Source organism: Mya arenaria, chromosome 8 (assembly GCF_026914265.1).
Source record: "Mya arenaria isolate MELC-2E11 chromosome 8, ASM2691426v1".
NCBI classification, from domain to species: domain Eukaryota; kingdom Metazoa; phylum Mollusca; class Bivalvia; order Myida; family Myidae; genus Mya; species Mya arenaria.
The window spans coordinates 2,820,966-2,893,054 of record NC_069129.1 but is presented as its reverse complement, the minus strand read 5'-3'; the positions used below and the strand labels follow the sequence as shown (position 1 = coordinate 2,893,054).

At 35.5% G+C, this 72,089-nt stretch overlaps 3 protein-coding genes across 3 annotated transcripts; 1 reads left to right on the top strand and 2 right to left on the bottom strand.

The window, feature by feature from the left end:
• Positions 1-25,244: 25,244 nt before the first annotated feature.
• LOC128244900 (uncharacterized) lies at positions 25,245-32,792 on the top strand. Its single transcript, XM_052963021.1, has 2 exons — positions 25,245-25,331; positions 32,041-32,792. Exons 1-2 carry the CDS (start codon positions 25,299-25,301, stop codon positions 32,671-32,673), a joined length of 666 nt encoding a protein of 221 aa, XP_052818981.1. The 5' UTR covers positions 25,245-25,298; the 3' UTR covers positions 32,674-32,792.
• Positions 32,793-35,986: 3,194 nt separating this feature from the next.
• Positions 35,987-61,545, bottom strand: LOC128242124 (TBC1 domain family member 31-like). The gene is made up of 24 exons (XM_052959163.1): positions 61,178-61,545; positions 58,289-58,441; positions 57,480-57,595; positions 56,432-56,610; positions 55,990-56,138; positions 54,665-54,824; positions 54,142-54,342; positions 53,290-53,457; positions 52,681-52,760; positions 51,746-51,892; positions 50,349-50,482; positions 49,916-50,049; positions 45,048-45,227; positions 44,475-44,654; positions 44,016-44,068; positions 42,310-42,462; positions 41,709-41,844; positions 41,066-41,158; positions 40,186-40,326; positions 38,971-39,087; positions 38,593-38,670; positions 38,070-38,226; positions 37,756-37,860; positions 35,987-37,016 (listed from the first exon to the last, which is right to left on the bottom strand). The coding sequence occupies exons 1-24, from the start codon at positions 61,252-61,254 to the stop codon at positions 36,880-36,882; spliced, it is 3,228 nt and encodes a 1,075-aa protein (XP_052815123.1). The 5' UTR covers positions 61,255-61,545; the 3' UTR covers positions 35,987-36,879.
• LOC128242126 (homeobox protein ceh-40-like) lies at positions 47,357-48,256 on the bottom strand. The gene has a single exon (XM_052959164.1). It carries the CDS (start codon positions 48,254-48,256, stop codon positions 47,357-47,359), a length of 900 nt encoding a protein of 299 aa, XP_052815124.1.
• Positions 61,546-72,089: the final 10,544 nt, after the last annotated feature.

Sequence of the window (72,089 nt, the reverse complement as noted above, 5' to 3'; positions counted from 1 at the left end):
TCCATCGTGTACGGTAAGTGTACGGGATGTTGAATATACGGGAGTGTTCGGACCCGTATATTCACAAAACTACATCTTGAGTATACGGGATTTGATGTACGGGCGTGTACTAACCCGTACATCAATGTTATAATAAAAACATGAATCCTGTAATCAAATTAGGCCTCTTCGTGTTAACTTTGACAACATGTATAATATGAACAACATTTATACCATTGACTTAAAAAAAATCACTGTATTTAGAAAAATTGGAAGGTGTTAGTAAAAATCACATTTGTAGAAAATTTAATGCTTTAATCGGTGTTGACTGCTTTTTGTGGAATTAGAAAGAGGTCTGAATACTAAAAAATAATTAAATACGACAATGCTGAGTGATTTGACTAACGACTGGTACTTTTACTATTTTGATGGATGTACGGTACCGTACATCTCCGTATACCTTGAGTGTACGGGCATGTACAGTCTCCGTACACTTTGAAAATACGGGATTATACCATTCCCGTACACGATGAATATACGGGCGTGTACAATTCCTGTATATTATGGATGTACGGAAATATACAAGTTCCCGTACACGGTGAGTGTACGGAAAAGTAACAATTCCCGTACACTATTGATATACGGAAATGTACTTTTTCCCGTACACCCATGTTGCAAAAAAAATTGTTAGCATTTGACAGCATATATTATACGAACAACATTTATACCATTGACGTGTATACATTTTTCCGTGTTACTTTGAGAAACAAGAATATCTTTATGATACAGAAGAATAAGATTTGACAATGCTGAGTGGTGTAACATTTGACAGCTATATGATACGATCAACATTTATTACATATACATGTACCATTGACTTATTCGTTTTTCCGTGTTTCAGAGTAACAAGAAATTACAATGACATCTATATAATACAAAATAATTGAATTCGACAATGCTGGGTGGATAAATTCCCGGCTAGGGCCCGGGAATGTTTAGTTTCCCGTACATGATGAATATACTGGCGTGTACAAATCCCGTATATTATGGATGTTCGGAAAAAACAAGCGGTCGTTTGAGAACCGGCGTTCCCTCGAGGTCGGAGCTTGGTCCCGAATGTTTTCCTTTCATTTTCATATAGAATATACCCACGCTGCATCGAAACCTAATTATGTCGAGCAGTCGGGCAATATCCTCGGTCCCAAGTATACAAATCGTGCACATAACCTTATGGCTCCCTCGAGGTCATAATTTCACACTTTTTCCCGATCGCGTGTTCCAAAATATACAACATTTGCTTGGTGTTAAAATTTTAGTTGTAAAAATTGCAATGACAGTTGAAACTCAATTTGATAAGGTGTGAAAAACCGTTTATTACTGTTAACGCATGACCGATATTAGTTAATATGGGCATTTGAGATGATAATTATGAGAAGTTAATTGTGAGAAATGTAAATGAGTAATAAGATTGTGAATACACACTACCATGTCGATCCAACATCGAAATCTATGAAAATAATTCCTTCTTGTCACTTTGCTTTGCAATATGGCAATTTTGTAAAATTAAAATTTATATTTATTAATTTATTGATATTTCTTTTAAAATTTATATTTAGTATACATATAGTATACGGCAGCCTTTGAACATATAAGCGATTTCCACAACGCAACACATAATCGGTGTCTTAGTAAACAGACGACTTCAAACTTAAAATACACTGAAATATGAAATCGGGTCGTTTGAAACATCGGTTCCCTCGTATATATAAACACATAAGGCTATATCACTTCTAGTAAATCGTAGGAATTAACTAATACACTTTTCAGATAAGTCCACAGACGACTTTTCAATTTATGGGTGACCGAATAAATTTGATGCATAACTAATATATGTTGTTTTTATATTGAAAGGTGGCACCTAATATAATTAAGAAGAGTCATCACTGTCTTTTTCTCGGGTACTTTATGGCCTTTTCAATTAGTGCATGTCGCGCGGAGATCATTTGTTTTCATAACCACATAGCCAGGTCATAAATCTAAGAAAAACGAATTATTAAAATTATTAATTAATTTCATTGACAAGCTGCGGAAAATATTATTATCATATTATGCATGAATTGAATAATGGTAAATAAATAAATTAATAAAATAAGTAAATAAATATCCAGCAGGTTTATCTCACTTAAAATTGTATTCAAACGATTTTATATTATCTGTGACATCTGCTTTGATGAATGCTTATAAAAGAAGATCATATCTAAGATAAGGCGTCAAAAGAGACCGATTACTTATTAAACACAACATAAATATTCATCAATTTCAAGTTTTCTAATTGCATTTTATTAAAATTGCATTAAGTTGTAATTTTGAAGAAACCAGATTTGTTTTGATCTTTATTTTATTGGAAATTGTTAGCTTACTTTCTTCATAGTTTGATTCCTATCATGAACTTCCTTTTCATTAAAAGCAGTTTAGCCTAATCCTCCCATTGGTATGAGGGAGTATTAGGGAGTTGAAATAAAGATGCTCTTTAAAGATTGACAATTTTAACATTTTTTTAAGTTTGGTCTCATCTGATGAATTTGGCATCAATGCCTTAATTTCAGTCATATAAGACACCTCACAGTACGACATATAACAGATCTCAACTGTTTTGAAAACTGCCGAAATATTTAGTTTTTTAAAACGTTAGTTTTATTGTACCGCTTTTAGCCATAAAACATCAATTTTAAAACCTAAATATGAACAATTGTGATCTGATAATTTGTCAGCAGTCTTATATCATTGAATTACGCAAAATTGGCTTATTCCAAGACAAAATAGTAGTCAAAACGGTCAATCTGTGAGAGTGCAGTTTTAATGCTCATTTATTATTATGTATCTAAAAGAAATGCAGAGGAAGTCAAAATCAATGTAATTGTGTTAATGTCAGTGTTTTTGGCTCTCGTTATTTGTTTAATCTTTCTCTCAATCATAAAGAACTCATTTGTAGTAAATATTTAGAAAAAAGGAGTATTATACTACTGAAGAGCAGATTGTCGGAGGTCATGGCGGATAACAAAGGGCGACTGATAAGACACGCCTTATTTGGACGCTGATTGGTCGGTCGGGTATTGGCCGGCTAGTTTGACTGACAGCGCGCGTTATGTCAATTAGTGACATGATCATTTGCTTTGAAAAACCACATGGCCAGTGGGTCATAAAACTTTACGAAAGAACATGTTCTAGTGTTTCTATAGAAGTAGATGCTAATGAGACAATTATGTACCTTCAGTTACTTATTCTCTTGTATGCTGATGACACTGTACTCTTTGCAGACAATGAACGTGAATTTCAAAAAAAGTCTTAACTGTTTCCAAGATTACTGTTTGCAATGGAAACTAAAAATTAACCTCTCAAAGACTAAAATAATTGTCTTTGGTGCCAGAAATCTGAAGAAATTTAACTTTAGCATTGCTAACCAAGCGCTAGAGATACAAATACCTAGGTGTATATTTCTCGTCCACCGGTAGCTTTTTATACTGCCGTAAATATTTAATAAGCCAGGCTAACAAAGCAATGTATGCTCTATTTCTTAGAATTAATAACCTAGATTTGCCTTTGGACATACAACTGAAGCTTTTTGATTCTACCATTGTTCCGATTCTAACGTACGGATGTGAAGTCTGGGGATTTGAAAACTTGATCTGTTGGAGCAACTTCACTGTATTTTTTGCGACGGATTACATATACTAGAAAAAGTACTCCACATTACATGCTCTACTCGGAACTGGGTAGATACCCCTTAACACCATAGTTAAAACCAGAATGGTTAGTTTCTGGAGTAAACTCGTTTCATCCCATGACTCGAAAATAAGTTTTTTTGATATATAAAGGCTTTTTACATAGTAATAATTCAGTCTGGGCCAGATACATCAAGTCAGTACTTGATTCAACGGGTTATTCATACGTTTGGCATAACCAAACAAGAGTACATGTCAGTAAACTTGTGAAATCTACTAACCTTGTAGACCAATTTCAGCAAACCTGTTTTGAACAATTTATTCTTTCGTCTAAGGGTAAAATGTATTCTCTGTTTAAGTCTGATATTAAATTTGAGGAGTACATTAATATTTTACCCAAATCTCTACGTTTTACATTCTTGCATTTCCGCACTAGTAATCATAAATTCCCTATCAAAGTCGGTAGATGGAGACAGAATGTTGTACCACATGTCAATAGAAAGTGTACATTTTGTAATCTAACTGATATCGGTGACGAACTGCACTATTTACTTACATGTCCATTTTTTAATCCTTACAGAAAAAAATACATAAGTAGTCATTTTAACTCAAGACCTAATGTCTTACACTTTAGTGAAGTTTTAAATTGTAAGAACCCGGATACCTTAAGGAAAACAGCAATTGTTGTTAAAATCTTAGTTAATCACTTTAAACGAATCTGATCATGTATTTTATAGTTTTTCATTTAATATCTCATAATTATATCGATTATATTTAATACTATTTAAACTAACCACATTCCCCTTACTAATTATATTTGTTTTGTATAATGATAAACTCTAAACCTGTTGTGAAGACGCCATTAACCCACATATTTATACCTGTGTTAACATATATATATATATTGCGTTTTCACTTGCTTTTACTTAAATGTAAACTGTGATATAATAAAAGAATATTGAGTTGAGTTGAGTCGAAATACAACTAAAACACACAAATTCTAAATCTTATTAATTAATTCGACAGATTGCGGGAAATTTAATAACCAAATAAAATATAAATAGAAATAATGAAAAAATAAATACATATATAAATAGCCAGCTTCCTTATCTCACTAATTATTGTATTTAAACAATTGTGACAACTGACTCTAAGAATGCTGATAAAATCCGCTCTAATGTCATATATAGAATAAGAGGCATCTGTTTTTGAAGAAATTAGACTGAATACTTATAAAAATCAAGAACAATAATTATTAATTTCAAGTTTGCATGATTTTCATTGATAGCGGTTGACTTTGACCCATCCATTGGTATGAGGGAGTTGCAATAAAGATGCCCTATCTTTAAAGTGGCACTCTCTTAAGTTTTACAATTTTTACTTATTTACGTTTTGTCTCAGAATCAGCTTAATTTGGCTTTTAGCCATACAACATCAATTTTTCTTTTTTGCTATGCATATTTACGCGACTATAATAATTTCAATTTACTATACAAATAATAATAATAATAATAATAATAATGATAATAATAATAATGATAATAATAATAATACTAGTAAATAAACCAATTTTAGTATTTTGTTTTAATTTTTCAAGAAGTGAGTAAGTTTCAGCCAATATTTAGCTGCTGGTCATTAAACCAATCAAGAGCGTATAATCAATAGCCAATCGTAACAGCGGGATGCAGAAAGCGCGAGAATCGATATCATCTGTGTCATTACATGAGCCAAATAGCAACAAGGAAGAATACCCAACAAGAATGAGGTAAGACTACGAGCTAGCATATTATAAGATATAATTATTATTTATTGTTTGATGGGACACCGATTATTAGTTAGTTATTATGTCTGTGAACCGTGCATAGGTATTTATAATACGAACGTGAACCATTGAACAACCGGATAAACTTTAATTCTGATGAAATGTGGGTTTGGTATTTTAATTAAGGAACAGCATTGTGAGCTTAAAATATCTTTTAATTAGAATAAATGCACATCAGAATAAAGACGGCAATCAAAAAGGTTTGACATTTTGACATTAGACAATTTTTGGCTCGCTGGTACAATTTTGAGGTGAAACAAAATAATAGACATATATGCCTTTATAAATTAATACAAGATATGTATTGAATTTACTTTGATTAAATATTAGTTGGCATACATTGACAATTTTTCATAGAAATGTCATTTACAACACAGATTTATGTTTATGTATTATCATCACATCTGGGAATGGACTGGGTAATTTTTTTAAAGCTGCACTCTATCAGATTGACCCTTTTGACATAAAATATTTTGTCTCAGATTAAGCTAACTTTTGTATAAATTCCTTCAATGCAAGCACAAAGATCATAGTAAATTGCTAAGAAAACTGCCACTGATTACAGTTTTTAATGCTTTGAGAGTGCATTTTTAACAAGTCTAGACTTAGACATATATAGGTTGTGTCACATTTTCTAATGGTTTTTCTATCGCGGGGTTTTCTAACTTCATGGTGATGTATTTGCCATATTGCTGTATTATATCAAATCTGCATTTCAAATGTCTGTACGCCACAAGCTTGTTGTGTCTGTATAATTTCATTTTTCAGTGACCTGATGTCCGTGCGCAATTTGACCTAATGCATGAAGCCAAGAAATCGCGGAATGGAACTCATATTAGTTGTGTTATGTTTTCTGGACGTTTGTTTTAACAGCCTGTATAAATTGTTGTTTGACAAGGCAGTGGAATTTTAATCATACAACATTTTGTTTGAGTAAATGCCACAATGAAATGATTATGATAAGGCAGATCTAGTATGACATTAAACATTGATTACTCAAACATGATATTTTTTAAATCTTATGAATTTATATAAATAGTAGTTTTTCCTATGTCTATAAATAATGTTTTATAAAAACAGCATGTATTTGCTATTTCTTAACATTCGTGTCTAACACGGTCAAACCCTTTCTTTGTCCATCCCGTATAAGGTCCGTACATTCATCCGTGTACGGGGTCCGTATTCCAATCCCGTACACGTTGCGTGTACGGAGTCCTATATCCATCCCGTACACGTTGCGTGTACGGGCTCCGTATATTCATCCCGTACAAGTTCCGTGTACGGATCCGTATATCCATCCCGTACACGTTGCGTGTACGGGCTCCGTATATTCATCCCGTACAAGTTCCGTGTACGGATCCGTATATCCATCCCGTACACGTTGCGTGTACGGGGTCCGTATATCCATCCAGTACACGTTGCATATACGGGGTCCGTATATCCATCCCGTATACGTTGCATGTACGGGTCCGTATATCCATCCCGTACACGTTGCATGTACGGGGTCCGTATATCTATCCCGTATACGTTGCATGTACGGGGTCCGTATATCCATCCCGTACACGTTGCATGTACGGGGTCCATATATCCATCCCGTATTCGTTGTATGACGTCCGTATATTCATCCCGTATACGTTGTATGACGTCCGTATATCCATCCCGTACACGTTGAATATACGGGGTCCGTACATCCATCCCGTACACGTTGCATGTACGGGGTCCGTATATCCATCCCGTACACGTTGCATGTACGGGGTCCGTATATCCATATATATTTTGTCAAAACATTCTATGGATAAAATGTGTATTTCTTCAAAAACACGCTAAATAACATAAAAATATTGCACATTTTTTTCTCGAAATTAAAATATCTCCGTATATCCAAAGATACGGGAATGGATATACGGAAGTCCGTACACGTGGTGTTCCGTATACGTATTAATATACGGGTCCGTACATGTGGATATACGGGTCCGAACACACCCGTATATTCAAGATGTACAGGACCGTTCTTTCCCGTATTTTCAACCATTTTCCGCAGTGAACGTTGAGGGTGCGCGCGAGTTTCCCCTTCAACCAAGCTACGCCGTATCCGTGTGAGAGATTGTCACTACAAAGATTGTCGGGGAGGGTGCCAGCGGCATGTTCACTTACCCTAGCAACACTGTTTCTGTGTGTCGATTGCATCTAATAAGATAGGCGGGAAAGGTACGACAGGGTTTCATCTCCCTTAGACCAACACCATGGCTTGATGAGAGATTGAAACTCAAAAGATGGACTGTGAGGTGTTTATACGCATGTCAATCACAACAATATTGACTTAGAAGGTTGTCCATTTCCAAGCAACATAATGGCTGGGTTTGAAATTGCGAGTTAAAGGATGCACGGGGATGGTGTGGGAGGAGTGTCCCCTTCTGACAACCAACACAGTGGGTGGTTGTGAGTTTGCGACTAAAACGATAGAGAGAGGGAGAGTTTCCCGCCCCTCTTACCAACACCATAGCTGACTGCGAGATTTTGACTGAGAAGACGTCATATTTTCTATTTTGAATTTTAATTTAATGGCTGAGTGGGGGATTGCATTCTGATTCGTGAGAGAGGTGTGATCAACGCAGTGCCTGAAATTAATAGTGCTTGTCAAGATGTGAACCCTATCATTTAGGTCGAGATTGAAATTATACACTTGCGCTAACCTGCATTTGAAAAGTAACGTTCGTGTTGATTTCTATGTTATACCAGGTTTAAGATCAGAATAAGTCCCAAGCGGGCTGGGTCTATATGTACATTTTACCATATGTAGCAATTTAATAGTTCAAACAACAAACACAGTGTTCTTCAATATTTCTATATTCAACAGCCGACATTTACCAACATAATATCGGAGCTTCCTGAAGAAATAAATATAAACAATCATAAGATAATGAATAATAACACGTTTATAATGTAACGTGCCGGCTGTATGTTCAATCGGTGTCGTAGAGCTTACATGGATCTCTCTTATATAAATTGTCCTACTTTGCCTTATGATTGAAACAAATGATTCGAAAAATGATTGGTAAGTTAAAACATAATCAACGAACTAATCAGGGTTCAAATATTATGCACTGGTTTTATATAAAGTTCAATCACTTTTATAATGAATGGCTTTCTTTTACGCGAGCATGTTTACTGGCGATGCAAAATACTTGAACCTTTGTCAGCGCACAGATCTCAATACCCTGTGGCCAACGCAGATGCTAGGTATGAGGCTTACTAGATTTTTCTAACCACCAGCTCCGTTCACCAGACTAGATCGCGATGCTCTATGTATCTGGCTAATTGAACTTGAACGATAGAATACTATATATATGTCAAGTTCCTGGTGCCTTTTTATCCCACAGATCGCAATGCTCTGTGTTCAATACTTACCAGCCAGAAGGTCAAAAATCTATTTATTGCCTTCAAAAGGCGATTTCCGATTTACTGCTTGATGTTACCTAGACGGCGGTCAACACAGAATGACTCTTTCAGCTGAGCGACGCACTTATATACTCTCCGGGCAGACGAGGTGTTTACTAACATGTGTAAAACGGGTATATTCCATTTTGCGAAAACTTGAAGGGAGGCAGCTTTATTTTTACTAATACTCTTTATTAAAACAACTCCCGGTTAATAAATAATGTGTAACATGATTCCTTTAATTATTATTGTCGCTAATAAAATATTTGTATGGAATAAATAAGTCTAAAATATAAACTAACCTTTGAAAAACACCGCCAAACATTTAACTTTGTTAAGGCAAATGGCCAATTTATAACAAAGGGCGGTAATCGTGCAAATATGCGGTTACGCAACAATAAGTTAAGCTGTCTAAACATTGAAAACAGTCTTAAGTATATCTTATATTCATTAATCGTATGCAGTAACAAATCAAATTGTTTGGCTAAAGCATATAAACACATATATAATACAAGCGATTACAACAAAACCAACACAGTACATTCTAAAACAAAACATTGACATGGAACTTACTAATTTATGGCATCAAACATTCCTACTCCCTTGTATTTCCATGGTGACTTCTGATATCCATGCATGTTACCAACTGTAACCAAACCCACATATATGAGTATATGGAAAGAAGCTTAAAATGTCATGGAATTTCCATTTCCATTTAAATACAAAATATGCTTATGTCATGAAAGTACATGACAAAACTAATTAAATGCAGCTGAATGAAATCATGATCATTCCAATACATTGCTAAACCAAGACAAATACAAAATACAACAAATGCAAATAACCATCAGAATGTCAGATTTCAAGTAAAGCAATCAAGTTTTTAAAAAACAAAAAAACAAAGTAAAACCAACATGTTTGTAGACTTCAACTGTGCAGGTCAATCAATCAAGCTTGAGATTTCTCGCTTCTTTGCCTAAGGCGAGGGAGAGTAATCTAATAAATCAACTGCATTATCTGATTACAGAATTATCTCTCTTTGACTGTAATCTCAATTGGCTACATTCGTTGAAATTGTTATACCCAACTAAAATTGTCTTATCTTGATCCAAAAACGGCATATTAGCAATTTGTCTCTTAACATAGAAATATGACTTAAGATAGGAAATTATATAAGATGTTTTATGAATACTGTTCTTTCTGTTTGTTAAGGGAGATCCCTTGTGGTGTTGCTGTCATATGTTTTGACTTAAGAGCTATACTCGTACGAGGGGGCAGGACAGGACACAATGGGGAATTTGGAATCGTACAAAAAAGTAAACAAAAGTTTTTTTCTACCAAACTGATTTGGTTTAGAATGATGACGCTGAGTATTAAAAGAAATTAACCGTAACCACGCATTGTCAACATGAATTGAAAATTTGTCTAAGCTGGGACAATCTACATCGTGAAGTAAATGATAAAACCGGACACCAATAACGTAATTTCTAATGCTTTGTACTGGTTTTAAAGATCTACTCAAAAATTGCAACGTGTCAATAGAGACTGGCAAAGGAGACGAGGCCAATGTATAAACAAAACAGCAAGAAAGCCCTAATCTGTGACCGAAAGTTCTCGAGTGTACCAAGGGCGCAGGCTGATCTCTATGTGAATCTTAACTGGAATCGTATCGTGATCAAATTCAGATCTGTCTGAAATTAAAAAAAAAAATGTAAACTCACTTAGCACACGAATTAAATTGTCCACAAATAACTTCACTAATTCCAACTTAAAATGCAATTCTCACATATATATGCACAAACAACAAACAAATAAAGGCACTCATTTGTAAAAAAAATACTTTTTAGGCAATTTATAGTTAAACCGAAATATTCGAAACCCAAACAGCATCAGCCACCCGGTAGGTCGTTTGTTCACGAACGGCCACGCACTACTAACAGACAACCATTCGATAGCCAGCCAGTGCGATTAGACATTTCTACTCCGAACAAATTCAATATGCTGACCACGAACAAACAGGCGCACGTAACAGACAAAGGCAGCGTTAACCACCAACCCCGTTTGACGAGACTATACTCATACGACCCCGAGACGACACTACCACCCCCGTCGGGCCTGATCCGTCAAGCATGGCAAACCCCGAGGAAAACGTGCAAACGACCGGAGGAGAGTGTTAATGACAATACATCTAGGTTAGAAAGTGAATAAATAGGCCTTACAACGGATAATTATGTTTTGTCTCTTAATGTTTATGGTCTTATTTCGAAACAAATTATTCCAGAATTTTGCACATATATAATTGGTTTTGACAAACTTGGGTTTCAAGAAACGAAAACTGCTTCTTAAGACACAGTAGATATCGAAAAAGTCATTGTATTTTAAACATATGAAAACAAATGCTAAAAGAAAATCAAATGGAATATGCTTAGGCATTAAGAATTATTTAGTTACTTTTATTTCTATTGATTCAGGTAGTGACCTCGTGTTATGGTTTGTTTTGTCTGACAAAATGTCAGGCAGAGGTGATATATTGTATGGTGTGGTGTATTTGACCCCGAAAACTCGGATTATGCTAGTGCCGACCCCTTTGTGATATTACAAAATGATATTGATCATTTTGCAGATAAGTTTGAAAAAATGTGCATATTTTGGGATTTTAATTCCAGAACTAAATACCTGCAAGACTTTATATACAGTGACCATGATATATTTCATGAAATGCATGATATGAACTTTATAAAGATATACAGATAAATGAAAAATATTTTTCAGCCAATGTACGCAAACAGAAACTTAATACGGATTTAATTTCTAATGATTATGGTCGAAAGCTAGTTGACTTTTCCCAATTAAACAATATGTTCATTTTGAATGGCCGTACGATTGGTGATTTCGAAGGAAATATTTATGCGAAAAGCTACAGAAAGAAGCTCAGTATAAAAGGTTTTACATAAACCCGGTTTAATGGCACTGGGTAAACGCCAAAGACATAGAACATAAAATCACAAACAAAAAACATGGAAGAACAGCACAAAACTCCACAAACAGCACAGTGTATACATACTATATATCAAAACAAGAGTGACACTCACAAAATACGCCCATCAATAATTTCTTGGATTCTAAGACAACTTACTGTCACATTGGCCCTTTGAGAAGCAAGCTTTTCAAGAAGCAAATGATTTGGCACAATATGGCATTAACAGTAGAAAAAATTATTTTAATTTGAGGGTTTCGAGTCAAAAGGTGCTAAAATGTCTATAATTTGTATAGGCACTTAGAACCTTTGGGGACCAAGCCCTTGATATTTACTGGGGGTTTCATGCAAAATTGTATTTACCAAGTTCTTCTGTATTTCAGGGAACTACTTGACCGATTTATTTTACCAACAAATATTTTCAGCAAGTTTGGTGAAGATCAGATGATAACTGTTCAAATTAGACAGTGGACAAAGCAAAAATGGCAAATTTTGACCAATTCAAGGGCAATAATCCTGAAGAGCCTGGCTGGTTATAGAACTTTGCCAAGAATATATACCAACAAACATTTATAGTAGCAAGTTTGGTGAAATTCGGATAAAAACTGTTCAAGTTTGAGAGTAGACAAAGCTAAAATGGCCAATTTTGATAAATTCAGGGGGCCATAACTCTGGAGTGCCTAAAGCGATTAGGCTGGTTATCGAACTTGACCTAGATATTTCACCAACAAACACTTTCATGAAGTTTGGTGGAAATTGGATGAGAAATGTTCAAGTTAGAGAGCGGACAAAGCTAAAATGGACAATTTTGACAAATTCAGGAGGCCATAACTCTGGAGTGCCAAAAGCGATTTGGCTGGTTATTGAACTTGACCGAGATATTTCACCAACAAACACTTTCATGACGTTTGGTGGAAATTGGATGAGAAATGATCAAGTTAGAGAGCGGACAAAGCTAAAATGGCCAATTTTGATAAATTCAGGGGGCCATAACTCTGGAGTGCCTTAAGCGATTTGGCTGGTTATCGAACTTGACCTAGATATTTCACCAACAAACACTTTCATGAAGTTTGGTGGAAATTGGATGAGAAATGTTCAAGTTAGAGAGCGGACAACATTGTGGAGCCGCCCGCCCACCGCCCGCCCGCCATGGGTGTTCCCATAATACGGCCATCGTAAGATGGGCGTATAAAAACTAGGTATGTTTATCAAGGATTGTTAGGTACCGCCTAGGAACGGTCAGTAAAATGTAGTACACTTTTATAAACTTTTAGCTCAGGGACAATCCAAATTAGTTTCCTATTTATATATTGTCGATTATTTTATTTGTACGCCTAATCTTTTTGCTAATGTTATTCAATGAAGCATAGATTAATTTTCAACCATTTTTCAAATGTTCATAATCATGTACACATGTTGTTTAAATTTCAGTGTAAATTTAGTTTTAAACATTCTTGTGATGATATAGCTGCTGCAAATCTGTGAAATGCTAGGTAAAAAGATGATTTTATTAATAATATCAATTCAAAAAAGATTGACGATATTCTTAGAGAGATTAATAGTCTTGAAAATGAAAACGATGTAAGTGTAGATGCATTGAACGATGTTGTATTGAGTATTGGTCAAGTTTTTTAAGAATCTGCAATAAAAACAAACGGATTTGAATCACGATTTAATAACGCTGATGAAAAGACAAACAATAAATCACGTTGTTGGTTTAATGCTGAATGTAAACCTGCAGGACGGAACCTTTATACAGCTAAGTTTATGTTTAAATTGAGGAAGAATGATGCAAATAAAGAAAAATTGAATATACAAGATAAACTTTATAAGAAATTTTTGAATAGCAATTTTAACATTTATAGACGAGAAAAGGCTATTACACTGAAGCAAATGAGTAAGGCTAAGCCAATAGAATTTTGAAAAGTTTTGAAATCTAAACAGTCTAGTTATGTCAATGCATCTGTAGAAGACATGTATAAATATTTTAAAATTATTAACTCCAACGCTAAATCTGAGAGTATTGATATGATGTAAATAAGTTAAACATACCAATAACATAAGATGAAATTGAAAAAGCGATTAAACAATTAAAGAACGAACGATAAGGCTTGTGGTGAAGAGAATATTTTAGATGAACATATTAAATATTCTTATTGTTGTTCCAAATAAATTTATATTAAACTTTTTAACATTATTTTTGATAAAGGTCACGTACCACAAAACTGGAGAGTTGGTATTACACAACCAATTAATAGAAATAAAGGTGATTCATCTGGGCCTGTTAATCATAGACCAATCACTTAACTAAGTTATTTTGGTAAATTGTTTACCATATTGAATAACATATTTCGAAAATTTGTCAAGAATCATGATTTATAAAGTAAATATATCAATCAGGTTTTAGACAAGGATATTCAACAGTGGACAATGTGTTTGTTATAAATATATTAATAGATCTTCTTCATAATTCAAGGAAAAAGTTATTTTGTGTATTTATAGATCTTAAAGGAGCATTTTGTATCATAAATAGAAGCTATTTATGGCTTTAATTAGATTAAATGTGCATAGTAGGAAAATTTCTATAAATTGATAAAAATATGTATGAAAATACTAAAAGTTGTGTACGTGTTAACGGTGTAAAATTGAATTACTTCCCTTGTACTAAAGGTGAAAAGCAGGGCGAGAGCCTTTCTCCGTTGTTATTTTCTATGTTTATGAACGATTTGCATAGCTTATTTGCAAATATTAATATTGTTAATGGAACAATTGTGTATAAACATGATGATGGTGTTCGTTTTTTTCAAGTTATTTCTATTGCTCTATGCAGATGACACAGTCATATTGGCAGAATCATATACAGATCTGCAAAATGCTCTTAATATATATGAACATTATTGTTATAGATGGCAATTTACTGTTAACACCTCTTAAACAAAAGACAGTGCTTAATTTTCGAAGAGAAGACGTGTTGAACACGAATTCCTGCTATGCGATGATAAAAAAGAAAAAGTAAACGAATATAACTATTTAGGTGTATTGTTTGGCAGGGGTGGTTCGTTTTTCAAAGCAAAAGAATAAATCGCAAACAAGCCACTAAAGCTATGCTGTTTTGTTGAAGAAAGCTAGATATCATTGTATTTCTATTGAATTGCAAATTGATTTATTTCACAAAGTTGTCAAACCTATTTTGTTATATGGGTGTGAAGGTTGGGGCTATGGTTATTAATATGCTCGAGAAAGTGCAACTAAAGTATTTGAAATATATTTTAGGTGTCAAGTACACCAAACTCTATTGTATATGGCGAAACTGGTGTGAAACCTCTAATTATTGACATTAATACCCGTTTGATTGAATTTTGATGAGATTAATAACCCCGCCGTTACCTACTTTATCTTTGTATAATATTGTTCTAAGTAGATTTAAGTTTTCTGAAAATACACGACAGTCCCATTTCCAGTGGATTCGTAATATTAAGAAAATATTGATTAAATGCGGGCTTATAAACATTTGGCAGAGTCATGACTATTTAATCAGAACATAAAGATGTATAAATTATAGATTGTATAAAGAAAAGTTTGAATTTGAAATTTTTCTTGTACATACGCCTTACAATGATATGATGTATGATAAAATTTAGAACAAGAAATAACAAACTGCCTGTGGAAATTGGAAGCTGGAAGAATGTAGAATACAACGATAGAAAGTGTATATTTTGTAACGATATTAACATAGGAGATGAATGCCATTATTTGCTCGAATGTCAAAATATTGTTGGTAAAAGAAAAACGTTTTATTGATAATAAATGTATTAGACATCCAAATACTATTAAATTTAAACAAGAAATGCAAACAAGATCACATTTTGAAAAACTCTGTAAACTTTTTAAAGAGATAATGTTTAGATTTTGATAATGATACATACAATGATGTATTTTGTTTCCCTTTAAATGCTTCCTCCATTATGCATGTATAATGAGAGTATTGTATGACACTGATGATTGAATATATTGATTTTTATAGATAAGATATTAAATGGTTGAGACTATTCTCGTTCTTTACATAGTTATATTGTTTATTTTATATATTTTCAATACGCTTTTTGTCATGTTTTGTGACATGAGTTATACAGAATAAACTTGGAAAACTTGGAACCTTAGTTTATCGGTAAATACAATTTACCAAACATCATTATGCGCTAAAAACACCCTTTTCAATTCAATGAATTATGGGAAAGGAGTGACATCAGAGATTTTCTTGATAGTTACCGTATTTATGTCTATATACTATATACTTAACATATAACTACGAATGGCGCTTAATGTACTAAATATACATATATTAAATAATTCAACACGATCACAAACCAGACCTAAATAAAAACATTCAATCTTAAATTCATAGGAATAAGTGTAAAATACACTATGTTATGTACTGATACCCGAAATGCACTCCCAAAATCTGTGAGGTAGCTTCCGTTGTCTAACAGGTCGGCCATCAGGCACAACGGGTACTACCGGCGACGGAGGTGGGAAAGAAGGATCTTGATGTTTAGACGGTGACGCTTTCAGAACTGATGATACAACTGTCGACCTTAACCCTGTGAACAAAAGTGGGGAACTCGCGTTTGCCCAAGACACTTTGTCTGTAGTGATCGAAGGCACAAGCGGCGAGGTAGTAGTTTGCAAAGGCTCGTGATGTGTTGACGTATGAGAACCCCGCCCTCGAGTACCGATAGCAATTTGTGTGGCGTTAGTGTTACTCTGTTGCGGAATCACTTAGTGATGGCCACTATCGCTAGATGCGTTCGAACTGGAGTCGAAGCCACCATCGTCTTGCCCTCGTCACTGGTCTGCGCATCTTAGGGGGTGGGGGTCGGATTCTAGACTTCCGGTATTTAGTCTTCCTCAGGAATGGATACAAACGGATGCAGGAAGTTCCGATGCAGCGTGTGCAGCTGCCGTGTGTTCGATTCCCGACATATGAACATAGCAATTTGTGCAGTCTGTTACATTTGGCGCCCAACAAAGGACCCGTGTTGAACGATAAGTCTCAAGGTCATTGCAAAGTGACCTTTGTCTCCGAAACTCGAAGACGAATTTCAAAAATGACGGGGAATGTGTAACCGGGTGTTTGATTTATATAAAGCGGCACGTTTGCTGTCTTGCTATAAAGCAAGCTTTCATAACAACGGGTAAGAGTGTCCGCCTGCAGAATGAGAGGTCGTGGGTTCAAGCCCCAACACATGTAGATAGCAATTTGTGCCTTGTGTCTGTTCAAGTTTGTTTCAATATGATCTGAGATACATTGTTGAAACACGTTGGGACAGAAAGTCTGATATTCCAAAAACTGGTTTTAGCCCCGTTGAACTACTGGTTCGGTGACCGTTCCACAGCAAACTTTACGTGTTTTAATATTTATTATTATACATGTCGGTGTGAAACATGTGAAACGTGTGAGACGTGTGTAAATTCAGCGGACTAAAACTCTGGATTAAGAGTGTTTATTGTGAAGTTTATTGGATATATTTTTTATGGATTTTCTCAGTTTGGGATGTACTTTATGGATATGTAGTTGAAATGCCGAAAAAAGGGTAAAAACAAAAGGAAAAAGAGCAGTGAAGGTGAAACTCCAAGACCAAAAAAGACAAACAAGCGGGAAACTCAAGAGGCGTATATAGGAAAAATACCATAGACTGTGACTCGATAATTGCAGCAATTTCGAACAAGGGTGGTGAGCACATATCAATCGCCAACGGCCAAAGTAACGGTCAATATAACAACTCTATGTTTGACAATATTATTTGTTCTGGAGTATTTAACGGTATTACATCACCGGTAGGCATGCTTCCAAATCAAACAATTAGCCAGTACGGCAGCCAATTTTCCCAGTTATCACCGTTGTACCAAAATTACCCACAAACTCCCACAATGCACATGCAACCAGGAATGCAGCCGGGGATCCCGTACCCTACAGCCATGTCAACCCCAATGACAAACCCTGCAATGCACGGCTTATATCCCAGCGGTGTTAAGCATTCGCAGATGGGCGCGACATCGGAAACCGGAACCGGAAGTAACAGCCGGGAAATCACCAATGCTGATATAGTGATGCTTATATCATCCCGATTTGATGAAGTTAATAAATGATTAGAAAAACTTGAAACTTTAGAACAAAGAATAGGCGAAGTAGACAGCAAAATGTCATCACTTTGGTCCGACCTAGACAAAAGGTTGACTAGAAATGATGAGCGTTTGACGTCTATGGAAAACAGGACTGATTTGAATAGCATTGAAACGGACGAAACCAGAAACGAACTAAGGACATTGAAAAAGGTCAACTAGTCGGAGTTGGAAAAGCTTTCCAACGAAAACAAAAATCTCAAATCTTCATTTGAGAATTTGGAATCAAAGTCGATGATCAAGAATTTGATTATAGGCGGAATAAAAGAACTTGAAAGTGAGTCTGATCAGCAGACGGAAACATTGATTAGGGAATTCGCTACCGACATAAGAATGGACGAAGATCAAATTAAAAACATGAAATTTGAAAAGGTCTACAGAGTCGGTCGTAAAACGAGTCACAAACCCAGAAATATATTGGTGTCATTTAAAGAAATGCAAGACAAGGCATCGTTCAAGACTTTAAGAGCTAATATCCCAGATATATCTGGAAAATACATGCATGACCAATTTCCGCCATCAGTAGCTGACCAAAGACGCAAACTTGTCCCTATAATGAAAAGACGGAAAGGATGCTTTTATGAAATATAACAAACTCTTTGTGGACGGCCAGATCTACACAGACGGAAAGTACGGAAAGTACGGAAAGGTTCAATAGGTAGAGCAGGAAGGTGACGTTAAAATATGTACTTGGAATTGCCAAGGTTTAACTTCAGATAAAGAAGAAGAAGAAGAAGAAGAAGAAGAAGAAGAAGAAGAAGAAGAAGAAGAAGAAGAAGAAGATTTTATTAACTACAAGCTTACAGCCCATCAGTTACATATAATATAAACATGTACAGTATATAAACATTTCCGATAGAACAACTTTCGAAATCAATCATAATGTATAAACAAAGTAAAGTTATATCACATTTGCTTAAAATACTGAAAAATAGTTAGTGGAGAAAAGTGTATAATGTCTAAACTGACGTATTTTAAAGGCCTTATAGACAAAACAACATCATTTTCTAATAGTAGTTACATTTTCGCTCGAAATCAGTTCGATAAATTTAGGAATATTTGGATTGCGCCAATAATATCGCTTAATGTATAAGATTCTTAATTCATGATATAAAGGACATTCTAAGAGAAAATGGAATTCATCTTCAAGTGTATTACAAAGTTGGCATTTTCGTTCATTCCTTGGAATTAGTTGGGGCTTGTGCCATCTGCCCATTTCTATTTCTAATCTGTGTGATGCTACTCTTAGTCGTGTTAAAGCTGTTCTGAATTTATTGTTTTGTATGGTGTCTAAATATGACTGATAATTAAAATTTGCAAATAGTATGTATGTTGACGCTCTTGATGACTCTCGTAATTCTTCATTCCATTTTTGCATGAAACAATCTCTAGCCCTCATCTTAAAGGTGTGTATAAAATATTTTGTATTTACAACCCCTTGGTTAAGCCAAACTTCAGCGAATCCCATAGATTCTAATAGATTTCTAACTTTAATTGCCCAATTTATTGACGTAGCGTTGTTTTGTATATCAGTTAACATCGAGTTATATGTAAGTCGGATGAATTTTCTTTCATCCGTCATTGTTATTTTCAACCAAAAGCGGATGATTGATGTCAATCTATGGACATACAATGGGACTCTACCTAATTCTTCATAAATAAAGTTGTTTTGCGTTGAAAGTTTAACGCCTAATAGTGTTTTTAAAAAATGGAGGTGGATTTTTTCAAGTCCATCTGCTTTCGAAAAACCCAATACTTCTGAACCATAATTAAATATTGGAGTTATTAATTTATCGAATAATGATAAGACATGGCTTACTTTCAAATTTGTAAATGTTGATAAGTATTTTTTAAGTTTAAATATGGCTTTGAGCGGTTGACCTCCAAGGGCTTCAAACGTTTTATTAAATGAGTCCCCAGTGGAAAAAGTTATTCCAAGGTATGTAAACTGATTTACTATTTCTATTTCTTTATTATCATAAAATAATTTTAAATTATTTCTTAATCTGCCCCCTTTCCGAAACACCATAATCTTTGTTTTTTTCAATATTAACAACTAATTTCCATTTCTGACAATAATTTTGTAAAATATTCAAGCCATTTTGTAGGTCTTCCTCTGAATTTGAAAATATAACGATATCATCGGCATACAATAATAGCAGTAGTTTGAGTGTGTTAATATTAAGACCTTGGAACCCTTTTAGTAAGAATTCTTCTTCTAAGTCATTAATATACATAGAAAATATAAATGGAGACAAGCAGTCCCCCTGACGTGTCCCTATTGAACATTTAAATGTCTCACTTAGCTCATTTTGAAATTTTATGCTTGATTTTACATTGAAATATAACGACTGTATAGTATTCATCATGTTGCCACGTATGCCGTATTTAATTAGTTTATAAAATATATTACCCCTTAATAATAAATCAAATGCTTTGGTAAAGTCAACAAAACATACATACAGTTTGTTGTTTTGTTTAAGAATACTTTCAATGATATTACTAAAGACATATATATTGTCAATCGTACCCATATTTTTTCTGAAACCGGCTTGTGACTCGGTGTAAACATAGTAATTTTCTGCCCATGTATTCAATCTATTATTAATTATACGGGTAAATAATTTGCCTAATGTGCTTAAAAGAGTTATACCCCTATAGTTTTCAGGCAGATTTGGGTCCCCCTTTTTAAATAATGGTACAATATAGCCCTCTGTCCATTGCGAAGGGAAATAACCAAGTTTTAGGACACTATTAAATAAAGCATTAAAATAATAATGATAAACTTCAAGACGATGACTTCCTATCGTTACTTCACACTTATGATGCCATAGTGTTACTTGAATCATGGACAAAACAAAATAGCAATATCAATATCGATGGATTTAAGGTGTTTAACTTTTATAGGAAATTCCAACATAAGAAAGCAAGACGAAACAGCGGTGGTATAGTTATATACATTACAGAAAATCTTGCTAATGGAATTTCTGTAACTGATAATCACCACGATACCATCATATGGTTAAAATTTGACAGTAGTTTCTTTAATTTTGAAGAAGACATATACTTTGGTGCTGTTTATATGTGGGGTGAGAATTCAGCGACATTCAACACAATAAACTGTAATCTGTTTGAAATATTAGAAACAGATATTTTTGAATTTCAAAATTTGGGTAAAGTATTTACGGCCGGGGATTTCAATGGCAAAGTTGGTGAAAAACCGGATTTTATTCCATATGACTATGTTAATTCAAACTTGGATCCTGGTGGTTATATTGCTGAAGTTTGATTAGGATATACGAAGATAAAACATTTAACGGCCAGAGATTAAAGGTAATTGATCTATGTAGGGCTACTAGCTTAAGGATATGTAACGGTCGTCTTGATCATAGCGGTAAATTTACGTACCTGAGTGAAATTGGCTGTAGTACAATAGACTATTTATTATCAAAGGAAGAGGATTTTAATTGTATTACGGTTTTTAAAGTGATGGACTTCAACGGTTACTCTGATCACGCACCGTTACATGTTGTACTCCATAGTAATCGAATAGTAGGTCAGCGTGTCAATGATGAAGATGAGCATACATATATCAGATGGAATGATGAACTTAAAACGGAATTTAGACGTGGTTTAATTTCCCAACTACCGAAACTAAATGAAATATCATTGAACATTAACACAATGGATAAAACCAAGGTAAATAATTGTGTTGAAAGGTTTATTGAAATCATAAATGTTGTCGCAATGCCATTATTCACGAAGATACGACATAAAACTGGTAAACCTAATCATGCTTCGTTTGGACCTATCAAACGTGCAGCCTGGTTTGATAAAGAGTGCTATGAAAAGAAAAGGGTCTATATGGAAGCCGTTAAACGGTTAAATGCCTTAAAAAGTGATGAAAACCGTCAACTTTTATTTGAAGCCAAACGTGCATATAAACTATTGACTATGAATAAAAAGAGGTCTCACACGATAACTAAAATGAAAGACATTGAAGGGCTAAAGAAGAAAAAACCGAAGGACTTCTGGAAATATTTTTTCAAAGCGTAAGGCAAAGCGCGGGAATAATATACAAGTTAAAGATTTTCAAGAGTATTTCCAAACGCTGTCGGACGGTTTAAATGGATTCTCAAATCCTGAGGCTGAACAGTTTTCGGAACGGCCATCAGACTCTAACGATCCTATATATGAGGAGCTTGACAATGGCATTACTCAAGCAGAAGTGACAAAAGCGATAAAATCATTAAAACGAGCGAAAGCGGGATATCAAGACGGACTTATTAATGAATATTATATTGAAGCGGAGATATAGTACTTGGCCATCTAACCGAATTATTTAACCTTATATTAAATAGTGGATTTTTTCCAGACAGTTGGATGGAATCTATCATAGTACCCGTGTACAAGAAAGGCGACGAGACCAAGTCACAAACTTTAGAGGGATAACCCTTATGAGTTCAATGGCAAAACTCTTTACTAGCATTATTAACACTCGACTTATGACCTGGGGCGATACACATGAAAAACTACCTGATAGCCAATTCGGTTTTAGAAAGGGTTACAGTGGACGCAATGTTCAGTTTAAATTGCTTGATTGAGCATATGCTAAACAACGGCAATCGCTTGTATGTAGCCATGGTCGACATGAAACGAGTTTTTGACTCTATTAACCACTCTGCGTTATGGTATAAACTATATAAACTCGGTGTTTCTGGGAAAATGTTTCGTATAGTAGGTCTATGTATGACAAAGTGCAGTGCAAAGTCAAACATTAAGAAAACATGTCCGATGTTATTGAAATAGCAGTCGGTTTGAAGCAGGGGAATGTGTGTTCTCCGATTTTATACTCATTATTTGTAGAAGATATGGAACTTTATATTGAAACACTTCCTACAAGTGGAATTTTAACAAGGAATTGACTTTACTTCTGCTTATGTATGCAGATAATATGGCTTTGATAGCTGAATCTCCGGAAGATCTACAGGAAAGCTTGAATGCGCTTAAAACTATTGCGATAAATGGGGATTACAAGTCAATACCGACAAAACTAAGGTCATCGTTTTTAAATAGAGAGGTCGTTTGAGACAAGGTGAAAAATGGACATATGACAATGTAAACTTAGATACAGTAAATGAATTCAATTATCTAGGAATGGTGTTCAGCTTGAGTGGATCGTTCGCTTTAAATCAGAATATGCTAACGGGAAAAGGCCTTAAGGCTATGAACACGCTTATGTCAAATTTAAAATCATTTAACTTTACACTCAAAACATGTTGTCAACTTTTTGATGCATTTGTTTGCTCAATATGGAATTATTCATGTGATGTTTGGGGTTATGTAAAGTCTCAGGAAGTAGAGAGGCTGCATTTAAGATTTTGTAAACGACTACTAAACGTTAAACTTTCCACAAGTAACTATAGCGTTTACGGAGAACTTGGTCGATACCCATTGCATATAAATCGATATATACGGCTAATTAAATACTGGCTTAAGGTCGTCAATACAGACAATTGTATTATTAAATCTTTGTACGATCTATCATATATCGACTTTGTTAATGGAAAACATAATTGGTGTAGCAATATCAAGAATATTCTCGACAAATTTGGTTTCACTTATGTATGGAATAATCCAGACATTGTTATTACTAAGCAGACAGTTATAGACAATTTCATGCAAGAATGGCGAGAGAGTCTACAAAATAATGGTGTGTTGACAGTGTACAAACATTTAAAACATAACCTTGAATACGAACAATATCTGGACATTGTCACAAACAAATCACTGGGTAGCTGTTTAACGAGGATGCGTGTATCTGGTCACAAATTACGTGTGGAAACTGGACGATATGGACCGCAACGTGTCAATAGAGAAGATAGACAATGCGTATTATGTGTTAATGCTTTAAGAGACATTGAAGAGTTTCATTTTATTTTAAAATGTGATTGTTACAAATACATTAGGAAACGTTATATAAGCAAGTATTACACTAGAAACACGAGCATGTGGAAATTGATTGAGTTGTTTTCATCAAATAAAAGATCGGTGTTAAATCGATTGTGTACATATATAAGCAAAGCTAATGAAATAAGAAATTCGCTTATAAATACTATCCTTTAATTACACTTGTTTGTATTAATATGTTTTGTTTCTGTATTATTTGTATTTATTTACCATCATTTTGTGTTATAATTATTTGTATGGATGAGAAACAATATGTTTAAATCCAAATAAATCATCTTTCTGTTCTGTTCTGTTCTGTATATATGCTAGTACGTTTTGATATATCTTAATATGTATGTCTTGCTGCATGTGTAGCATTTGTTTGCTGTTTTTTAACGTTTTGTGTCTCTGATTTAGTGCCTGTTAGGCTTTAAACGTGTTCCTCTTACCAGAGTCGCCCTCATTGTTATTATACTCGGCCAGACCCTGTAGTTGTGATTCTATTATTAATATACAGACCTCCCCCCACCACAACCCCCACTTTAAAAGTCCGTTTAATACAAATACCTTAAATACAGCTAGGGTTAATATGTTTTAATCTTTAAAACAGTTCTTTTACCTATATAGCAGACGTATATATAAATCGTAATTCAGTTACACTTCGAATCGAAAGTAAAATAATCTTTGCCCGTATTACCTTAAATGACTGATATAAAATATATTTGCGTATGATCATATATTATTAATCTTCGAAGAAATAGAATTCTGGAAAAAAACGATCTCTTTTGTGTTTTTTTGGTTCAGTTGTGCTACACTTTATGCTTTTATTTTCGAGTAAAGTATTCTATAATATTGCACTCGCAGAAAATGTTAAGTTAACATTATACTATATTTTATAATAATAATAATAATAATAATAATAATAATAATAATATTAATAATAATAATAGTAATAATAATTCTTAGTAAAAAGAATGAACGAATTTGTATATGTACGTTCAAACTTCTTCGAAATAAACGCCAAACATCCGTGTTAATGAATTATTTTGCTGACCTCCTTGTAGCTGTTACGTCAACGTTATAGGTTTTAACGCACGCATGCCTAGTTGATTGACGGTTTTCATGATTGATTTTAATAAGGTCACAACTTGCTTAATCGTTTGTGTTATATAAAGCGAGTTGTTGCTTCAACAGAGCAGTATAGAAACATATTTTGAAGCGTCTTTGTATGAAGCAGTGGATTACGAGACCATTACGCAAAGTAAGCCTTTTTATATAACAAACTATATTTAAACAAGTGCGTGTTTTAAAAGAGATTGGAAGATGTCTGCATGTTTAACACGCTCTTAATTCATGTTTGTCGCGTCTATAATATATAATATGGATATTTCTTATGGATACATATGGTGGCATATAGCTGCCGTAAGATAACCTGATAGCGTTCGCTAATTGTTTCGTTTGAACCACTTATTGTTCGCGATAATTATCTAGCTATCTAGTTAATATTCGCGCAACTTTTTTGATAAGATAAATATCGTAAGACTATAAACAGGCTTTAAAGTGTCCAGAACTGCCACCTATTACCCGTTTAGCTATAAATCCTTAACAGATTAACTAGTTATGGTTTGCAAATTTCATTTAATAAGTAGCTAGATAAGATTCGTGTAACCATCTATCTATAAATGCACTTTTGGCTTCTAGCAGTAACTGTAACTTATTTAGTTATGGTTTGCGAACTCCACTTAATAAGGAACATAATAACTGGTTAACTATATACGATTCGTGTTTCCAGCTACCTATAAAATTATTTATACAGCTAATTTTTTTCTTATAATTTGCGAATTTTACTTACTAAGTGGTAATTATATCGAAAATTAAGCGGTTAACACGAAACAATTCGCGTACGTCAATAGGTTATCTTACGGCAGTTATATGCCACCATACATTCTAATTGTTAGGTCCATTTTGGTACAATTTATAGTTCTTTTTTTTAACCAAATGTGTATTCAGGGACGTTATATATTCGACATATATTATACATTTTTGTTTTTAAACATCAGTAGGTATAAGGTATCGAAATGCCTTTCAACAAAATTTTTGATGCGAATGTGGTCTGACTGTGGTGCTTGTATTTGTGTATGTGATGTGTATACGTGTGTGTCTCTAGATCATTGTCGTCTCTGCCCTTGCCAAACAGGCTAAATCATCTAACTTTTCGACTATGGGCTTGTCCCTGTAGCTTTCAATGTATTATTGTGTGTGTTTGTTATTGAACAGGAATGGAATTGCCATGACATTTAATTCTGTAGTTCTTGTAATTAAGTAATTAAGATGATTATGAGTGCATATATGTTAATAGACACTTGTGTACAGTATAGATTGAGTATGACTAATGTTATTGTGTGTTTCTTAAGACAGACAAGTAGCCTCAACTCATGTTTTCAAATTGCACGTAACAGCTGTTAGTAATTAACACTGTAAATTTTGTTATATCCGTTTAAACTTATTTTTATTAAAAAAGTTATAATTTGAAAAAAATCAAGGTTCTAAAATACCGCACTTAGCGAAACATATCGGAATAATAATGGTAATAATAATATTTGAATAATAATGATAACTATGATAACTTTATTTTAAGAAGGTAACCAAAATATATATTAAAGACAAAAGCATTACATTACATACATACATAACACACCTCGTATATCAAATGGTGCCTTTAAAAACATTAACACAATACACCAAAGCAATAATAACCCATCTTTAATAAAACAATAAATAACAGAAATCTGCGCGCAGATACACAAAAACAGAGCATCTCCCGTACTTTACGGCTTGTACATTGAACCGCTTTTGATTTATTACGTAAAGCGCGCAATCTTTATTTTTTTGTATGAAACATGACCCTACATAACAGAACATCTATTGTTCACACATGACAACTTTTAACGTATTCTTGTACCGTCGCGGATTTATTTGGTGAAACAAACGTTTAAACAATAAAAAATGTTTCAACATCGTTTGATGTATGATTTGGAGTGTTAATTTCTTCCTCGCATAACAAAGATTATCAAGTCAAGTCAATGTTTTATTGGCAAATACATTAAATACATTGCCATAACACTGAATAAACAAGCATGGTGGTGAAATTTACAATAAATCAGCATAATTTTAGTATAATATTATGGAGAAAAGTATTCAAACTATATGAGTTGCTAAGATTATCTTCATAATTAGGTATATCATAATTTAAGTCAATTATTAACATGAAAACGTATTATTCTCGCCGTTTAAAAGCTTGATATAAATAAGTTGCAGTTTTGTTGATGATATTCACATTTGTTGTTGACAATAATGTTACAAATTTGGACAAACATGGTCAACAGAGGCTTTGGAAGTAAAGCAACATAAGATACAATTCAGAATTGACACAGGTGCTAAAAGTAATATACTAGTGAAAACAATGTATGAACAAATGCATCCTAAACCAACGCTATTGAGTTCATTAAAAACGCTAAAAAGCTATTCAAACCACGAAATAAAGCCAATCGGATGCTTCACATTTACTATCGAGAATAGAGGGGGATCAACAGACGCAACATTCGAAGTTGTGGACTTAAGCCAAGAAAACATATTTCCGGGGATATTGCGGAGAAATTGGGTCTGCTGCAAAGAGTGCACAAGCTAAGTGAACTACCCCTAAAACATGAGCTATCCCGTGACTACCCTGAATTAGTGAAAACAACTCTTGTTATGCCAAGTGAACACTCGATAACATTGTGTGAAGAAGCTAAAGATGTAATTTACCCACCAAGAAGGCTGCCAGCCTCATTGAAAAACTTCATGAAATGGAGGAAAACGAGCACATCACACCAGTAAGAAAACCGACAGAGTGGGTCAGCTCAATGGCGGTGTTCTTAAGAAATGATGAAGTTAGAATTTGCATAGATCCAGAAGACCTGAACAAAGCAATAAAGAGGGAACACCACCTAATGAAGTGTATAGAGGACATAGCTTGTGAAATAAATGACATGAAAGTGTTTTCTGTATTAGATGCTAAGAGTGGCTTCCTGCAAATCAAGCTGGATGAGAAATCATCGAAATCATCATACCCGACAACTTTTAACACCCCCATAGGCAGATATAGGTGGCTTCGTTTGCCATTCGGGATTAAGTCGGCTCCAGAAATTTTCCAAAGGATAATGAACGAAATGATAGAAGGTATTCCAGGTGCGTTCGCTATCATTGATGACATCCTGATTGCTGGGAAAACTGTCGAAGATCATGACAGAGTCTTCCGACAAGTAGTAGAACGAGCGACGCAGTACAACTTAAAGCTGAACTACGACAAGTGTCTCATAAAACAGTCAAGAGTACTCATGGACTGTAGGCTGTATAGTACCAATATATAAAAATAAAGGGGATATTCAATTACCTGAAAATTATCACCCTATTACATTGTTAAGTTGCATGGGTAAATTGTTCACTTGTATTTTAAATAATAGACTGACTCAGTTTGTAGAAAATTATGATTTACTGAATGTTAACCAAGCGGGTTTCCGGAAACACTATTCTACCATTGATAATATATTTGTTCTTCATATTTTGGCGGAGTACCTTAAATTCAAAAAGAAGAAATTATTCTGCGCTTTTGTTGATTTCCAAAAAGCTTTTGACTCGGTGTGGAGAATAGGTTTATGGTCAAAATTGGTAAAAGACAATATATCCGGAAACTTCTTAAATGTAATAAAAAATATGTATAGTTCCATTAAGTCATGTGTATCGTTAGACGGTAAATATTCGAACTTTTTTGCATGTAACAGAGGACTTCGCCAAGGAAATTTTTTATCTCCGTTACTGTTCTCGCTTTATCTTAATGATTTAGAACACTATATGGTAACAAGAAATGACAAAAGTTTAGTTTAGTAAACGATGTGAACTTAGATATGTTTATTAGACTGCTTGTTTTATAAATGCCGATGACACAGTGGTTTTGCCACCTCTGAGGATGACCTCAAATCTGTAGTCAATACATTTTATTCTTATTACTGTCAGTGGAACCTAAATATTAATTTTGATAAGACAAAATTTATGGTATTTTGCGATAAAATGAAACGGAATAGAGATATTAAAATTAATGATTGTACAATAGAAGTCGTTGATCATTTCAAATATCTAGGAGTTCTGTTCTCGAAAAACAGACATTTTGCATTAGATAAGAAACATGTAACAGAGCAAGCTCGTAAAGCAATGTTTAGTTTGTATAGAAAAAATAGGAATTTAGACCTCTCCATTGACTGCCAACTTAAATTATTTGACCACACCATTGTACCAATTTTGACATATGTTTGTGAGATCTGGGGCTATGGTGACCTGTCCCTTATTGAAAAAGTACACACTGATTTCCTAAAACATATTCTCGGAGTTAAAAAGAGCACGCCTCATGTTATGTTATAAGGTGATCTTGGCCGCTATCCATTGTTGATTTTAATTAAGAAACGTATGGCTGGATTCTGGCATAATTTAGTTACATCGGCAGAAGGCAAACTGTTTACAAAGCTTGAAAATTTCTATCAATAAAGTATGTGCTGAACACCTTAACCTCGTCATCATAATTCTATTATTGTCATTTTTAATAAACAAAAGGTACTTTTCTAGTACAAATTCTGATTTGGTAATTCTGTAGCTATCTAACTTTGGTGATGAATTAATACTATCACACCAATTTTGAAAATACACATCATATAGTCTTCTTACAACATTATCAACTTGGGCTTGTGATAGAACATCAAGTGTAAATAAGAATGAGTACCCGAGTTCATTAGGCATTTTTTACAGATAAAGACCATGTATTAATATACTGACCACGGTCATTTTTCATAATATAAACTATGTATACAAGTGAATCAGGTTTACTCTTTAATTTAAACCGGAATTACATAATACGTATTTTTCGCAAAACATTCATTGGAAATCTTGCTAGTACGCCGTATACAGCGACATTACTAGTTTGTTGTCTTACACAAAGGATAGGTTTTAAAAATTTAAGATGAACACGTTCTATATCGGGCTATTTATGAAATCCCCAAATCTCCGATCCGTAATTAAGTATTGGACTAATTATTGCATCAAACAATTTGAGCTTATCTCTTATATCAAGCACAACAAGCTCAAATAATTTAGAAAGAGAAAAAAGAGCTTTTAAGCTTGTTGAGATAAATGCTTTTGGGCCTTCAAAAAAGTACCGTTGTGAGAAAGTGTTACCCCAAGATAAGTAAATATATCAACGACATTTAATTTCTTGCCGTCGTTATATAAATCTACGTTTTCTAAATGGTTGCCTTTTTACATATTACCATAACACAAGTTTTCTCAATACCGACAGTTATACCCCATGTATTACAATACTTTTACAGATTATTTAACAATGTTTGCAGACTATCAGCAGTATATGAAAATAACACAGTATCATCTGTAAATAACAACATAATATATACGAATATCATCAATAGTCAGCATCTACGTCATCGATATTCAAATGCTATTGCATATCGTTAATGAAAAACAGAAATAAAAGTGGAGAGAGTTTGTATCAGCCGTGTGTAATTTATAGTCGTTAATAATAGCATATACATTTTTACTACACCTTGGACTGTTGTGTGATGCATTCCTCTCAACCTCAAAACTTATCGATGACGCATGTCGAAAATTCCAGGTACACTCTTAGAAATTTTAACCCATATTCACTAAACGCGATTTCCCTTAGAACTATATATAATATAATGTATAATATATGTTTATACCCAAAGGACTATTTGGCATTGAATTATGGACACACATATGCAAAAACGATATCGTCAAACTGAAGAGATCTCATATGCTCTTTGTTAAAACTTATACAGTCCTATAAGCACACAGTAAGCACGGACTTTGCGCTATGTAGAATTGATATTACATCAGTGGAGACTTGTACAGACAAGAGGAAATTACACTTTCTAGGACAGCTATGCCGCTTGCCAAATCTCTCTTAAACAGTGTTTAATCATAGGTTGGTGAGATTCATCAATTATGACCAACAAAGCCTTGGATACATACCTGAAATATATAGACTCTTACAGAAGTATAATCTCATACACTATGATTGCGATAATATATACAATGGTACATTCCCATCAAAATCATGTTGGAAGACCATATTGAACAAACATGTAATCCATGCTGAGAAACGGCGAAAGTTGATGTTCTTGTGGTCACACATTACATCGGGAAGTTAATGTAGAAATTTTTTATGCTAAAATAAACCAGCATATCTTTGGTTGCTGGCCAACAAAGGCAATGGTATCCGATTCATCTGAAAACAAATTATGAAAATTATTAGCTGCACAATGAAAGAGAACATATACGAAATCGCACTCATTGCGACATATTAATAGACAAATGAGTTGTGCATCGAATGTGCTTCTGTAGTGCTAATGATGCGAAACGGCATTTGATGTGGAGATGTGTTCTCACCAACTTTAACAATCTTTGGGACTATGCTAGTTTCTTTTCGCCAAGGCCAGTCATGCAGGGCAATAACTAATAGAATGCGTTGTTGATTGTCTCATAAGAAACAAGCCTGCATATCTTGTGAACCTCATTTGCAGCTTGTTCAAACAGATATGGAAATTTGAATAATACCAGAAACGCTCGCATATCATAACTGATATTTCGTTATGACTATTTATATCAAAAGGGGTCACTCCTTCCAAGATTTTCTTACATTGTTAAACTGTAATAATTCATAGTTTTTTATGCTAGATAGTTGGTAAGAGTGACCCCTTTAATAAATCTAAAGAAAACATAAATATTTTAGGATAAATGTCACTAAATTGTATTCATTTTATTGACACCATGCAAAGCAGGAGTTCATTCCCATCAAATCACTGTGTCATTGTTCAAAAGTGGTATTTGTTGTTTTTGTAATTCAGATGAGAAAAAACACGATGATCGCCTCGTTGCTCGTGGCAATGCTGATTTCCCAGTCGCTAGCAGCTTGGTCAGGTAGTAGGATAATAGGATCGAAAATTGCTGATGCCAGTAAAAAGGCGATTGAAAAAGTGAAAGATGTTGGTGAAAACGTAGGCCAGAAAATAGCTGACTCCCCTGTAGTAAAGGCAACAGCTAAAGTCGGCAAAAATGTGGTTGAGGCAGTCAAAGACACGGGCAAAAAAGTCGCCGATAAAACAAAAGAAACCGCCCAAAAAATAGCTGATACGCCTGTAGGAAAGGCAACAGCTAACGTTGGCAAAAAGGTAGTTGAGGCAGTCAAAGACACGGGCAAAAAAGTCGCCGATAAAACAAAAGAAACCGCCCAAAAAATAGCTGATACCCCTGTAGGAAAGGCAACAGCTAACGTTGGCAAAAAGGTAGTTGAGGCAGTCAAGGACACGGGCAAAAAAGTCGCCGATAAAACAAAAGAAACCGCCCAAAAAATAGCTGATACCCCTGTAGGAAAGGCAACAGCTAACGTTGGCAAAAAGGTAGTTGAGGCAGTCAAGGACACGGGCAAAAACATCGCCGACAAAACGAAAGAAGCCGTCAAAAAAGTGTTCTCGCAATAGCGTTAACTGATTGTACTTTCCTGTGGTCGTTTAAAGTTTATATGTTTATAAGATACTATATTCAATAAAATGTATGAATATCTACGTTTAACGTCGAATCTTTTCGTTTAAACCAATGCAATGGCATTATATTAACAGTGATGTGTCGTCAAAAAGCATCAACCTGCCACAATGGTAGGAACGTTCGTCACTCACACCTGCTGAAACGGTTCCACGCGTACTATAAGAAACGTCAACAAGCCAGTATATTGTTGTTGCTTTTTTATTTTATACACTATTTCCCGACATGGAAAGCAAAATCGCAACGACCATTTTTATTCGTTTATACACGGTAATGGTTCATTTCTGAAAGAAACTCTTCGTATAAGAGCATAACACAATCCAAATACATCAAACTATCATTGTTGACTTAAGAAATATAATTCGCAGGGGACCCAGTCTAGACAAAATACTTATTCCATTTGCAGGCTTATACGAAGGGTAACGTTCAGAAAATGAAAATGATCGTGTATAAATGGATATAGAGTTATTCGTTGTCTTTTTGCTTTTTTATGGAACAATGTCGAATAAATAATGTAATAAATGAAAATATATGCTTTGTTGACGTTTTCCTAGTAAACGTACGTACGTAACTTGTTGTATGAACAGTTAAATTGCTTCAGACTAAAATATGGTAAAATCACATGCAATATGGGTCATGGGTTAAAGGTGATTCTTAATGACCTCAACTTACGATTACAACTTACTCATCAACAGTTTCTATGACCCAGATACTTGTGAGCTTTAATAGCTTTTAAATGTGAAGCAAACTACGATACACAAACCACTAAGGTATCCGACCCCCATTGACATTAAGTGTCAAACATTGTTGCATGGTGACATCATTTGGTGGAATGATTTGAAACTAATGATTATGGAAATAAATGATTAAACATACATTATTATCGCATGGGTAATTGCAGATTAATTAATTTTGTTCTTTTGGGCCAGAGCTGGCCTATTCTGCAGTATATCAATACAAGATAACTTGTTATTAGTATGGTTTTTGGTATAATTTTTACATATTAAAACGAAAATATGATGGGGTCACTAGGCATCCTCAATCACACAACTGAGGACCAGATACCTTACAGAATACATGCGTCCGTCCGTTCGTAAACCTTTGATTTCAGCAGGGAATTTTACTTTCATAAAATATTTGTTTCTAACCGTTTTGTTTTGTTAATGTCGTTTTAACGTTCAATATTTCATAATCACGAAGTCTGCTTGAGAGATGCCATTAAAACTGCATTGAGAAAGCCATAACACTAAGGCAAATGAGATAATAAAAACTAATTATTTTTCGTTGGCTATCCAATTGAACTGGATTCATTTAGCTTTAACTATGTACAACGTACTTCTGATAATCCACAACTATCAATTTCGTTAAAGTATTCTTCTACAATCGTTGGACAAACTAACCGTTTAAAATGAAATACATTAATTCATTAAAAGCTTTGCTCACAACTGAACGACACACACAAAATAAAAACAAACAGATGAGCTAGCCTGTTGTATACGAGCTAGTTTCTTTTCATTATTGTGCAAATGTCTAAACAGCCTTAGTGTTCAGGCGTATGCCTCCACCAATGGGATCGCCGGACTGGTTCACATTTAATTATTTAGAAGAGCTTTGATAACCAAAATTCATTTAGTAGATAGCAACCGCCAAATGTCCATTAAGTGTCGAAAACAGCCGCAATTTTTCCATATAGTCATTACAAAGCATGTAAAAAGAGATGTTTGTCAAACATTGTGCCCCCTGAGCGCCATGTTGTCAGGATTATATGGACAATTGAATGAAATATGCATGGACCGAAACGACAGCTGATTTGTCACTGACATTGCATGCCGTTGAGGCAGTTTTAAGATTATGACCATTCAAAGTTTGAGGATAGAGTGTGTTATGACCATGACCTTTGACTCTATCTATGACCTCAAAATCCATAGGAGTCATCAGCTGGTCACCAAAAATCTCAATGTCAAGTTTGAGGGCCATGGGTGCAGGCATTGACAAGTTATCACACAGACAAGCTTTTTTCGTTCAAGGTCACTGTAATCTTGACCTTTGACCCGATGACCCCTAAAATCATAAGGGGTCATCTGCAGGTCAGACACAACTCCAAGTCAAGTTTGAGGGTCATGGGTGCAGGCATTGTCGAATTATCAAATGAAACATTTTCGCATTCAAGGCACTGTGAACTTGACCTTTGACCCAATCACTCCTTAAATCAAAAAGGGTCATCTCCTGGTCAGGCCCAACTTCCATGTCAAGTTTGATGATCATAGGTTCAGACATTGTTGAGATATCGCTGGGAGAAGATTTGTAAACTTTTTTGCGTTAAGGATTACTGTGACCTTGACCTTGGCCCGATGACCCCCAAAGTCAAGAGGGGTCATCTACTGGTCAGGCCCAACCTTCATGTCAAGTTTGATGACAATAGGTCCAGGAATTGTTGAGTTTGCTTTCAAGGTCACTGTGACCTTGACCTTTGACCCGATAAGCCCCCAAAACAATAGGGGTCAGCTACTGGTCAGGCCCAACTTCCATATCAAGTTTGATGACCATAGGTATAGGCATTGTTGAGTTATCACTCAGACAAGCTTTAAAATTATTTTACTATTAAAGGTCACTGTGACCTAGTCCTTTGACCCGATGAGCCCTAAAATCAATAAGGCCCAACCTTCATGTAGAGTTTGATGACCATACGTCCAGGAATTGTTGAGTTATCACTCGGACAAGCTTTGGTGTACCAACGGACCGACGGACATGTGCAAAGCAATATACCCCTCTTCTTCGAAGGGGGGCATAATAAATAGCTCTATCAAACGAGTTATTGAGAATCTCGTGCATTGGCACTGGCTAACATAAAGGCATCAACGGGGCATTTCACTCTGCGGTGGCTTAGTGGCGGATCCGTGCTCTAGTGGCATCACACTTAACCGTCAATCCAGGGGTCACAAGTTCGCTTCCCAGCTGCACCACTTAACAAATACTAATCGCCTACCGGGAGGGACCCTAAGTGGGGTCCCGTGTGACAGTGCTTCACACTGGTGAAAGTTATGTGCACGGCCTGCCGCCTTTCTTGCTTAGAAGACGAAAAGTAAACACGGTTTCTTGAACGCTTTGGTTAAGAATCTCATGTCCCATTGACAAGCAATAATTAAGATAAAATTAACAACGGTGTTTTTTTTAAGAATCCACCACTGTTTATAGCAGTAGATTAACCACTGTCTCATGGATAACAAAATAGGGAAAGTTTTTTGCATTTAATGTTTTTCTAATCGCATAATCCAATATGCAAAAAACTGGCAGTTTGCAAAATACAATATTGGCAATACAACTATCCATAAACTAACAATCATGTTACCCAAACATGACTAATACACGACTTTGTACATATGTAGAGTATGTATAATAATGTGGGCTCTATACACTCTACTGGACATCAATCAAAATGAAAACTTCCTACATTTACACAATGCGCTAGAACTTAAGATGCAAATAAATAAATATACATGTAATATCACAGTCCCATATCTATTTACAATCTCACACATTCAACTGTTCACGTCCTCAATTAATATTATTATAAACATATTCATATTGTAAATGCATGTACATGTAACTTGAGCAAATGTTATTTAAGGATTGATCATATTTTTTTCTTGTGCTGTATGAACGCAGTAGGACACGCCAGCAACTTCCATGAAACAACTTCCATGAAACGCGATCAATCCTTAATTATCACATGTACAATAAGAATTAAATATTGTTGTTTCTTGCTCATTTTAGTTTCAGATGGTGATATTTTAATGACACAACAGTTCTTTTAGGTCAACACAACCTGAAAAGTATTCCATCCAAAAATCCTCACTTTAGATTTTAAAGTTAAATACTTAGACAGCCAATTGTATAAAACAGATAAGTTGTCCACAGGTTAGCCTTTGGCTAGTTTGCACACTCATTTTTCAAATTTGATTGGTTGATAGTAATTTTTGGATATATAAAGACCAATCAATGAACTGATTTTGACTTTACCGAAATATTAACAAGTTTTATACAATTAGCTGCAGATCTATTAAAGCAATGCCCTCTATAATTTAGGTCATTATCTATGACACAAATGCAGGAATATCTTTAGTTGGTAGCCTAAACATCCCATATCAGGCATCGCAGTTCACGAGCCGTGGAGGTCTTCTCTCTCGGCCCTCGGTGGCCAGTTTCTGACGCATTCTGCGTACCTCGTTCAGTAGACTGATCTCACGCTCATCAAAACCGCGTCTCTTTGTCTCCAAAGATACTGAAATGCAAAATAATAGGTACATTATTTTTATATCGAGCCAATTTTTATAAAAAGACATACACATGTTCATGTACTGTGTGACCCTTTGACATACATGCATATAGATGGCTCAGAAAATTGCCTTTCAGGGTTGTCACGTTTTAAAATGATTAAAACAATCTCAAGTGTTCATTTTGACAAGTGTAACATCTGCAGTGAATCATTAAGCTGCCAACCCAAGTTCAATCCTTGTATTTCCTGATGACTCATTACTCTTGATACCTGCATGATGCACATTTTTGAAGTAGTCTGTTCACAAAGCATTGCCTGGAACTCTTAAATCTTTGCTTATGATCCATGGCTTTAAAATGTGCTAGTCCAAAAGACGCATTCAAGCAGATTTCAGAACGAATCACTGATTCATCTACATGTAGTCACATTAAGTTATGAGGCACCCTGCAGCTTCGTTTCTAACCTAACAAGAGCATGGCAAGCAGCTGGTAACTCATGTAAGGTTTTCCCAGTTGACCAAGGGGCATAACTCTATAAATACTTCAGCCAAACTTATGAGACTTGATTTTTTATTGTTGTTCATTGTCAAGTCAACAGGTAACAACTGTCAAGTTGATATTGAAGTTTTAAGATGATATTGAAGAACATTCATGATGAAGACTTTCATTACTTGAAACCTCAATGAGCTAATAAAATCTGTATTTCAAAAACTGCTAAAAGTTCACAAAAGACAACTTTCACTAACTTGAGTTAGCCATGGCGTCTGTATCAGCTGTAGATAGAGATTCAAATGACTTGAGAAGCTCCGACCTGGTGGTTCCATCTAAGTACGACTGGCCGAGTCTCGACCCTGAAATCATATACAGCATTCATTTGTAAGTCATGCTGATTCCGACTAATGCAACTATCTCATTATTTCAATGATACATCAACTACTTTATCAATCAGTTTTATTTTTATTTCTAAATAGTCTCTATATGTTTTATACATGTACCTATTTCTGTCCATTTCCTAATCACCCACCACCCACCTGCTGTCACTAACAAATACTCAACTCACTGTAAGTGGAGTCAATGGCGTCCTCAGTAAGGTCTCGCCCATGTTGCTGGCCCCGTTCAGCTTCATCAGTCATAAAGTCGAGCCTGCGGGCGTGGGCCTCGGACGCCAACTCGCGCTGCTTGTCTCGCTCGTACTCACCATCATCATGCTCCTGAAGCTGCAAATGGAAGGAGAACACAGGTGATTGTCTTTATTTAATTCTGCCGGATTATATGCATTTTTAAATAATAAATGACGTTGCCAACTTGAAATATTGTCATAATATATATTTGATGTATAATTAGTGTAATAGTATGTAACTATCCAAAAAGTGTGACGTTACATCATTAATATATAGTGTTAAAAATGGCCGTGCTATATAGCGACGTTTTAAGTATTTCGAGCTGTAAATTGGCATAATAGTATTTAAGAAATAAATAGAATCTCATGTTCATGGTAATATAATACTGGTACTGGTTTACTTCAATACTTGAATACTTTTTTAGTAAAAAAACAGGCAAGCCAAAAAGACTCATATGTATACCCTCTTATCCTGGCACTTCCTCATCAGGTTGTGGACCTCCTGTTCCAGGGAGCGGTTATCTGCATGGACTCTAGCCAACTGTCAAATATACATGTAGTTGCATTCAATAGAACATTTAATGGTCTTAAATTTATAAACTTTTGCTATCTTAATCTAGTAAAAATAATTTACAAGTCTATCAGTTTTCATAAGCAACCATTGAAGATGTTTTAGAGGTATTAGTTGCTTCGTAACAATTTTTGTTTTGGGTCACCAACTGTTCAATATCTTTCTGGGAAATACAACTATCATCATAACTACTTAAGACGCACATTGAAATATTTCACACTTGCCTGCTAAAAACTAATTATATTGAAACACATTGTCTACCAGCCTTACCTGTACACTTGTAACTTCCCGCTTGAGGTCTTCAAGACTGTGTCGATTGTCGACCTCGTTCCCCGCCCACACATCAATGTTCTTCTGAGAAGCTCGGGCTAAGTTCTCTTCCATAGTCTGTGAATATGAGAAATGGAAACATGTAATGAATGTTTAGCTACATTTTATTAAAGCAGCTCTCTCTGTTCTGGCCAGAGTATTTTTCACTCAATATAAGGACGAAAGGAATAAAAACCAACCTTCAAATCCATTTACCCTAATACATGAACCTGATAGAAAAAACTGTCAACAAAATGATGGCTTAGTTCTAAAATATGTTCAAACAACCCTTAAATGGGCTGTACTCCGTATGATAAAATAGCGTAAAAAAGAGAAAATTGTCAAAAACTGACATAAACTTGGCATCAGTGTGTACAATGCATTGAAACTTACTAACTGAAGTACCACATAGTTTACAATTTATTTAAGTTTAGCATTTATTTCATATTTTTCTATTAAAAAAGATTACTGGGTATGTCTACCAGGTAGAATTCATTCCTTATGCGTGATTAGCTAGTCGGTGTTATCAGGTGATATTACCGAGGTAGGTGTATAGCTTAATTATGCCACCCAATTAGAGTAAGCCATCGTAGCTCAGTCGATACGACGCTGGACTGCAATTTTGGCGACACAAGTTCAAACCCGGTCTCCGACACAATTTTTATTTACATTTTGGTACTTTTTTTTACAATTATGATATCAAAGCGTAACACATTCCATTAGATAATCGTCCTGAGATTCGTTACAGAAAAAAACTTTTTTGGGTGCCAATCTGGTGTACACTCCCTTTAACAATGAGATACAATAAACATTCAGATATTGACAACTTCCATTTCAACATAAAAAACTATGCCATATTTTGTTTAAATGTTATATAAAACCATCTGGTTTTGATTTTATTTATCATCATAAATGTAATGGTTTGTGACTGTAGATCTAGAGTATTCAGGTTCCTGCTCCTGGCGTATGCTGTAATATGTCTTATCACATTTTATTTAAAATATTTTTTCATCATTATAATTATGTCTTTGCCAAATTACCATGCAAACGATGCCATGTAGGCTATGACAATAACTTTACTGTTTCTTTGAAAAAAACCCCAGATTAGCAGAAAACATTTTAAAGACCAAAAAGAAGTTTACAATACTGTGATGTTTAACTATAATTGTTCCAGACCTTCCTAGCCTCCATCTCTCGTTCTCTCTCGGCATCTTTGAGCCTCTGTTGGATTCGATCCTCCAGTTCCGCCTGTTTACGATGCATGTCTTGATCTGTCCGCAGGTGGTGGGACGACATGGCATACTCCTTGAACAACTCCTATTAAAAATAAAGGAAGGTTTTATGTCAGGTTAGTTTAATAACAACTGCACATAAATTTGTTGGTTTTTTTTACAATATAATTGATGACACATACTACATAACCTTAACAATAACCTTAAATATTTTTTAGAACAACATTTTTTTCTGACATAATAATATCATGTTTCTTTTATAAAGGAACAGTTCAGAATTTTAATTAATCAGACATTGTGATACAATTCATTCAGCAGAGGTAGCAAATATACCTGTTTTAGCTCACTACTGTTAGAAACAAGACAAAGGATGAACATGTATGTAAGAAATGGAGTCGGATCCTTTCAATTTACCTTACAAAAGTAGATGCTAAACCAATCACATCATTCATTAAATTACAAATGACACCCCTGTTCATTTTAAACAGTTGAGGAAAAACACAGGGCTTTTTACAGCTGCTTTTAAATCTTGTTGTTCCGTTATATTTCCAATGCCAGGAAATATCTACGTTTCCCAATTTGAATGTAAAATTTCCAAACGAACATTTAAAAAATAATTTGATTCAATATTGCCAATAGCTGTCCAAGAGACTTTTCTCTCACAGGCAGCTTATGAATAGTATCTGTTGATTGTTAAACAATAAATCCTTCACCTTTATTCCTACTTAATTTCTTAACTCTTTTTCCCAAACAGGTGAACATTCCAAATCATCTTCCCTGAGTAGCCCAAAAAATCCAGAAAGGACACCACATAATGTCTGTACCTGTTCAAACATTTTTTTCTTCAGCTGCAGTTCCATGTTTCTGATCTCTGCCTCTTCGATAGCCTGCTCTGTCTCCTGGTCTCGGAGTAGTGCCTGGAAAAACATACACCATTTACTATATGGATTAATATAGAAAGCCTCACTAAAAACATGGTTCATGGATTTATATAGATATTTTCAAGACATTCTAAATGTGTTAATAGTAAAAAACTACACTTCATCATTATTTTCATCTTTCTTGAGTGACAGAATTGTTTGTTTTGAAAGAAAAAATCAAAATTTTTAAAAATCTGCGAAATAGTGAAAAGAATATTTCTAAATGTTCCAAATTCATATCCGTGTGTATTAAAGACCATTGAAATCTATAATGCTGTAACATAAAGTCAAACATCAAGTTAAAACTGCACAAAGTAACTAACATGTTTGTTACGTCTCTGTGCGTTTAATCAAGTTTTAAGTAAGTAATTTGGCATCATGAAATAAGAAACTTAAACTTTGTACGCTTCAGAGTTTTGGAGAAATACGGGGCTTAGTCAATCACATTTTCTCACTGGTTTAACAGTTATGATTAGCTCAGCTTCATTTTGCACAGCTTTAAAAAGGTAAATGTCATCCCCATGAATAAGACTGTATTTCCTCGTACCTTTCTCTGGACCTCATCATCCAGCCGTTTGAGTTCTGCCTCTCTCTGGGACTTCTGGAAGTGGAGAAACTTCCTGCGTGCTGCATCAAGCAATTGTAGCTCCTTCAACTTTACCTCTCGATTCAACGCGTTCAATCTGCAAGAATAACAATAGCTAATAATTGCTCAGAAAGGTTTTACAAATTGACCTATTTCTTTAACATATTGTTTTTACATACCACAATCACTTTTTGCAAGCAAAAAGATAATGTTTTCGTGTTTGACACATGTGTAAAATCTTTAAATTATTTGCAACTCAAACTGTTTTTTGTCAAGGTGTTAAGGTAAACAATATTATGCAGTGCTGTTAGCATTCTTGATGAAATAGGCCAAATTTCCTTGCTGTTCTTTTAGCCTTAACAATATTTTCATTCTTTGAAATAATTGTTTGCTTCTCACAATATTTTCATTGACCTTAAGAATGGATTATATCCAAGATATATGTTTCACCAAATTATATACCTGTTAACTCTTGCCTTATGTATTTTCATACTATCAAGAATTGCAACACAAGCCACAGTAAAGTAAAGAAACTGGCATTTAGGAACCACCAACAGCCTACCGTTTTCTCTGGTCTGTGAGTTTCTGTTCCTCATCATGGATCAACTTTCTTCTCTTGTCCTCGGCCTCCAGCAGCAGTTTCTGTTGTCGGTACCAAGCTTCCTCCTCCTGCTGCCTCCTGCCAGTCTCCCGCTGCATGTCCATGGACACCTGCCTAAAAAACAGGGAACCAGAATGTGAAAAACAATTTCTAGTGTTCAAACTCAACTCCAACAGTTCAAACATATATCTTGGTTTATCTCAGTCCTTTTACTAGATAGAAACCAGTACTGGTGTGTATTTTGAGAAGCCATGAGAACGGAAGCCTCTGAGGGAACTTTAACCCGAAAACCAAACACCTAAACCACTCTCGACTTGGTGGGACTTGAACCCAAGCTTGGTCAATGACCACTCTCAACCTGGTGGGGCTCAAACCCACGCTTGGGCGTTGACCACTCTCACCCCGGTTGGGCTTTAACCTACACTTGGACAGTGACCACTCTCACCCGGGTGGGGCTCAAACCCACGCTTGGTCGGTGACCACTCTCAGCCTGGTGGGGCTCAAACCCACGCTTGGGCGGTGACCACTCTCAACCTGGTGGGGCTCAAACCCACGCTTGGGCGTTGACCACTCTCACCCAGGTTGGGCTTTAACCTACACTTGGGCAGTGACCACTCTCACCCGGGTGGGGCTCAAACCCACGCTTGGTCGGTGACCACTCTCAGCCTGGTTGGGCTCAAACCCACGCTTGGTCGGTGACCACTCTCAGCCTGGTTGGGCTCAAACCCACGCTTGGTCGGTGACCACTCTCAGCCTGGTTGGGCTCAAACCCACGCTTGGTCGGTGACCACTCTCAGCCTGGTTGGGCTCAAACCCACACTTGGTCGGTGACCACTCTCAGCCTGGTGGGGCTCAAACCCACGCTTGGTCGGTGACCACTCTCAGCCTGGTTGGGCTCAAACCCACGCTTGGTCGGTGACCACTCTGAGCCTGGTTGGGCTCAAACCCACGCTTGGTCGGTGACCACTCTCAGCCTGGGGGGGCTCAAAACCCACCCTTGGTCGGTGACAACTCTCAGCCTGGTGGGGCTCAAACCCACGCTTGGTCGGTGACCACTCTCAGCCTGGTGGGGCTCAAACCCACGCTTGGTCGGTGACCACTCTCAGCCTGGTGGGGCTCAAACCCACGCTTGGTCGGTGACCACTCTCAGCCTGGTGGAGCTCAAACCCACGCTTGGTCGGTGACCACTCTCAGCCTGGTTGGGCTTTAACCCCACTTGGTTGGTGACTACTCTCACCCTGGTGGGGCTCCAACTCACGCTTGGTCAGTGACCACTCTCACCCTGGTTGGGCTCAAACCCACGCTTGGTCGGTGACCACTCTCAGCCTGGTTGGGCTTTAACCCACACTTGGTCGGTGACCACTCTCAGCCTGGTTGGGCTTTAACCCCACTTGGTTGGTGACCACTCTCACCCTGGTGGTGCTCAAACTCACGCTTGGTCGGTGACCACTCTCACCCTGGTTGGGCATTAACACACTTGGTCGGTGACCACTCTCACCCTGGTTAGGCTTTAACCCACACTTGGTAGGTGACCACTCTCACCCTGGTTGGGCTTTAACCCACACTTGGTTGGTGACCACTCTCACCCTGGTGGGGCTTAGAAAACAAATGGCCTCATTGTTGTATCTTGTCTAAAGTACATGTACCATTTGTGATATGGTGCTTACCTTTGCCTCAGGTAGTCCATTTCTTCCACTCTTATCCTTTCTCTTTCTTGTACCTGAAAATGTGTACTATTATTAGCATAACTGTATAATATTATAATGGCAATAATGGTATTAAAATGTGACATGGACAGTAAAATGAGTACGGTGGAGCTTGAAAAAGTACATTTCTTGTTTCTTTCACACTCTGAATGTGGTACTGTAGGCTTTAGAAATAAAATGTGAATATCTAAATCTCATATCTGAAATCTTTGATTTAAGGCAATAATTGTAAAAGTTTTGATAGCAGGATTTTCTAAACAGATACATATTTCGTACACATTTGAGAATTATACAAAGCCTACTGATAGCCTACAATGAAGATGGACTTTGTTTAACCTGCGACTTCACATTGAAGTCATTCATTGAAGCATTTAGCCATGTTTATGGTTTACAAAAAAAACTGTACAAAAGAGCACAAACCTGGTAGTCTACAATGAACTTGGGGTACTTGTTGAAGACAGGGTACTGGCCGCGTGTGAGGGGCTGGAAGTTATCGAGGGTATTACGGGGATGGATGTTGTCGGGCGTGGCATCCATTATGCGGTATGCCTCCCGCAGTACGTGTTTCAGGTCAACAGCATTACGATGGTGGAAGAAATACTGCAAGGAAAGGGATATTATTGGTAATTGGTGAGAATATCTGTTATGTATGATCTTCCATATTAAACAATATTGTTTTTATGTTCTTCCATCAACAACTGATACATTTTCAAATATTACACCTCAGTAAATTCCATGACCTGGTCTCCAGGATAAAACCACAACAATCACTCAGCAGGACACAACTGCGTAGCCATATTACAATGTTATGTTCACATTTCACTAGATACAAATGTTCTACACCTACCCTCAAGTTGTCAAGTTCAAAACACAACATAACAAGTCCCCTAACATACATGGCACATGCCGCCCCACCATGAGCAGAAAGGACGGAGCATTTGGGAGATGAGTATTACTATCATGGTGAAATTGTGACTGTTATTCCAGACTTACCCTGAAGTCATCCAGTTCAACACACTGCATGAGTGGGCCCCGGGCGCACATGGCGTATGCCGCTACCACCATGAGAAGGAAGGACGGAGGGTTTGAAAACACGTTATCAAACAGCATCATCCATTCCTCCCGCGTCAAAACCTCTGAGAAAAATGTCTCCAGTAGAGGCCAGGCATAGATCTGAAGGTATAAAAAAACTCTGAATAAACATTCCAGGCAACCATATTTAATGTTTGCTATTTTGTTATATTGAGGGAGAAAATGGCACTCCTCCTGTATCAACACATGCAAGAACAATGTCTTTAGTAGGAGCCACACATAGATTTGGACATATTAAAAAAAAAGGTTTGCATTTACACCTATAAAGACAATAGTTCTCTGTTTGGAATATACCTACTGACTCAGTACCTCCGGGAACTGGTATCCTAGAGGTATAAAATGACTCCATGCTACCACACCATGTCTACGCTATTTGTTACAAACAAGAGAATCCTAAAGTGAACAGTTGCCTGTTGTTGACTTTCAAGTCGAAAAGGGGCATAATTCAACTATTAAACCCAGAGTTACTGGCCTTTGTGTACATGAAAGTTTGGTCAGCTTTAAATGTACAATGTTAAAATATTCTTTTTTTAGTTACCGTATAGCCAAGGTGATTTTTTGCATGATCACTGATGGCAACAAGACCAAGCTTATCACGATACCATTCAATAGGCACTATGAAGGTATAAGTTCAGCCTTGTATGCTCGCACATTAAAAATGTCAATATTGTACCTATGGTCCTGCTATAATGGATCTTGAAATAGCTTTGCAGAAATCTTTTCAACATAGAGAGAGAAGAAGCTGTGAAACTCTTTTTGTATGTGTACCTTTGAACTACTTTTGAGAGCTAGGTCATCCAGATATGTGCATTTTGTACAATTTTTAAAAACAAAGTCAAAATCCAGGACACACAAAAAAATGATGACTTCAATGTGTGTCACACAGATATAAACAGGTACATGGAAGTAGAGTGATCATGACCCATACAAAATGACAAGGCAAGGGTTTTACACAAGAATTGGTGAGCCTATATTTCGAAACATATGTGAAAACATATCTCACATACTTTTAAGGACAGCTGTATTATTTCCTGGTATGAGTAACAACAGCTTTAAGTATTTTTATAAGTGGCATTTAGAGACCTCTCTAATATTTCCCATTCAGGAACTTTGTCCCTAGTTAAAGTTCAAGGTCACCACTTGGAGATCAAACCTAATGCAATAATTTGCACATCTAGTGATATGGAATGTACAGATTTTAAATGACTCCTTTTAAAAGCTGTTTTTTAAATAAACAAAAAATGGGTATAATTATATAATAATTTTTAGTGCTCTGATGAAAAATTCTGGCAACACTTCCATTCACTTAGACCTTAAACTGTATGACATTCAAGATTGACAAAAGCTTTTTCAACCCAATGTTTTCTTGTAAGACATAGTGGTATTTTACTAACAGGGTCATAATTGTGCAGAACTGTCCTAGACAAATACTATCATAGTATACGTGTCCACATGAGTAAAAGAATGAATTTCCTTTAGGTTGCTGATGGATATGTTTATAAATATCCTATCTCCTGTACTTATTGTAATAAATTACCAAATATTTGGTAGTTGGTTGTTTTTCGGGAACAACTTTACAATTATTAAAGTCATATGGGTCTTGCTACATAATTTTGAACACATAGCTCTTGTAAATGTTCTCTACAGAGAGTTTCATAAGAATATAATTAAATAGTTGTGAGTTATGGTTATGTTTTGGCACAAAAACGCTGCTGACAGAAATACTATTTTGCATAACTGTTAATGAATTACGTGTTTCATTCACATGGATCTGAACAGGTTTTGTACAGATTATCTAAAGAAGTTCTCAAAAGATTCTGATTATGACACATCAAGCTTACTCTTTCATGTGGGTCTGGAAATTAGAAACTTGTCCTAGGTATGACTCAAATGATGAAAGTTCATTTCATAAAACGTATAGTAAGTAATACAAAGAAAACACAATGTCATTAAAAGTAGTTTAATAAATGAATAATTTATACTATATACAAGCACAATATACAATAGACAAATATTAATATAATTTGCAGATTGTTTTTATTTACAACTGTACAATAGCACTTTTTTTTAAATTTCATTCACATCCTGATAATTATATAAACTGCTTTATATCTGAATGTATTTACAATGTCCACGCACATATATATATATATATATAATACAATTTGAAACAGTTTCTGTGAATCACTATTAATTTAAACAGATTGTTACTAGTCGCTACAGAAGCTTTCCAGCTCATCCCCACTGGAGTTGTACGAGTCTGAAAGTCTCCCTGACCCTTTGTTGAACGCGTGTGAAGTATTCACAATATCACTAAGCTGCTTGATGATGTCACCATACAGTCTCGGCCGAGCCTGCTGACCACCTGACAGTTCAGTACAAATACTCAGAAGTTTCTTCTCGACCTGGATCTTTTGTTTCTTCGGCTTTGTGTTGTTTGAGCGATTCCTCTTGTTGGCGAACCACGCTTTCACTTGTGACAATGATAAACCGCCATGATTGGCAATAACTACTTTCTCTTCATCAGTTGGGTAAGGATGGTCAATGTGTTTCTCATACCAGTCGGTCATAATGTCAACCGCCCTAGAATTTAACTGACGACTCTTATTCTTAGAGCTTGAAACCTCGGCAGCAGACGGAATGCTGAGTTTCAACAGTTCCAGGCTTGCCGTCACACGATTGGTCAGGTGCATTCGCTGCTGATCATGATGAACATGGATCTTATTTAACTCACGCTGATATTGCGAAACACTCAGCATGTTGTTTTCCTTCAAGTCTTGAATTGCCTGATTTCTTTCATTCTCAATGCTTGAACACTGATTGCGATAAAATTCCTGAAGTTCAAGAACTTTCTCATTCCCCGAGGGTAAAATCTGCTGAAAATCTGACATCAAGTTGGCTTCTTGTATGGCAACCATGTTAGCATCTAGTGTATCGTCAGTATCATTGTTTTCAGGCTCTGTCTTGATCAAGCTCACAGGCATGGGCGAGGTCTGTACATCACGCATCAGGGTGTCGCGCAGAGCCCCAAACATAGGGTTGGATTGGAGCTTCACAAACTCTCGTGATGGAAACTCTGACTTCACATTGGAATGTAGAATAGCTGCCATGTCTCACAATGTCCAATTTACAAGTCCAATTTCTCTTAAGTAAAAAGTTTGTAATCAATATTTGAAAATGTTTAAATAACTATTCTGCAGATATGTCTTCTCCCGTCTTCAAAATATACTGATAGCATTGAAGTCCAAGTCACAATTTATATCAGAGTAAATATGTTGTTATTCTGATGTGTGAACATTCCCACACCAAGTTTTTAAAATGTTTCGTAGTTCCCAGATACAAATGTCACTCCAGCAAACAAAATTCACACTATATTTTCAATTCAGTCTTCAGCTTGATTACTATCCAATAAACAGACAACCTATTTCCAATAGTGGCTAACTAATTGCATTCATGCCAATTATTGTAGCATGTCATTCCCATGTATTGCCTTTAAAGTGTATCTCTCACTCAGTAAGAAAATAACTGTAACCAATGAAATGTTGCATAGGAATTTTAGTTACCAATCAAATCCTATGATTATTGAATGCACAAGTAATCAAGTCTCTGATTGGCTGATGCAATGATTTGTGAATGAACAACCCATCTAAGCTGTGATTGGCCATTTATAGGTGTATGATGTGTGAAATGGTGTCAAAGTCCATATACTCACAGGAAAATCAGGTGTCAGCCTGGCTTGCTATGGGCAAACTGTAACTGTTATTTGGTGAACACAAAAATGCCACAGCTAATTTTAGAGTGATTGACCACTGACTTTTAATCTGACTTAATGACATCTAAATAATTATTTTTATTATGTAAACCTAAACTTATTTTGGATAATAAAATATTAAGTGCTGTATTGAAATGATGAAATTGGTAAGGTTATCCTTTTTTAAATTAATATTTCCTGTTGTTTTTTTTAACAGAAATAAAAAAGCTGACCATGTTATTCACTATTTGAATTATTGGAAAACTCAGTGATTAAATTTTAAAAAGCAATAATTATAAATAACTATATTCTGCTATAAAATTTTTAAAAGAACAACATAAAAACATTTTTTTACATAAAATTAAAAAATACTTGAAACTAAATTTTTACATAAAAATAACTATTTTTTTAAATTAATTTAATGATGACTTTTCTTAAACAAATTAACAATTTGGTGTTACAAATTAAAAATTGCCAACTAAATTAGTATTACTTTTGTCAATCACTTTTTAATTCTATACATAAAACTTGAATTTCAGATTGTATAAAATGCAAGGAGCTATGACATCATTGTTTATTTCAATATTGTGCACAGATTGAATCATTCACGTACAATCATTGATATACAATTTTACTAAAATCTTTCTTTTATGCAAACGTATGCTCTTGGTTATATTTTTTTAGGAACAAACATTTGGAATGTAATTATTGCGTATGCCGTGGGCTTCATGGAATTTGTTCCCGTGCCCTATTGTGTTCAATCAGCATGAACACAAGAAAAATACAATCAATCCCAAAATATGTGTGACATTGCGAAAAAAATTATACCCAAGTTCCTTGGCCTCAATATAGAAAAATAATCTCAATTGCATTCAGAACAAATTAAAATGTATTTTTGACAAAAATGCAACCGTGGGCCCAAAATGACATAATGTGTCATTTAATCAATTCATACATAATTTTGTATCCAAGTCATACTGTTTTTCTATGAACAATAACAAGCTGAGAGTGCACCTACCTGTGACGTGACGTTATATTTGACAAAGTGTTGAAGGAGGTATCTGTCATGGTGGCCTATCACGTTTTCAATCATCCCGAGAATGTTGATTGGAGGGTTGGGGAAATATTCAAACCAGTGTTGTGCCCAGTTCACTGTAAGAGGGCAATTATAATATCATCACTACCCGGTAAACGTGTCATATATCCTAGGCCAAACCAAATTGATGTTTCATTCAAAAGAATTGTCATGACTGTCTTTATGAAAATTTGAAAATATATTTTAATATTTTAAAAATTTGACAACAAATCATTTATTAAGTTCTTTAATTTGTTTGATTGACTGAGAGCATAATTAAGTGGTATATTTATTGTTACTGATGATAAAAGTTGCATGAAACTTTCAGATACTATCTGACAAATGAATGGTTCAAGAAAAAATGCTGAATCGTTACCCATTATAGTAGCAATAATTTCAAATGCAACAAGGTGATTGTTCTGGAACAGCTTCACAAATGGGAATGCCAGGACGGGAAGGTACTGGGTCTCCCCAAATATCGGCGACCAGTTGGCCAGGGCAGACAGAATCCTGAAGATCAAAAAGAAGCATGTACATAAATGATCACAAGTACCATTATTGATTGGGCAATTACAGGGGCTAGGGGGAGAGATACTGAACCTCCCAGAGTTTCAGAGACCAGCTGGCTAGGGCTTACAGAATCCTTGAGGGTAACAATAAAATAACTGATATTTAATGACCTGAATTAGGATGTGCATTAGTAAATGTTAGAGATATTATTTTATATGAACACTAAATATTTTTGTTATAAGCAGGGTTCGAAAATGCGAGTGACATTTGCAAATTGCGAGTGACTTTTATTCAAGCTCGCAAAATTCTGCGAGTGGCTTTTTCTAGACCACAAAATGTTACAAGGAAAGTAGAATAAACATAAACTTAACTTCACATCTTAGTCGAGTGTAAACAGTCTTTAAGTGGCATGTTTACACTACCAGTAGAAGACAGTACGGAGTCACGCTCTAGTAAGTTTTCAAAAATAAAACAAATACGGGAAAGGCCGAGTTTTATCTTGAATCTTTCCGGGATATTCCGAGGCATGCATATTTCAAATTGAATACAAATGACTTAATCACCTAGCTCAATCATTGGCTGAATTTGGCGCTTTCTCGCACTATATGTAAACCCCATCAACCTTTGAATATATTTCCGCCCAACTGTCAACTGTGTTCATTGATCGATATATTTCATGGTCTAAAGCATCCTTGCTACATTTACTGTTGCTTTTATTTATTTTAAATTTATAATGTTATTGTTTATAATACTTAAATAAGACTTAATAAAATCTGTAGCTTGCTTGCCGAATGGGTATTACCCGATGGCGAGGGTGAATATACAAAGTGAACAATGTCAAATTATTGGACAGCTTTGTTATCAAATAGCGGCCAGCATCTGATGAGTCTTTCCGAAGCCCCCAAAATTAATAAGCCATCAACAAGTTCCAGCAGTCGAGTGACTCGAGATTTATACGTTTTAATGTTCATAATATGTCTTAGGTGTAAATTTCTAATTAAATTAGACAATATCATAAGGGAATAAAGCAAATAATAAAATTGCAAGTTGATTTTTCATTTTGCGAGTTGCCTCAAAAAGCACTCGCAAAATTATGCGAGTGCTCCTCAAAGTTAAATTCGAACCCTGATAAGTAGCCAATATTAAGTAAGTTTATATAACCCAAAAAAACTTGTGCATTGCATAAAATAAATTTACTGAAGTTTTTCCTATGCATTGTAAGAGAAGATCTTAAATTGATGAAGAAGCCATACTATGGCCTACCTTTGGAGTATTCTAAGCAGCCTGGTACTCTTGATGGGGTATTCATTCCCCAGCTTCTCGAAGGCAGGATGTGTGCCTTTATCAACCAAGGCTGCGTAGGCTGAGTGATTCTCCGGGAGACGCAGGATGGAACGCCATATGAACATCCTGGAGCATAGTAAGTAAGAAACTTTGCTAACTGTTTTATATTAATCACCCCAGTTTCAAAATATATCATTTAATATAATAAGTTTTTACTGAACTGTTGTTTTTTTGTTCCTATTCAATGAACTTTACAGAAAATATTAAGACTTTTTATCAAATTATGAAAGAACCAGATTTTATTTCCTTTCTATTTACAATATAAACAGGAATTGTGTACCCAGTTTAGTTAGAACTAAAGATCCTGAGGTCCCAATGGATGAAGCTAGAGCTTGCTTAAACTATTTCCAATTTTGTAAATAAGAAATGTTTAAATAAGTTATTTGGCTAAATGAAATAAGATACTTCAGCTCAAGATTTTTCAAGAAATTTGGGCATGTAGATTGTTTCAATTCTGTGAGGGTTTATTTCATAGTTTTTTGTGAGTCAATCAGTTACCAAATTTTAAACCTTGCAAAATAAGCCAAAACAAAACCATTGCTAAACAATTTGAAACCATGTTTTATGATGTGTTGCATATCTATTCCAAATAGCTTGAAATTTGTTTTATGTGAACAAGAACAAGCATCCATGCAGGTTGCACTGAAACATTTTTAACAGGTTGCAATTTAGCAAAATAAAGGGTTTAAGGGTGAATTCTGTAAAATTAAAGAGAAAATAAATGATAATTTTGACAAAGTTTGATTGATTTATTATAAAACATATCCTATGTAAGGTTTTAGCCATGTTACTCTGTGGATTTGTAAAGCATTAACATCATTAACTCTTAATTAAATTATGATGGTGATAGTTACCTGTATTTTGTTGGGTATTCATAGTAGCCCTTCAATATGGCCTGTAATCTCTCCATGTTCAGACCTTCTGGTAGCTCTCTCTACAAGGTCAAATCATGATTTACATCTCAATAAAATATTATTTTTTTTACTCCAATAAAAATATGATAAGGTAATTAATCCAAATTCTCTACAACAATATGTTTAAATTTGCAAAGGCAGTACTATTAATACATTTTATTATAGTACCAAAATAAGTCATCAAATGAGTCTTTTTGTATGCTGATTTAAAGTTCCTATGTTTAGGGCTATTCAATTTAAACACACAGCCCAACCCAGGAAAGCACTTTCAAATTGGATCGCCCAACATTAGGGTTTTTCAACTTGCAGCAAAATACAAACTGGAATCTCCCACTATAGAATTTCTTTATTTTGCCTTCGTGGTGTGGCTTATGTGTGGGTTATATGTTAAAACTAAGTAGAAGAAGAAAAGGAACACTAACCCATATGAAAGTTAAATAAATCGCTAAAAATTTTCAAAAATTTATTTTAATTCAAGCCATGAAATGAAATATAAAACTGATGATAACTTTTAAAACATTATTGATGTAAATGAACTTTGCAACATACCTCTCCAGTATCCTCCTCGGTCTTCCTGGCCTTGTTTTCCTTCCCACGGGCCGGAGCAGACGAGGGGCGCTGCTTTCTTGACCCCCGGGAGCTCACAGATTTATCAGAGGTTACAGTGTTGTCAGACATCTTGTTATTTGTTACAACCTTGACCAGGGGTGCAGGGGGCTGCAAGTAAGAAGACATTTTTTTTAGTTTATTCATTATCATATTTTATTTAGTTTATTCTTTTTTCTCTTTGCTACATTGTGATTGTAGCAGATGACTTAGAGAATCAGGCTCAAGTCTATATTCTTACTGGTGTCCATTGTGAGGGACCATGAGATAGTTGCATAACCTCCTTTGGGTGAGAGGCTGACACCACTAAACCACTCTCACCCAGATGGGGCTCAAACCCAAAACCTTGGTGGCAAAAGGCTGACACCTATATCACTAGACCAAATTTCATCTTCTTTATCAGTTTTTATGAACAGTCTTAAACTCAGACTCTAGTTTCAAATTTGGATGAATTATGTGCTCTCTATGTATTACTAATAAAAATGACAATTAGAATTAAAGTTCTGTAAGGCAGGCCCGTTTCACTCAGAGAAAAATATTCAATTAATTTGTTTTAAAAAATACACCAGCAACAGTTTACATGTCGGTTACCATGGAAACAGACTATCAGTATATATTGAAGGAAGACCATTTCAAAGTCATGAAAACTAACAATATAAGATAGTGACCAAAACATAGACTCAAGACATATTTAAGTTTTGCCTAGAAAAGTTTTAACAAACTCTGCTATGCAAAATTCAGATTTTAAGCATGTCTGACATACTAATTTTGATCACTGATTTACAAATACCCAACCTTGTTTATCTCGGCACAGAGTGCCTGCAGACAGCACACATTCACCGTCCCATCTTCATTTACAGTGGTGATGTAGCGGCCATTAGGACTGACGGTCGCATTGTTCACCTTGTTACCGATCTCGCCCAGGTCAAACAGAAGCTTGCAGGAGTGGATGTTGATGAAGCGCAGGATGCCATCCTGGCACAGCACTCCAAGCACCTGGACATGATACAGTTGGATATTTTATAGACATTGTCTTTACTTGAATACAGTGCACTTACAATAAGCATCAAAAGTGGCTGCCTTACCACAAGCATAACCCACATTGTAGACAATATTCACAAAGCAACCAGGATGTACATTTACATTTGAAGTATGGAACATTCAAAATCTAGGCACATACTTTGTTCATATTTACATACTCAAATATTTCCTCCTGAATGTCTTACTTTTATTTTACTTTAACTGGATAATGCATATATTTCAAATCAACATCATAATTATCTTACCCCCACTAAATGAATTACATCCATTCCCCTACCTGACTTGCTCCGCCATCAAAGTTCTCAGGCAGGAAGATAAGCTGTTTGACAGCGGTGACTTTTTCAGGCATCTCAACAATCCGGAGCAGCTTGCGAGTGTCTAGGGCAAATAGATGTACGAATCGTGACCTCCCACCAGCAGCCAAGATACGACCATCTCTGCAACACACATTAAAGGCAGTGAAGTACATGAACTGCAACAGTGTATCATTTTCCAAATAAAATTCTGATGATTAGTCATATTAGTGCTCTGATGCAATTAGCAAAGTCTTTATATTGAGTTTATCAAATAAGAAACATGCACAATACACTGACTTCCACGCCAGCTGCAGTGGGTCTAAAACTCAGGGGTTTTCTTAAGCGGAAGCCCGCTTGCCCCCGCCGGGTTAAAATCGCCGCGGGCAAGTGATTTTTCAAAGCAGGTAGCCTGCCGGGCAAGTGAGCTTTCATTGTGAACGCTTTCCGGTAGTTTTATTTTTATTTTTCTTTGGGTTAAAATATTTCCTAACGAGTGAAAGTTAAACTAATTTTGATTGGTTATTGGAGTTTAGAAAGCCAATCAAACGAATTGTAACATATAGCGTTTGTCGGACTTGGCAAGATGGCGGACGGAGATAAACGGGCTGAAACTGAACAATAGCTCAGATGAAAATAACAATGATGAAAACAACAATGATGCTAATAACAATGAGTCAGAGAAGAAAAGTAAATTAGTTGGTGGTGACTCTCCAATACCATGTTATACATGCCAAGGCAGGCAAACTGATGATAATAGTACTGAAGAAATAGTGATGGATGATGATGTATTACAGCAGTGACTGTGACTTTTATGAAGAAGAATCAACAGAGTGAAGAAAGCTATTTGAAAAAAGAATTCAGTATGAAGACAGCCTAATATTAGCAAAAAAGGCATAATAATGAATTCCTTATGGTTTTAAACAGTGAGGCTATGGTGTAACTGTTGTTGGATGATGCTCGTTTGAAAATAAAATGTAGCAGTTAAAATCTTAATTTATTTTTTGTGTTTATTAATAAATATCATTGCCTTAAATACAGATTGACTAAAATGGTATACATAATTTTATAAACATTATCAAAGTTCGGGCAACCCAAATTCACAGGGGGCAAGTAGATGTTCAAATTGACTTGCCCCCGGGGCAAGTGAAAGTCAAATCGTTAGGAAAACCCCTGAAACTATGCCTGTATGCTAAAGAAGCTTAACTTTAAATATTTCTTTGTTTACAGACAGCAAGAGTCATTTTTACTAATCAAGCAATTTTATCTATCTGTAAAATTTTACTAAAAAAACAAAACATGGACTTACTTGGTAGCAGCAAATGTGCGATACTGTGGAGATTTTCCGGGCGGGGTCGGCAGCTGGAACTTGCAGGTCAGAGAGTCCGACTCCCAGGCAAATATAGTGTCATCACGGAAACCAGTGATTATTGTGTTGCTGAGAGGCAGGAAAAAAACCTGGGAAAAGGAGAATATTGCTAATTACAAGTCAATATTCTAGGCAATAAAACAACAACACAAAAATGATCTGTTTCTAGGCCAATGTCTAGGTTTCATTTCGGTAACACTTCTAAATTGATATGAAAGTTTGGAAGTAAAAAAGTTCCTTAATCACTTTAGTTAACTAGTATATAAACATGGCATCTGGTAACAAAGGTAAGATGGGATTACCATGCAAAAACATGTCCTAGTTGCTTTTACTTATGTGAAAAAAACATCAGTATGAGACTTTTTCCGAAAAGCAGTTGTACCTGTACTATTCCAACATCCTCCTTGATGGTCAGCTTGCGTTTCCTCTGGAAAGTGTCAAGGTCCCAGAGCTGCGCCGTATCTGCAGAGGTTGTGAGTGCGTAGCGGCCGGACGTATGCACGGAGATACTGTGTATGGCCGACTCATGACCCTTCATCCACGCAACCATCTCACGAGTGTCTGAAACAGTGAATATGCAAGATAATGCATTAAAATTGTCTTAGACTACTAAATAGATATATGCATTTATTCTCTCCAGAATATGGTTTAAATAGTTGCCTCCAAACTATAGATCGTATAAATATGGAATTATTTGTTTCATTTTCAATTTTTTAAGCTGAGTCCTAAACATATTAGATTTCTTAATATTTGTTCCCGCATACCGTTATCCTTGTAAATTATCTACAGTAAAAGAGTGACAAACTCAACAGTTCCTGTAAGAACATGCACAATCATACAGGTCCGGTACATTATAATATGTTATATACATATAGTTTTAGCAAGGTTTTAAAAGGGGCAGTGTGCTTTAGAATAAAGGACAGCTTGCTTATGATTAAAAACACATTAAAACAGGCTGTGAAGAACTGAATATTATGAACTTTACAACAAATGTTAGAAACATGCTTAAGTTAATATTAAGTCACTTTTAGGATTCAACTGCCAGATATATTCAAATTGTATGTATTTATAATCATATTATAAGATTTTAACCAAAACAAAGGAATTATTTGATTATCTAAAGCATTCAATTCTAAGCAATCAGAAGGTTACACATGATATTCCACCATGAGGGCAGAGGGGTACTACCAACAATGGGCAGGGTGCAGCTAAATCCTATAACTCATCAGATATAACCCTATAATATAGTCAATATTGCTCCATCTGATAAATGTCAATGTCATTGCTTGTTTATCATTCTTGTGTTTCACCTTTAGTAAGCTTTATAAACATTTATGCATGACTCAATCAAGAACTATTAAAATGATTACTTATGATTATCGTGTTCTTTTTCAGATACCCAATAACATCAAAGACTGACATGTACATACCTGTGTCATAACATTTTAATGAGTAATCAGAGAGGCCAACCAGGAACTCTGACTTCTTCCTAAGACAGAAAGCCAGGGCGGTACAGGGAGTGCCACATTTCTGTACCAGAGAAAACCTGAAATGCACATGAACTTTCACATTATAAGTTTACAAACCTACAGAAATTTGTTTGTAACATCAGCTGTTCCCCATAACATACACTACAGGTTCATGTCCCCATAACATACACTACAGGTTCATGTTCCCCATAACATACACTACAGGTTCATGTTCCCCATAACATACACTACAGGTTCATGTTCCCCATAACATACACTACAGGTTCATGTTCCCCATAACATACACTACAGGTTCATGTTCCCCATAACATACACTACAGGTTCATGTTCCCCATAACATACACTACAGGTTCATGTTCCCCATAACATACACTACAGGTTCATGTAGGTCGAGGTCAAAGCAAATCTTATACAATGTATATTTTTAAGAGTGATATACTGTTATACATTTATCTGTAAGATAGGGTAAATTTGAAAGTATTTCTATATCTCATGTTCATAAATCTCATGTATATAAATGTCCTATCTCATGTATATATAAATGTTCGAAATTCCTGAACAAACTTTGTGGTCAGAATAATACAAGACATAGATGAACAAGCCCGAGTTCTTTTACTTTAACAAACCCTGTTAAATAATATCCAGAATTTGAGCAAGCATTTCATCAGTACAGTGATGGTGGGATTGTGGTTATTTTGGCCACTGCAAATTAAGCAAGTCAGGAAGGAATTAAGGAACACAAGGATTACCTGTTTTTTGCAAGATCAAACATATACACATTCCCCTGGTGGTCGCCAGCTAGGAAATGCTCCCCCGTGCTGTCAAATGCTGCATGCATAAACCGCACAACTCGGCCCCTGGAGATTGTACTGGCTGAAGTGTGGGTGATGTTTACCATCAACCTGCAAAAAAAAAGATTGGAAACTAAGGCTAAGGTCACAAATCCGAGCACTGGAGGTTTCTTACAATTATCTTGAAGAGTATTTGTTTTGGTAAGTTAAAATTTTGTATGAAAATTGAAGAACAGATTTACAATCTTAACGAACTTAGGTCGAAAATCGTTCATTTTATGGACAGAAAATCACCCGTCAATTTATGCTATGGAGGGCACAAATACCGAACACTTAAAAAATGAATATACATGGTCATACAATAATATTAATTGATAAGTATTATTTTCTTTAGTAAATAAACACTTAGCTGCTAAGTGTTTTTTTTTGCTGTTTTTCAAAACATGCGATTTAAATGTAAAGCCTGATTTCTATTTATAAATATCTTGAATGTAGGTCAACATTACTACAAGGCCTCAAAGATGCACATGTGCCCTCTGACGTGTTTCCCCATGTGCTACATTTTGATCTTTAAGTGTATGAGAACATTGAATGGCATTTTTTGAAAAAAACTCAACACAACAAGCTGAAACTTTGCAAGTGTGACCAAGGCAAGTCTCTGTATTGATCTACATCATTCAATAATCGATCATGGTAAATAAACGTGTGTTTTAACAGGTGTTCGGGATTTGTGCCGTGTTCAGAAATGTACCGTCAACCAATACATGTCATACATTTCATCAAAACAGATCACTGGAGGATCAGATATGAATAGGTTTTGTCTGAAATGTTAGGGCAGTCATCCAAATTAGATTTTTGGATTTCTTACTAAGCTATGTTAGTTGCATATTTGAGCTAGCCCAGCAAACATAAGTAACCAGTGCTGCTAGGGGTGGTTGCTTTTAAGTTTGTAAGGGTTTGCCCACCCACCGGCTGCCTTATGGCTCACCAGTGCTGCAATGGGTCATGGGTTAAATCCACTAAGTGTATGGGTAAGAACCAGCCAACTAACTGATTGAGTGGGTTACTAGGTACTGCACTAAGGGAGCATTATCGCTACCATTAGCCTGTTGTTTTTTCCATGGGTAATTTTACATGTGTTATGTCAGGGAAAAAAGGCAGGAGTGCCTGATCTGACTTAAATGTTAAAGGGAAAGGAGGGTGCAGTCATAGGTTATAACCAGTGGCCTGGCACAAATAGATATTGTGAATGCCACAGGGTCCGAATTTAGACTCGCATACTCGCAAAATACGAGCGACATTTGCAAATTGCGAGTGACTTTTATTCAAGCTCGCAAAATTCTGCGAGTGGCTTTTTCTAGACCACAAAATGTTAAAAGGAAAGAAGAATAAACATGAACTTAACTCCGCTACGTAGTCGAGTGTAAACAGCCTATAGGTGGCATGTTTACACTACCAGTATAAAGAATACAGTACGGAATCACGCTCTAGTAAGTTTCAAAAATAGAACAAATATGGAAAAGGCCGAGTTTTATCTCTAATCTTTCCGGGATGCTCCGAGGCGTGCATAATACAAAGTGAATACGAATGACAAAATCACCTAGCTATATCATTGGCTAAATTTAGCGCTTTTGCGCACTATATGTAAATCCCATCATCCTTTGAATATATTTTCGCCCAACTGTCAAAATGAATAGACTTCGTTGATCGATATATTTCATGGTCCAAAGTATCCACGCTACATTTACTGTTGCTTTTTTTATTTTAAAATTATAATGTTATTGTTTTTAATACTTTTAGACTTGATGAAATCTGTAGCATGCTTGTCGAAGGGATATAAAATGACCCGATGGCGGGATAAATATACAAAGTGAACAATGTCAAATTATTGGACAGCTTTGTTATCAAAAAGCTGCCAGCATCAGATGAGTCTTTCCGTACCCCATAAATAGAATAAGCCATCAACAAGTTCCAGAAGTCGAGTCACTCAAGATTGATACTTTTTAATATTCATAATATGTCTGGCATAATATGTCTAGGTGTAAATTTCTACTTTAATTAGACAAAATTATAATAATAATTAATAATAAAATTGCAAGTTGATTTTTCAAAATTGCAAGTTGATTTTTCATTTTGCAAGTTGCCTCAAAATGCACTTGCAAAATTTTGCGAGTGCTCCTCAAAGTTAAATTCGAACCCTGTGCCATGCAACCTATGAACAATGAAAACATTGACAATCGCAATTTTTTTTTGAGTTCTCTGAAGCTTCATGGGAGTAGCTACAGAGTGTGCATGTGAGACTGACAGTGACTGTATTATTCATCTGGACGTCTCCAAGTGGTTATTTTTAGTTGTCTGTGTGGCGATAAGTTTCGTAAAGACATGAGTGTTTATTATTTCCAATCTTGTGGCAATTTGTTTGACAAGTTCAAAAAGATCAATGAATGATTGGTGCCCATGACATAATTCCAAATGTCACAGGGTGAGAAAAATGTGCAGCCAGACTGGGGCTCGAACCCAAGACCCCTCCCTATCAGGGCGAGACTGATCTACCGACTCAGCTACCGGACTGCTTACACACCTACTCAACACATGTGTAGGTATCAGAACCGTGACACAAGTATGGGCACAAGTTGTTGCACCTGTCTCGCAGGTGCGTTACAAATACAAGATCAATTGCCAACCCGTTGCACCCTTTCAACGCAAGTACATTCTGACTGCAATAACTGCGCAAGAGCACTCATACCTTTATCCCCCAAACATAAAACTCTTTGAAACCTGTTGATTTCAATTTCAAAATTTCAAATGCTAATGAAAGTGCAAGTTTTTCATAAAAACAATCTTTACCCATTGTCAGTGGATGGGGTTGGTTTTCTGTGCCAAACTTTGCCCGAGTTTTTTCCACAAACGTCAAGGTGCTGCATGATTAATTACTTTTGTGACCGTTAAAACGGTGCATCCAACTCAAATCCAGTATTTTCTTCGTATGTCCTTTCGATTTTTACTCAAAATTTTAAGAAACTTAGTTTGACAGATGATTGTTTTGAATGTGTATCGACATGTTTGGATTTACCGCCCGTGCAGTTACAAGATTCTTTGGACGAATATTTTTAATGAAAAGTTTTATCCTATAAAACATGTGAATCTTTATATAATTCAATGCATTTTGTAAAAATTTGTATTTTGTTCCACCTGTTAATTTTACTTATAGTATTGAAAAGATGCATTCAATTTTACAAAAATGCTAGATTCTATGAAATAATGGTAAATTCGATTTCCATTTTCCTACACAGTGACCTCCCCTTATCAGAGCTCTCTGGCACAAAACACTATCTACATTTTTCTTCATCAGTATATTTTGCAGTTTCGCATCAAAACGTTGTTATACAACTATTACAAAAATAAAAATAAAAAACACAGTTATGGATGCTCCATCTTACCTAATTTACAAACAATCTTGGCTGATAAACATTTTTTCTGAAATGCGACAATTCACTTATTTAAGACTGTTTCACGCGAATTTTTCTTAACGTCTATAAAATGAGGAATAGGGTATTTAGTGATATGGTATATACATTATCAATTGTTATTTAATTTTTATATTCATAATCATCTTAAGAGGCACCTCAAGAGGAGACTACTTCAAGGCCAAACGAGGTCACGTACATGTTAGCAATTCCTCATGAATATGGGAGTAATCTACAGCGGCAGAGAGGTGTTGATTTAATAGTTTTGACAGTTGATGCAGTGACTTTAATGTAAATATATTATTTTTTTTGTGTGGTAAATTTATTTTTATGTATTTTCGTTATTTTATTTATATTCGATTTTTTCAGTACAAACAAATTAAATATATTACACATATATTCATTAATTCATATTTATGTTGAATTACAAAACTCATTCCAACTTCTTTTGAAATAAAATTTGAACATTTGAAATACTTAAAATGAAAATCCTTTTTTTGTTATGTCATACCGACTGAAAATAAAATTTGATTTGACATTAGAGAGGTATGATTTTCTAAGTAATGCCATCATTTATTCGATTGGAACTCTCTTTCATTGAATTGAAGAGGTCCATATCTATCTGAAGAGCTCTTATTTGAGTTTATGTAGATTCAAGGCGACTTTTCCATAGACTGGGGCATTACTATTCCTTAATGTATGAAAGGAGTATGAGTTTTATCATTGCTGATCCTATTCCCAGCTTATAATTTCGTCATACCTTTCCGCATTATATACTTAAATGTGTGTTTATAAATTAAATATTTCATTGCATTTAAAATTGATCAACATACATTATTACCTTTGGCGACTATTTACGACTGTTCGAGACAATTCGCGACTTTCTGCTGTTCAGTCACATAGACAGTTACGTCCCTTAGTAATAAATTGGCCATTTTTAAATATATTGGCACAGGTAAGATATCGTGACAGTATCGTAATCATAATGATTTTTATGATTAACAATGTTTTCATGAGTATTTGATTATGGTGGTTTGCTTAATGGTTGTTATTTTAGAGCTATGGCGATGGCCAGGGGCGTACCTGAAGTATTTTGAAGTGTTGAAGTGTACGCCCGTACACTTTCTGCACCAGTCAATTATAACCACGGCTCCCCCAGGTCTGGGGAATAGCCGGGACTTTGACTTTCGGTCCAGCCAACCCCGGGTAAAATCTCTGTCCTGCGGGGTCGGACTGATGGTCAAATCCCCGCCAAATGCCCCCGCACCCCAGGGAGCCTAGGTAAGTCAAATCCCCCGCTATTTTTTGCGCGAAGAGAAAACCACCGCATTCACCCGGCACTGCGGGGCCACCTGAAAGGTAAAAACACGGCCCATTTCCCTGGCTATCACTGGCATACCCTGGGACCGCGGGGGGTGGGGGGGCGTGGTTACAACTGACTGGTGCATTAGAGCGGTGAAAAAAGTAAAGGTATTTCTATATTCTGGTCCCAATATAGGGTTGGAGCGGGACCAATGTCCCCTGACGTGCGACTTTCTTACTGGCCATATAGCGGGAACCTTAATTCATTTGTAAGCCTGGGCGTTCTGGAGTACTCCTAGGTACGCTCCTGGCGACCATTGTATTAGATATAACACTGGCTATTAAATTAACTAGTTACTATTATTAATGTCATGACAACAGCAATATAAACAATTCTCTACAGGCAGATTCATGTTTTGTTTTGTTTTCATTTGGTTTTACATTTGGTTCGGGTTACCCGACCCTATCTACGGAATAGGCGCCGACCCTACCGTTTTTATAGTCAGTTTGAAAAAAAATAATGTAAACTAACTTTCTTCTTTTTAAATTGCTTTTTAATATGTAGTTTAAAACCTTAAATACTAATGCTGAAGATAACTTGAACACCATTCTCCAATGATGAAATGACATTCTTATATAAAGCCTATAAAAAATAAATAAATAAAAAGCCTACCTACCCTACCTTTTTTTTGAAAGTGATGTAACCCCAACCAAACAATTATTTTTTTTAGTTTGACATATAGTGACCAAACTTGGATGTCAGGAAGAGATTATGGAGAACTTTCATAGAATCACCTTTTGGGCCCTTAGGGTCAAGGTTACTGTTACTAAAAATAGAAAAATGTATGGTACTGAATAAATTAATAAAGGTTTGAAATATTGCAACCAAACTTGGTATATAGGAATAGTTCATGGAGGACTTCCATGGGATTGCATTTGGGGCCCCGAGGGTCAAGGCACTGTTACTTTTTTATTGCTTTTGACAGGCACATATAACATTATTATTAATTCATTTTCAAGACAAAGCGGCATATAGTCGAGCATGCTGTCCTACGACAGCTCTTGTTAAATATATTGGCACAGGTAAAAAATTGTGACAGTATATCGTAATGTTGTTTAGCATTTACAATGTTTTTAGTGTACATTTATGTGTTTGATTATGATAAGTGGTTTGGTTAATGGTTGCAATAGATATAACATTGGCTTTAAATGTTTTACAGGTGCAGTTTGGCCCTTTTTTGGAAAACATCATTACATGTAGAAGGGAAACCACACAAATGAGAGACATACTGCACAGTTGATGTAATAAAGGAACGGAATAATTGACAAGATAATTTTATAGAGAATAGTGTCACAACACTTTATTCAAATTCATGAAGGAAAAGAACCATTTTCATGTCAGACATGTGGTGTAACTTGTAGGCAAGTTTTAAGAAATAATTCCCAATGCCATATCTGATAGCACACAAGAAGAAATATGCCTTTACCACATACAGGTGAGAAACCATTCAAGTGTGAACAATGTGGCGCTACTTACACTCGAAGAGAAAAATTAAAGATACACGAACGAACACATACTGGAGAGAAACCATACAAGTGTGAAATATGTGATGCCTCTTTTACACAGAAACCTCATTTACAGAGTCATATTCGAATTCACACAGGAGAGAAACCATTCAAGTGTCTCATTTGTAGTGCTGCTTTTACACACCGGCCTAATTTAGATTGCCATATGCGTTTGCACACAGGAGAGAAACCATATGCATGCAAGACATGTGGTGTGGCTTTTACTCAGAAGGGTCATCTACAAGATCATGCTAGAATTCATACAGGTGAGAAACCATATACATGTGAAATATGTCAAGCTGCTTTTGGACAGAAATCTCATTTACGGCAGCACATGAGAACACATACAGGTGAAAAACCATATAAATGTGAAACTTGTGGTACTTCTTTTGCATATCAATCTAATTTAATAAGCCATATGCGAACTCACACAGGGGAGAAACCGTACAAGTGTGACATATGCAGTGCTGCGTTTGCTCACCAATCTACATTTATGAGACATATTCAAATTCACACAGCACAGCCCGGCGAGAGACCATATGTATGTGCGACGTGTGGTGTTAATTATGCACGTAAGGACTATTTACAAAAGCATGTTAAGAAACATGCATGAGAGAAACTAAAAAAGTGTCAAGTAGGTAGCAAATGTAGTTTTCAGGTTACCAAGTAAATACAGATGCAGTCCGGAAAGAAGCCACATAAATGATTTACTACGATGCGGATTTTACTCTCTGGTATTAGTAAGAGTGGCATACAAGAATGCACCATTCAAATGTGATACAGGTGGTGCTGCCTTGTCGGACATTCGTTTTGCAGATGAAAGAAATAATGAAACCCACACGGCAAGCCTTACAACAGAAGAGAGACCTTTAAAATGGGAGACATAGTTCTACTTCTGCTGATAACAGTCTTTCATAATGCCACATGAGAATACACACAGAAGTGAACCTTACAAATCTGAAATGTGAGACATATTGTGCCACGGTTGCTACTGAAATGTGAGACATATTGTGCCACGGTTGCTACTGAAATGTGAGACATATTGTGCCACGGTTGCTACTGAAATGTGAGACATATTGTGCCACGGTTGCTACTGAAATGTGAGACATATTGTGCCACGGTTGCTACTGAAATGTGAGACATATTGTGCCACGGTTGCTACTGAAATGTGAGACATATTGTGCCACGGTTGCTACTACATGTAGTGGTACTTTACATACAAACATAAACAATGCTCTGAAATATTTGTATGGTATAAATGAACAGTACAGTGTTATAGTTAATGGACAGTTGGTTAAATGTAGTCTGGTATTAGACAAGGCTGAATACATAAAGTTTACTCACATTTGCTCCTTTTTTGTAAATGATCTGGCAATTAGAACTAGGTAGATAAATGGCGGCAGGGAAAAGTGTTGATGACTTGATACTTAATGATAGATGAATTACTATATTGCACAATGCAGATGATTATTGAACTCATATTAGATAGATTAACAAAGTACATTGATGTTCATTGTATGTACTCTTGTATTAAACACATTGTTCCTGTAATATCAAGGTGGTAAATAATGTTAAAAGCAATGCAGGTATTCATATTTAAAACCCAATTTTGTAAATTGGTACAATTTAATATACATAAGGGGAACATTATCAGTTTATAATGTAAGTATATATCATGTGCAAGCTAAATGAATTCCTTGATTCTAACATCATAAATATATTGCTATTATATATTGACATTATTGATAACGAAATGCAAAGGAGCTGGTGGTGTATCTTCAGTGTAGTACAATGATAGTATAGTGAGGCCTAATGCCTGTTAAATTTACTCGCTCATGTTCTCTGAGACAATAATAGTTTTTCCGGTATTTTATCATTATTTTACTCTATGATATCGAAAAAATGACAGTCATAGTATAAAAAATTTGGATTTTGTAGGGTATGAACCATTATCCATAAAGTCTAGAAAAAAAATGGAAAGCCGCAGCCTAAATCACAAGGACTACAGGATTTTAACAAAAGTGGTAGACATTTTGACCTCTTAACAATACATTGATAACATCACACGATAATGTCAGTCAACCAATCAAGCAACAACAAAGCTGTTATTAAGTGTTGTTAATGTTAACACTAATGACAATTGTGGTCATCAAAGTGGATTGTTTACCTAATATCAAAATTTGCCGAAGGGCTCCAGCTTTTTGTATCTTAGTTTTAAGAGTGGCAAATCATAAGGAGTGTTAAAACTTCTAACACTCCTTATGATTTGCCACTCTTTATTTTGTCAAAAGAGCATTATACAAGAACTTGAGCGAGTATGTTTAAAGCATAGGGAGCCTTTCAAACTGACCATGACCCCTGGAAATATGATCTGAATTTCAAATTGCTCTTTTTATATCTCAGCCAATATGATTAGCCGTAACAACTGATGTTGGGTTAACATTACATCCACAACTTGCTGTGTTTTAGCTTGATTTTTAGTGTGTACATCTAATGAAATCTTTCATACAATGTTTGTAGAACAGAATGCATTTAAAGCTTTAAAAATGAACAAATCATCCAACCATCCTTACTAGACTTAGTACTTACATCTTCTACAATGTTTGTCAAAGGACATTAATTTTGTAACACCAAAAGTGGGTGCCTCTGTTGTATAGTTATTTGTTAGGATTCTAAACACTGATATTTACATATATGTTTACATATTTTTGTTAGCGTTGATAATAGTTGTACAAAACCGCATAATTAAAATATATGTGTTTTACAATGTTTGTTTATCTGTACATGAATTTCCTGACATTCCCATCAATTATTCATTTTACATGATGACGATTTTAGTAAAAGTAATGAATATATTCATACTGTCATAATCACTCTAAATCCTCAGTCAACAGCTTTAAATTTGTTAAATTGAATCTAAAACGTAGACTCATTGATCAATAGATAATGACAGGCCAGGGGTAAGATTAAAGATATAAATATTATTTTTTGGTTCATAATTTTTAAATAATTATCTATATTTAATATTATATTTTAACTAGACAGTGTATCATTATGATATTTAAAGTCTTAAATATCTCATAGATATGTGACAGTACTATTTACAGTTATTTTTATTTTGAAATGTATACATTTTATTGATGACTTTAATCAACTTTTAAGCATGCACCTTTGGCAGTTTAAATAAAGCTGACAATACTTAATGTGTGTATTCTGTTTTTTTGAACGCATTTTTTCTTGCGTGCTGTATGAATGCAGTAGGGCACCCGAGCAAATTCCACGAAGCGCTATCTCACCAGTTATGTCTGTTGACGTAGTAAAACATTAGCCTACATGGAACCAGAGCAGAATTTATCATATCACATAATAGTTTAAGTGGGATAATAATATATTTCTAGTCTAACTGATGCTGTTGCATATGCAGGAATTTTCTACATATCAACTACATAACATGTGGCAGCATGTTGTTTTGTGTTGCGTTCGCATGTTTTACAAACCATGAATATAAGACCTCACTACCTATCATTCAGCCTGGTATGCTTATCGGGAGTCAGACCTTGTTACAAATAGTGTGGGAATGTAATATTGTGGCACGCGTATCTCCAACAGTGTATAATCCAGGGTAATGAAACTTTACAGAATGTTTAGCAGCAGGAAGTTACGCACCTGGGTGTTGGTGTGTGGCTGTGCCCAGTCAATGCAGAGTTATGACCCAAGACTAAGTTGTAAAATTATAAAAGTAGCATTTGGATCATGCAATCTTAAGTCGCATATAAACATATGAGGCAGAATGTGACTACATGTTAATTTAAGGGAATCGGGAATGTTTACGAGCATGTGTAGTTGTACGCGTTTTTTTTTTGTATGTTGCTTTGCCCATTAAACGCGGAGTTACGGTCCTTTATTTGTACATGGCATATAGAGCATACAATCTTGTGTCAAACAAAAATGTTAACCAGCATGTGCATCTGTACACATAGGGTATAGCGTGTGGATGCCTCTGGTAAAAGTAGAGTTATAGCCCTTGGCCAAGTTAAGCATCACCCCTTTCTAAGTTAGTATGTGCCCCAGAGTCATGAAAATAGTGAGGAAAGTAAGCCATCATGTGAAGTTTTGCATCTGGGGGGTTGTTTGTGGCTATGACCAGCAGACTTATGGTTCTTGTTATCCCCCGCCAAATCGAAGGTTTCGGGAGGGGGATATTATTTTTGCTTTGTCCTTCATTCCGTCCGTCTGTCCTCCCTTCTGTCCGTCATTCCGTCCGTCCAGAACCATATCTTGGTAGGCATTGATCAGAAAATGTTCAAACTTGGTCAGAATGTTCCCTTGATCAAATCTCGACAACTTGTAAAAGTGGGTCACATGGGGTCAAAAACTAGATCACTATCTCAAATCTTAGAAAAATCTTTGGAACACATTAGAGGCATTATGTATGGTCTAATATTCATGAAACGTGATCAGAATGTTTTCCTTGATGAACTCTTTGACATGTTTAAAACTGGGTCACATGTTAAAAAATTAGAAAACTGGGTCACATGTGATAAAAAATTAGGTTACTAGGTCAAATCGTACAAAAATCTTGTCCGAAATCATTTCATGGTAGTGATTGGTCAGATTATGTTCATACATGTTTGGCTGAACACATGATAATAATTCTAAACAAACTCAAACATATATCCAACGTTCTTATCGGTTCATTTCTCTGCAGCCATTTTACAATTTAATATAGGAATATTCCATCTACTTTTCATTTCCAATCCATGAACTTTGCCTAATCAGGCGGGGGATATCAATTCAATGAATTTGGTTGTTTCTAATGCTTTCGATAACATTTCTTTAAAAAAATGTTCCGGAAAGTAAGGAAATCAATCAAATTTGACACAGAATTGCACAACACTATGGTAAGAGTGTCGCCCATTAGATGTGTCCTCTCGTCTAAAATGTCCGAGACACACTGAGATTATGATGCACACTATATATTTTTTTAAACTCTACGTCTCATTCATTGTTAAAGATGCACTCTCACAGATTGAACGTTTTGACAACTTTTTTTTATTTTTTGTCTTGGAACGAGCCATTTTTTTGCGAAAATATGTGGAAATCAGTTATATAAGACTGTTGACAAAAATTAGATCGCAGATTTTGATATCTAAGAACAAAAGATTAGGTTTTATGCATTTTTTCTTAAACCGTTAGCCATAAAACATTAATTTTCGAACAGAAATATGAAAATCTGCGATCTGATCTTTTGTCAGCAATCTCCTATCATTGGTTAGCAGATATTTACGCAAAAATTTGCTCTTTCCAAAACAAAAAATAAAAGAGTTGGAAAACGGTGTATCTGAGAGAGTGCAGCTTTAAGCTTCAATGGATATTAACATTTTGGCCAAGCTACTTTGAAATGTGTGTCATGTCTCATCTTCGGTTCATAGTCGTATTTGGAGAGGTCATATGGATTTTTTTAGCTCAGTCAGCCCTTCTTCACATATCAGTAGAGCACCATTAGAAAGCAGTTGTTAAGATAAATGTGATTTGAATCAAATAAATTATTCAACATGTATATGTTATAAACTAAACTTTTAAAAAAATCAGGAGAATTTGTCACGTTTCATAATATGTGACAGCTTTTGTTAATCCATAAAGCACAAAAAGGTGGTGGCAGATTGTAAAAATATTTTAATTCTCCTAAACAATTTGGATACGTTAAAAAACGAACTTGAGTTAAAACAACAACATGTTATTGAACATATAAACATTTAAGTATGAGTCTAGATGTACATGCATTTGTTTTAAATGGTAGTGTAATTCACTTCCCATGCAATGTCTCTGCTTTTGTGCCAATTTTTTGTTCCGGTTGATAAAAATACAATTTAGCTTACATATGATAACAGTATCCCTAAATGTTCAATAAAGTAAATAGTGTTACAACACATTTATACATCCAGCTGTCAGCGAGAGTCGGAGATAGACGAGTAGTTACGGTTGGTTCTACTCATGGCACCAGAAACAACTCGTGGCACTCACAAACCCACCTTTTATAGACATATGGTACTTACAGACAAATGACCCACCGGCTCCGCAAACAACTCCAGTATATTTTGTTCCAGGGCCCGATGATATGTCGTTACAGAGACCATCTCCGTCCTTGGTGTTATTGTACACTGTTACTTCCAATCGCTATGCTCAATGCAAAACAAAATAAGTGTTGAAGCCTGTGTAACGGGCAAAGATAAATATTTACATGTATGTAACATTGCATGAAATGTATTTAGATCTCAAATGTATTTTAGTTGAAACATTTTAAAACGTAAAAACAAAAAAGGCATTTTAAAATCAAACACAATTTTGATTTGCATATGAAATTTTCATACGCGTAATGTATGCATGCTTTCAAACAACATCGTTGTTTTAACCTTTGGTTAACAACGTGACGCATGTCAAATATAGTATGATATAATCTAGCGGATTTTAATTTACGCATAGGCGCTAATGTAAAATTATTTATATGGCTATATATATGGCAGTTATACGGAAAACGCATAAACAATTGAAAGCGAATTAACAAATATATGTGAATCACCTTACAGTGAATTACGTTGTAACACGAGTAACGAGAGAAATTTCATTTATGTTGATTTTTTGGATATATAGGCCATTAATAATAAAAAGAATTAAAGTGGTGGGAATGTCAGTACAGCAGATACAATTCCAGCCGTTTTATTGAATGATCTGGCAATTCTGAGTAAGCTTTCAAGACAAATTTAATAGCAAAAAAATTGTAATTTTTAGATATTGTGTAACGTAATTCAAATGCAACTGAGCGTTATTTACAATTATATCAATTATTTTATCGACTATAGACACTGATGTAAATGCAGCATGGCATATAGGTCAATAGACGTTTTTAAATTTTTAATCTATTTTTTTAATTTTAAATCTAAGCGCAATAAGCATATTACACAGTGAACATGGTAGGGGAGATCAGTGCTTCAATCCCATTGTTTAAAGCCAATTTGGGGGCATTAGAGTGAGAATATTCCTTGCGTGAAATTTAACGTAGTGTAACGGTCAGCTGTAGGCGGCGGATTAGTGTAACGATCCGCTGTAGGCGGCGGATGTGCGTTCATAGAATAACATTCCGTTATAGACGGAAGTACGTTCATAGAACGTATGTTAACTTGGTTGGTAATATGAAAATTAGCAAACCCGTGTTCGGTGTAGATTGAGAATTTAGAGTATATAAAGACCAGTGCACCCCTTCAGGGTCGAGCATGCTTTCTCTGAAGGGATCTGTCGGCCTTGTTGACGTCACACGTTACAATAGACATGTTGAAAAATACCAAAAAAATACGAATACTCAAATCGTAGGTTTTCTAGTAGCATGCGCTATTTTGTGTTTTGCATAATTTCAATGCACGGAAGAC

Bases quoted from the DNA above. Each gene is read 5' to 3' on its own strand.
- LOC128244900 (XM_052963021.1), top strand. From the start codon at position 25,299: ATGAAGCAGTGGATTACGAGACCATTACGCAAA. The intron at 25,332-32,040 runs GTAAGCCTTTTT...TTTGTAATTCAG, and splicing joins TTACGAGACCATTACGCAAA to ATGAGAAAAAACACGATGAT.
- LOC128242126 (XM_052959164.1), bottom strand. From the start codon at position 48,256: ATGGCAGCTATTCTACATTCCAATGTGAAGTCAGAGTTTCCATCACGA.
- LOC128242124 (XM_052959163.1), bottom strand. From the start codon at position 61,254: ATGCAGCACCTTGACGTTTGTGGAAAAAACTCGGGCAAAGTTTGGCAC. The intron at 54,825-55,989 runs GTAAGTCCATGT...TGTGTGTTGCAG, and splicing joins CGCACATTTGCTGCTACCAA to AGATGGTCGTATCTTGGCTG. The intron at 41,159-41,708 runs GTACGAGGAAAT...ATGTTTTTCCAG, and splicing joins ATGATGAGGTCCAGAGAAAG to GCACTACTCCGAGACCAGGA.